General features: G+C 42.3%; 2 protein-coding genes and 1 pseudogene across 5 annotated transcripts in view; all 3 read right to left on the bottom strand.

Annotated features, from left to right (window-relative positions):
• Positions 1–13,081, bottom strand: part of LOC112665489 (cationic amino acid transporter 3-like) — a 23,774-nt gene extending 10,693 nt beyond the window's left edge. The window contains exon 1 of the mRNA XM_035707335.2: positions 12,972–13,081. The gene's annotated coding sequence lies outside the window, so the exon portion shown is untranslated. The remainder of the gene's footprint in view (positions 1–12,971) is intronic.
• A 27,614-nt stretch (positions 13,082–40,695) lies between these two features.
• On the bottom strand, positions 40,696–43,470 carry LOC112665490 (RNA-binding protein EWS-like; annotated as a pseudogene).
• A 5,981-nt stretch (positions 43,471–49,451) lies between these two features.
• Positions 49,452–71,757, bottom strand: LOC112665492 (cationic amino acid transporter 3-like). Of its 4 annotated transcripts, XR_007406508.1 has the most exons (3): positions 71,626–71,757; positions 68,184–68,239; positions 66,939–67,943 (listed from the first exon to the last, which is right to left on the bottom strand). XR_007406508.1 is itself a non-coding variant. In XM_035707332.2 (2 exons), exon 2 carries the CDS (start codon positions 54,510–54,512, stop codon positions 52,752–52,754), a length of 1,761 nt encoding a protein of 586 aa, XP_035563225.2. In that variant the 5' UTR covers positions 54,513–54,694; positions 71,626–71,757; the 3' UTR covers positions 49,452–52,751. The 4 variants fall into 4 exon arrangements, 2 of the variants coding, with proteins under 2 accessions (XP_035563225.2, XP_048958692.1); XM_035707332.2 differs by lacking the exons at positions 66,939–67,943; positions 68,184–68,239 and adding an exon at positions 49,452–54,694; XM_049102735.1 differs by lacking the exons at positions 66,939–67,943; positions 68,184–68,239; positions 71,626–71,757 and adding exons at positions 49,452–54,694; positions 57,672–59,524.
• Between the last annotated feature and the right edge of the window lie 332 nt (positions 71,758–72,089).

Here is a 72,089-nt window from a genome sequence, read left to right as displayed (position 1 = left end):
ACAGAGAGTCCTTTGGGGCCAGGACACAGTGAGTGAGGGAGAGACAGTAGGGGATGAGGTCAGAGAGAAAGCAGGAAGTGAGATCCTTCATGTAGGGTCTGAGAGTCACTGTGAGGACTTCGGCTGTTACTCTGGATATGATGGAAACCCTAGAAAAACTGAGAGTTTCACATGTTGTATACTAATTTCCTCATTTTTTAAAGATTTTATTTACTTATTCATGAGAGATACACAGAAAGAGGCAGACACATCAGCAGAGGGAGAAACAGGTTCCTTGTGGGGAACCCAATGTGGGACTCGATTCCAGGACCCTAGGATCATGACCTGAGCCCAAGGCAGACGCTCAACCACTGAACCACCCAGGTTCCTCTTGTTCTTTGAATTAAGTATTGGGGTCGAAATAAAAACCTCCTCCAGGGTTTGAAAACAAGGCATGGAGACAGGTTCTGCAGAGCTCTCAGTAGATATTTGGTGTGTCTGCCAACACACTGAGGGCTGAACAAGCTGTGTGCTTCCATCTGACTCCCTCTCTAGATGCCGAAGAAGAGATGTCCTACAGCCACCCATGGGAGAGTAACATTGAAGCTCTTCATTTTCTGGGTTATCTCTAGGCAGGACTCCATCTTTTAAAACTCAAAAAAAAGTCATGTTAGTATTATTCACCATTTTGGGTTATTCCCACCGTTACTGTGGATAATCAAGAGCTGACATGGAGATAAAGGGTGCATTTTCTGGAGCCTGGTGAAATTAAGGACTGCAATGACAATGGTAGGTAGACCCTCAGGAAAGGGACAGGAACCATGTGAATCATGCATTCACAAGCGCAGAATTAAATCGATAAATTCAGTCCTAGCCCCAGATGCCTCAGGAAGGACTGTCAGAAATGTCTGAGACACTCAGAGCTGGAGAGAGAAAGGGCCCCCAAGAGAAGCCTGAACACACATTTCTGAGAGGCAAAGAGTACCTCTCATAACCTTACTCTCCCAGGTGACATGGATGAAAGATTCTATATCCAAATAAGAAGTCCAGAAGTCAGATAGTTTCTTTACAATCTAATAATCTGGAGTAGATAGTTTTCCTACCACTGACTATAAATGTTGGAAAATATATACCTATGTGTGTGTAGGGGGGATGGTGTTTAGAGAAGGACAAAATACAGGGCTGTCCCCAATGGAAAAGGAGTGACAGAAATAAATTCTTAATATGGTATTCATAGGATTCAAATAAGGGTCAGGAGAGGGATGTATAGTAAAGTCTGAAACCTAAATAATTTCTCTCAGCAAGGACACAAGACATATACTCCTAGGATCCATGTGCTGCATTTCTTTCCAGCTGAGTATCACCTTATTTATCCTCCACTCTCAACATAATATGATCCCTATTCACCCCGGGGTAAAGAGACTGTTCTACCTCATGTGATAGTCTCCATTTCATTTCCCTTCTCTGTGGGCTCTTTATAGAGGCCCTGGATTACCTTTAAGCCTTCAAACATGTATTAGAAAAATGGAACTATAATATAGGAGCAGGATGCTCTTTCTACTGTCCTCTGGTAGAAAAATAATAGAACTAGGTAGCAGTGAAAGTCTTATGTCATTAATTCAATAAATAATATTAAGCACCTTCTAATGACAGTCCTAGTGCTTGAAAAAGGTACACATGGAGAGGAAAAAGACGTGTTCCTTACCTACGTGGCAGTAACTGTCTTTATCAATGTTCTGATATAATTCTTCTGCCCAAAATGTATAACCTGAATCTAATAACAAAAAAGAATCAGTCTGTGTTTATTCCTAAGTATCTTATCATTTTTGAACATCTATACTCTGAAAACTCTGAAAACTATAGACTTATGAAAGAAATTGTGGAAGACAAAAAGAAGTGGAAAAACATTCCATGCTCATGGATTAGAAGAACAAACAAGGGAAATAAGGGAATAATAAAGGGAATAAAGGGAAAGGAGAGAAAATGAGTGAAAATATCAGTGAGGGTGACAAAGCATGAGAGACACCTAACTCTGGGAAAAGAACAAGGGGTAGTGGAAGGGGAAGTGGGCGGGGGGTTGGGGTGACTGGGTGATGAGCACTGAGGGGGGCACTTGGCGGGATGAGCACTGGGTGTTATGCTGTATGTTGACAAATTGAACTCTAATAAAATAAGTAAATAAATAAGTAAATAAATAAACAATTAAAAAATGTTTATACCACCCAAAGCAATCTATGCATTTAATGTAGTCCCTATCAAAATACCACCAGCATTTTTCACAGAACTAGAAAAAAAAAAACCCTTAAATTTGCATGGAACCACAAAAGACCCTAAATAGCCAAAGCAATCTTGATAAAGAAAAGCAAAGATGGAGGCATCACAATTCTGGGCTTCAAGATATATTAAAAAGCCATAGTCACAAAGACAGTATGGTACAGGCACAAAAACAGACACATAGATCAGTGAAACAAAATAGAAATCCCAGAAATGGATCCGTAACTCTATGGTCAAATAATCTTTGACAAAGCAGTAAAGAATATCCAATGGGAAAAAAAAAGCAGTCTTTTCAACAAATAATGTTGGGAGTATTGGACAGCAACATGGAGAAGAATGAAACTGGGTCACTTTCTTACTCCATACATAAAAATAAAACCAAAATGGATGAAAGATCTAAATGTGAGGTAGGAAACCATCAAAATCCTAGAGGAGAACACAGGCAGCAACCTCTTTGGCCTCAGACATAGCAATTTCTTATAGATACATCTCCAAAGGCTAGGAAAAAAAGCAAACATGAACAAATGGGACTACGTAAAAATGAAAAGCTACACAGTGAAAGAAAAGAATCAACAAAACTAAAAGACAACGTATATGAAATGGGAGAAGATATTTAAAAATGACATATTTTTATAAAGGGTTAGTACTTAAAATCTACAAAGAACTTATCAAATGCAACACTCCAAAAATAAATAATCCAGTTAAGAAATGGGCAGAAGAGGCACCGAGGGGGACACTTGACAGGATGTGCACTGGGTGTTATACTATATGTTGGGAAATCGAGCTCCAATTTAAAAAAAAAATACAAAAAAAAAAAAAATAGGAAACGGGCAGAAGACATTAAATGACATTTTTCCAAAGACAACAACCAGATGGCTAACAGACACATGAAAAAGACGCTCAACATCTCTTGTCATCGGGGAATTACAAATCAAAACCATGATGAAATACGATGTCACACCTGCCAGAATGGCTAAAATTAAAAACACAAGAAACAACAGGTGTTGGATAGGATGTGGAGAAAAGGGAACCCTCCTACACTGTTGGTGTGAATACAAACTGGTGAAGCCACTCTGGACAACATTGCAGAGTTTACTCAAAAAGGTAAAAATGGAACTACTCTACAATTTGGCAATTATACTAGTAGGTATTTACCCAAAGGATTAAAAAATTACTAATTCAAAGGGGGCACATGCATCCCAATGTTTATAGCAGCATTATCAACAATAGCCAAATTATGGAAAGGGCCCAAATATCCATTAACTGATGAATGGATGAAGATTATATATATACATGATGGAATATTATATTATATATATATATATGATTTTGCCATTTGCAACAATATAGATAGAGTGTATTATTCTAAGCAAAATAAGTCACAGAAAGACAAATACTACATGATTTCACTCATATGTGGAATGTAAGAAACAAACAGGTAAGCATAGGGGAAGGGGAAAAAAGAAAGAGGGAAGCAAATCAAATCATAAGCAAATCTTTTTTTTTTTTAGATAACAGCAGTACAGCTTATTTATTATATATCTGAGACTAGTTTTTAGGGCTTTAGAATATTATATACAAACTTTATAGAGAAATGAGAGAGGAATAACCCAAACTTACAGGTCTGGGTGGAGGATGGCTTCCATGGTCCCCATATCTTGTGGTATTACAATTACAGGAGAAACCATCAACCTTCCCCTTTCTATTCCCACGACCAGTCCCCATGTCTCACTGCTCTTCCCCCCCCCCACACCCCCCGGGCTGTTTTTTTTTTTTCACTAAGAATTTCCTTTTATCCTTGAAGCCAAATGTGTACACACCACATGCTTTTCAGAATGGAGGCGGCTGTCTCTAGAATAGTTTGTCTTTGTGTTGTTACTGCATTGTTATTAAAAGTGCTCATTTACTAATCCTTAAATCAGTGATTTCTTTGGGAAACTCTAAGCAAATGTAAATATTTAGAAACACTTTTACATTTTTGGCACAGTTTCCATCCACCTTCTTTAGTATTGCATGTAATTTTACTTCAGCTCCCTATAAACTGGGAATGAAGTTAGGGTTATTTAGGGACCTTTTCTGAAAAAATTGGAGCTGGTTTTGTTCTAGTTACATTCAGTCCAATCCAGACCATGTGTGTTTTCTTTTGTTGTGTTTTCTATTCTTCCTTCCTTTCTTTCTTTCTTTCTTTCTTTCTTTCTTTCTTTCTTTCTTTCTTTCTTTCTTTCTTTCTTTCTTTCTTTCTTTCTATTGGAGTTCAACTTGCCAACATATAGCATAACATCCAGTGCTCATCCCGCCAAGTGCCTCCCTCAGTGCCCATCACCCAGTCATGTGGAGGGACCTGGAGGGTATTGTGCTGAGTGAAATAAGTCAATCAGAAAAGGACATTATGAGGTCTCATTCATTTGGGGAATATAAAAATTAGTGAAAGGGAATAAAGGGAAAGGAGAGAAAATGAGTTAAAATATCAGTGAGCGTGACAAAACATGAGAGACACCTAACTCTGGGAAATGAACAAGGGGTAGTGGAAGGGGAAGTGGGCGGGGGGTGGGGTGGGGGTGACTGGGTGACCATAAGAGACTTTTAAGGATAGAGAACAAACTGAGGGTCAGTGAAGGGAGGTGGGGAGTGGGTGGACTAGATGGATGATGGGCTTTAAGGAGGACACTTGTTGTGATGAGCACTGGGTGTTAGATGTAAGTGATGAATCACTAAATTCTGCACCTGAAACCAATTTTACCATATGTGTTAACTAGAATTTCAGTAAAAACTTGAAACAAGAAAATGATCAGTCTACAAAATAGTTTTCCACAGAAAGTTGACTTTTGATAAAACTGACCTGTGCTGTTCAAGACTGCCAATGTCAGTCATGGCAAGCTGAGGAACTGTTGTAGATTAAAGGAGCATAAAGAGACATGATTGTGAGATGCAATGCAGAGCCCTGTTCTCAGATCAGGGAGAAACATTTTACTATAAAAAATTGGACAGTTAGTAAATTTGGAATATGAATCTTATTTTATACACACACACACCCCCACACACACACTAGAGAGGGCAAGCAAATGTGCCAAAATATTTATAATTGCTCAATCTTGTTGAAGACAAAGGAGTGTTAATGCTGCCATTTGTGCAACATTCTACAGATATGATATTTGTCAAACTAAAAAGGTAGGAGGAAAACAAGAGTGTCTTATTAGTAAAGATTATGTTTTCTCCTTCTCTAAATGCCCTTTGTAAACAAGCTTGCCATCACTTTTGGTTGGAATAAAACTCTATCCAGAATGATCTAGCATCAGATCAGAACTTTAGGGATCCCTGGGTGGCGCAGCCGTTTGGCGCCTGCCTTTGGCCCAGGGCGCAGTCCTGGAGACCCGGGATCGAATCCCACATCGGGCTCCCGGTGCATGGAGCCTGCTTCTCCCTCTGCCTGTGTCTCTGCCTCTCTCTCTCTCTCTGTGACTATCATGAATAAATAAATAAAATCTTAAAAAAAAAAGATCAGAACTTTAGGTCAGAGGAGTGGATGGGAAGATAGAACTCTCTTGCCTTTGATTTACAACCAAAATTATCAGCAAGCAATAAAGCTTGGAATAAAACCATAACCATGGCTCATGCTAGTACAGTTATAATAAGAGGCATTTGGGAACATGTGCAGAGGCTGGAGGCAGAGAAAAATAGTGTCTGGGAAATAGGGGAGCCAGGTATGTGTGCAAGATTTAGGAATATATGGACAGAGAGGAGAAAGAGAACCAGAATTTGTTGAGTTGAAAGTAATGCACATATGTTATCTCATTTAACCCCCATAACAACCCAATGAGAGGCTAGACAACTATCCTAAGCTTTTATAGCCAGCATGAAGAAGAGCTGGAATTTAACTTGGTTCTTTGTTTCCTCAAAGACCATGTTATTTCTCCTGTAGCATCCTACCTCCACAAAGATTCAAGACTCTATGGCATGGCTAATAAAGGATTATTTGAGCCAATTCTCTTTGTGACCAGGTCACTTTCTGCCACCTGAGCCTTCAATTCAATTCAGCTGACATGAAGCCACATGCACACTTAGTGCCTTGACTGCACTAGACCTCTACCTAGTAGGTTCCTATGGTTTGGAAATACTGCATATCTAGAACCTACCTCCTGGTATACTCCTTGGTTCACCTTCTTGGTCCATAAAATTGGTAATTCTAAATAATGAGATACTCTCACCTCTCACTAAGGTATACCCAGCAGCCATCAGAGAGTGCTGATGAAGCCCTAAATTACATTCTTCCTAATACATTGCCCCAGATAACTTAAATGTGAGTGCTTTCTACCCTCCTTCTGGAAGATGGCATTTTCTTTAAGTCTTAAAAAGACATACATACACAGTCCCAACCAGACCTGCATTTTCCTGCTTTCTATCAAATTCAAACTTTTAAGATTGTATTTTTAAGTCTTTAACTGTTTCCTTCTACTTTCCTACTATTAGCCTTTTATATGTCTATCAGTTTGAAGAGGACAGATATTTCCCCACACATGCACATCTTGGGGGCATTAATATTAGCCCTACATAGACTGCTCCTCTCTGCATACTCTTTCCAAGCTGTGTTCAACATGACTCCACTTCCAGAAACAGCTTGGCCACACTTACAGATAGATATCAGCTCTATCCAGTATGCTCTCCTTGTACCTTGCTCCCCCCTCATTAATGTCCAGGGCCTAGAACTCTGCACTGGGAGAAATCTCAGAGAAGAGAGCAGGAGTAGTAGGCAGTAAGGTGGAGCCCAGGTACAGAGCTTCTGCCTAGTGATGCTTTCAGCTTGCCCTTCCTTCCCCAGCTGGAGCCCAAAGTACAAAGAGTTAACTAACCACAGCCAAGAAAAGCTATACAGCCTAGTATAGGCTGGAGGTGTCAGAGATCTGACACAAGATTTGAGGTCCAAATCTCTTTCACAACAAAGTGAAAATACGAGGGAAGTAACCCAAGACAGCTGAGACAAAGTGCATTATCTGTGACATTTATGATTTGCTGCAATGTCATCCTCTTGATGTGTGACAACTGAGCAGACAGAAAACACAGAGTTTTACTACTTTCACTGCTCTCCTTGGAAAATAAGTCACCTAATGCTATGACATTAGGCAACACGACATGATTCTCCAACTGCAATAACTATATGTAAGGCTAGTCTGCAGAAGGGAGGAGTGTACAACAAAGGATTGAATGGGGTGTAGAATAGGATTTCAAGTGTTTCAGGAGGACGGACGAGTATCCTTAGTGTGTAAGATACCAGAGAAAATATATTTCTGTTTTTTTAATCATTTTTCATTTACTGCCTGTAAATAACTATACAAATGCATTCAGTGGACTTTGGGTTGGACCTAAACAGAGAAATTGGATGGTTTCTCAAGTAGAAACCACAGGAAGTCTTGAAGTGAGAAAGACTGGATTCAATCTATTAAAGATCAGATTTGAATTGAGTATGAGTGAATTCAAAGGCAAATTACAAATGAGAAAATTTAGAAAACGCAATGATTCTTTGTGCAAAAGAACTCAAGCAAAAGTAGTATTTTTCTTCCCTCTAATTTATCAACACCACCATCATTACCCTAAATCATCATGCACTCAGTTATACACAGTGTGAGAAAATGGTAGCATATACAGATTCCCCTCCCTGGGAAACTCAATTTATTGCATTTCAAAAATACTTCCCCACTTTGAAGCTCTTTATCTCTCCTTCCATTTTGAATGAGAGCCTTGCTGGATAAAGTATTCTTGGTTGCATGTTCTTCTCATTTAGGACCCTGAATATATCCTGCCAGCCCTTTCTGGCCTGCCAGGTCTCTGTGGAGAGGTCTGCTGTTACCCTAATACTCCTCCCCATAAAAGTCAGGGATTTCTTGTCTCTTGCTGCTTTAAGGATCTTCTCCTTATCTTTGGAATTTGCAAGCTTCACAATTAAATGTCGAGGTGTTGAACGGTTTTTATTGATTTTAGGGGGGGATCTCTCTATTTCCTGGATCTGAATGCCTGTTTCCCTTCCCAGATTAGGAAAGTTTTCAGCTAGAATTTGTTCAAATACATATTCTGGCCCTCTGTCCCTTTCGGCGCCCTCGGGAACCCCAATTAAACGTAGTTTTTCTTCTTCAGGCTGTCGTTTATTTCCCTTAATCTATCTTCATGGTCTTTTAATTGTTTGTCTCTTTTTTCCTCAGTTTCCCTCTTTGCTATCAACTTGTCTTCTAGGTCACTCACTCGTTCTTCCACCTCGTTAACCCTCGTCGTTAGGACTTCTAGTTTGGATTGCATCTCATTCAATTGATTTTTAATTTCTGCCTGATTAGCTCTAAATTCTGCAGTCATGAAGTCTCTTGAGTCCTTTATACTTTTTTCTAGAGCCACCAGTAGCTGTATAATAGTGCTTCTGAATTGGCTTTCTGACATTGAATTGTAATCCAGATTTTGTAACTGTGGGAGAGAGGACTGTTTCTGATTCTTTCTTTTGAGGTGAGGTTTTCCTTCTAGTCATTTTGCTCAGTGCAGAGTGGCCAAAAGCAAGTTGTATCGGGAAAAAGAGAAAAAGAGAGGAGAGAAAGAAGGAAAGAAAAGAGAAAGAGAAAAAAAAGGGAAGAAAAAAAACGAAAAAAAAAGAAGAAAAAGAGAAAGAAAAAGAAAGGAGAAAAAAAGGGGGTGGGGGAAGGAAACAAATCAAAAAGCAAAACAAAACAAAAACAAAAACAAACAAACAAAAAAAGAACCACAGGGGAGTATCTTCTGATTCTCATTCATTTGGGGAATATAAATAATAGTGAAAAGGAATATAAGGGAAGGGAGAAGAAATGTGTGGGAAATATCAGAAAGGGAGACAGAACGTAAAGACTGCTAACTCTGGGAAACGAACTAGGGGTGGTAGAAGGGGAGGAGGGCGGGGGGTGGGAGTGAATGGGTGACGGGCACTGGGTGTTATTCTGTATGTTAGTAAATTGAACACCAATAAAAAATAAATTAAAAAAAATAATATTTAACAAATAGGATGAAAGCTAAAAAAAAAAATACTTCCCCACATACCAAAATAAGTAAAGATACATAATATATTAATGAAGATGAGTATTCCTAAGTAAGAAATGAATAGTCAAGGCAAGGGCATGTCAAAATCCCACATAGCTTCCTATTGATGGAAGAGTAGTAAGGATCACCTTTTCCAGTGTTGTCAAGAGTAGTTAGAATCTTCTGTGTACTGTAGGTCAGCCTGAGAAGGCTACATGGAGGAGGGGGGAATTACCCCATCTTGGCATTGTGTATAATGTTTCTCAGGAAAACATCATTTCAAGCTACATATTCAGCTTGGGCCATGATCCAATAAGTAGAGCCCCTTTAGACCTTCCTTCCATGCCCCTCACCAAAAACACAAAACAAGCTCCACCACACCTTGAAGCAGTAAATCCAATTTGCCATACTAGAGAGATGCAGTAAAATACTTGCTACAGATATTAATACAGACCAAGATATTAAGATATAATATTAATAATAATGATAATAATAATAATCCTTAGTCTTGTTCTGGGCAGAAGAGAAAGAGAAACCATTGCAGTAGTAATAAAATGGTAACTTCTCTCCTTGGGAAAGAGAAGGAAAGAGAAGGAAAGGTCAGATAACTTCCTTGAAAGGTCGGAAGGAAAGCTGAAGTAACTAAATTCAGCTCATACTAAAGAAAATAAATATCCAAACTTATGTTCCAGGAGTCTGAAAACAACCTTGCCAAACAGATCACTTACTAGGCATTCTTCCACCTAGGACCTTACTTTGTACTATATTCTCTTTGCATGTTACTTGGAAGAATCATATTTCTCCTTTTTGAAAATAAAATACCTTAGGGTAGAACCTGCTTCATGTTCCTCTCCGTGAATCTAGAAACCCTAATTCTGCAATTAAATTTTACTAGGTTATACCAAGACTTGAATTTGAAGGCATGACAGGCCACAACTGTCTGCTTGTTAGATGAAGAGGAAACAGCCACCTCCTCCAACTCACCTACCTATCTTACCACCCCAGCATTACACCTCTCAAATCCCATCCCAGTCCCGCAGAGGCTTAATTACAAGTCACTGAACACCCAAACTGATGCGGATTAACATAATACAGATCAACTCTATGTAGACTAAACCTATCCAGCCAAATGTAGATCAAAATCTATGTAGGTATAGACTAAAACATTTGCTTCCTTTCTGCAAAATATACAGAGAGTGTGCTAGCAGCAATACTATGCTATCTTCATTGCACCATTATTTCAGTAAATAATTAGATAACCAGAGATTTTCTAGAGGCTGTATAGACTCATGTTACCTAGTATCATTCTGGGATGGTTGTGAACAGATGAATTTTCTTAGTCCCTTTGGGATAACTTTAGAGAAGACAGAATGAAATGCAATGTTCTTCATTCATAATTTGACACATTGACAGGTTTAGATTCAGTCAGAATCCAGTCCTGGAAACTCGTTACATTTCTATCACATCAAAACAAAATGATCAACTTGACAAATCAGAAAAGCCTGAGCTTCTCCTTTAGAAGTCTTCAGAAACTAATGGACTATCTGGAAGAATCAGAATGAGGTTGTCCAAACAGTAATCAGAGAGATGGAAAAAGCCAGGAAGGGTATGTAATTAAGGGATTAGAAAGTGATGTCAACAGAGAAAATTAAAAAAAAAAAATCTCTCTACCTTTCCCTGTATTTCTCTATGCTATTTTCTCAATCCTGAATCTTGTCAATATAGACACCTAAAAAAAAGTCCCCAGTAGAAGAAAATCTGCCTGTCCACCTTATTTTCTAAACTACAACTATAACATAGGAGCACTGATCCATATTGTTTTTTCCCAAAAAGTCCTACTAAACACTTTTGTTTTTTCCCCCAAATCCTCACTTTCCTTGTAAGCACAGAATCTAGACATCCATCCGGTGGTCTCATCCACCACTATACTTTGTCTCCACATTTAGACAAACAGTTATGAGTGGACAGAGCCCATGGCTCCTTCTTCCATGTACCTCCTCTCACTATATACACCCTCAGTAATACAGTGCACATAACATGGCTTAAGAAAGGTTGACTGTCTCTGGCTATCTTCCTTCATATTTTTAAAAGTGTAATCCTCCCATGTAAGGACTCAGCTGTCTCTGTATCTCTGTCCTCTCTCACCAGACTGTGCTTGCTTCCTCTCATAGTCGTAGGTAGCCACTCCACATCACCACCATTTCTCTTGGAAAGTTAATTGTTTTGTTTGTTTTGTTGTATTATAGGAAAGACACCAGATCATCTGAATCATATGAAAGTTGTATCATGTTCTGAGATCTTATCCAAATATAGACCCTTATGACTTCTCCACCAAGGCCCATCTGCTTCATGCCAGTTTAGGCAACATAATCTACAATAAAGAGCCTTCAACATTAACCCTTCATACCCTTTATCCCTCTTCCCTAGTTCTTTCTAATTCCAAATCTACTTTGTAATATCTGTGATAATCAAAGAAAAAGGGACAAAGATAAACTAAATGAGTAAAATCCAGAAAATTTATTTATCAATTTGGGATATACTTGGGGAAGAAATTGGCCTTTCCACATGATTTTGCATAAACTAAGGTTTAAAAAGTATCTTCCTTCTAGAAGCATATAACATGTAACAATTGATAATGGAGAGAAGATGCCCAAGAAATGCTAGAGGGCAAGAGAAAGACAACCTAGAAATGACCATTCACCACCTGTAATTAATTAAACAGGGGTATGTATGGGTAAATGTTGTCTGGGATTCTGGTGTTGACATGCTGCCCACAGTGTACAAGGTGGTGGGGAGGCAGGGAGGGTGGAGAACAGTTTAAGACTCCAGGGCTTTTGAAATTAAAGAGTTGCAAATATGTTTTGTGATAACAGCAAACTGCCTCTTCATGACCCAGTGTATTAAAGACCTCTAGGCAGCCACACTCCAGGGGACCTTGCTAATCTTTCCTCTTCCAGCCTGACTTGGCCTCTAATCCATCACCAACACAACTTTTTAAAATTAGGTAAGAAAGGCAAGGAGATACCTTCAGCAGCTGTAAAAACAGATATCTAGCTCCTTGAGCCTGGAAGAAGCCCCTCAAATCCTCTATGGTGACAGAGGACTACTTTATCAAACTGAACCTGCTATTCTGCAAAGTCCACACCAATATCCTCCCTAATATGTGATACAGAGACTTCCAGAATCTCCAGAGAGAAAGTAAGGCAAAACATGAAGAATGCAGCAGAGCCAGGTAGAAGAATCTTCATTCATTCCAAGAAGATGTGTAGGCACACTGTGTGCTAGGTCCGGTGCAAGAGACAAAGATGAAGAAAGCAAGCTGTGTACCAGACCAGAAAGGAAAGGGCAGGAAGGAGGGCAGGGCAAACAGGTGGGAGGACTGCTGTGGGGAGAAGCACCAAGGAATAATTTTCCCTAACTCAAATTTTGCTCATCAGAGCTGAGACCCTTTCTGGTCTGGAGGAGAACAGAGTACAGGCTTCTAAATCCCTCTGAGCCCAGCAAACCTTCCTGCCCTTGCCAAACTCACCAAGGTAGTTGTCTATACCGGCCAAATCAATGTGTAGCTCTGGTTCCATGAAATACCCTCCTGCTCAAATCCACAGGGTTCTATAGCTAGTGGCGCTCTAAGCCCAGCCTTCTTCCTCTCTGTCTCTGTCTTCTTGCCAACTGCATAAACAGGAGAAATCACTTACCCAGGGGCATCTTCTGCTTCGGAGGAGAAACACTTAGGAAGAAAGTATGAGACAGGGACAGGCAGTCAGGCTTGGGGAGGAGCTTGCAGGGTGCCCTCAGGGAGTTGAGACCCTGGGGAGGCGGGGCCTCTCATGGGGGCGGGGCCTCAGGAGTCTGAGCACTAACCAGACTGGGCCTCAGCTGGGAGTTGGGACCAAAGGCAGAATAAGCCTGGGAAGGATGTGAAAGTAGGGAGGAGGTGGCTGAGCTGGAATCCTGGAGGAAGACTAGAGGTGGGCAATGGAAGAACAGTGGGGCCCTACGTGGTGAGGAGGTGGACTGGGGACTTACATGAAACTTTGTTGGAGACTTTGTTGGCAGTAAGAGGTGAATTTAGAGGTTACCAAGCTCTCCAGAGTCCTGGGTATGGAGGAGGTCCTTGGCTGGCAGGAGGAGAGTGTGGTGAACCAGGTGGATCTCTAACCTGTGGAGATTTGGAGGCCAGTCCCAGATTCAGCTCAAGAGCCCACTCAGCAGTCCTGTAAACAAGGATGGAGGCACCTCCCCACCCCCACACCCAGGTACCTCTCCCAGAATTTCCTACAGGTTCTTCTACCACCACCATTCATCCTGGCCCCTCTCCATTCATGCCAGGAATAAAACTAAAAGGCAACTGCTTTAAGCTTCACCATGAGGGGTGTCCTGAGACAGTTATTAAGCGTTCATAGCACATTCTGACTGAATGTGCATTGAGCATCGTGCTGGAGGTAGTAGAGATGTAGTCCCTGCCTACAGAGCTTCCTGCTCTAGACAATCATTTTTTAAAAAGATTATTTAAATTCAATTTGCCAAGACATAGTATAACCCCCAGTGCTCATCCCATCAAGTGCCCTCCTCAGTGCCTGTCACCCAGTTACCCATCTCCCACCCACCCACCTCCCCTTCTGCAACTCTTTGTTTTCCAGAGTCAGGAGTCTCCCATGGTTTGTCTTCCTCTCTAATTTTTCCCCACTCAGTTTCCCCCCATTTCCTTATAGTCCCTTTCACTATTTTTATATTCCACATATGAGTGAAACTATATGATAATTGTCTTTCTCTGATTGACTCAGTTGACTCAGCATCACACCCTCCAGTTCTATCTGTGTTGACATGAATTGTAGGCATTCATCCTTTTGGATAGCTGAACAATATTCCATTATATATATATATATATATATATATATATATATATATATATATATGTATATCACATCTTCTTTATCTATTCATCTGCCAAAGGACACTGTGGCTCCTTCCACAGTTTAGCTATTATGGACATTGCTGGTATGGATATTGGTGTGCAGGTGTGCCATTGTTTCGCTACCTCTGTATGTTTGGGGGTAAATACCCAGTAGTGCAATTGCTGGGTCATGGGGTAGCTCCATTTTTAACTTCTTGAGGAACCCTCCACACTGTTTTCCAGAGTGGCTGCACCAACTTGCATTCCCACCAACAGTGCAAGAGAGTTCCCCTTTCTCCACATCCTCTCCAACATTTGTTGTTTCCTGTCTTGTTCTGCTCTAGACAATCATAACCTAGTGCTTCCAAGACCCTGAAACAATGACCAAAGGAAGGTGCTTCCTCCTTCCCAGAATGTTAATCTTCAAACAGAGGCAAGACTTCCCAGAGATGGAAAAAGTGGGGCCTACTTGAACACCCAGGGCTGAATGCACACATGATGGATCTACAAGCCATGGGTCTCAAGGAGAAGTGGAACTACTGTCTCTACTTGATAGTGATGAGATACCTCTAAAACCTCAATTACCTGCCCTAAAGATGGGTAGAGGTCAAGGGGGGGCGGAGAGAAGAGTAGCAGCAGGTCCCTAATGGGACAGAGTCTATCCTAACTATACTAAAACAGAGCATTAAACTTGCAGCAGAAAGAACTGCCCCAGATTTCAGGAAGAACTTCCATCTGAGAAAAACCTACAGATCCCACTGCCCCCACCCTAACACGTCTCCAGGGTGCAGGGACCAGGAGCACTGACTGAGTACCTCCTGTGTTCCAGGCACTGTGCTGGGGAGGGGGTGAGTGGCCCAGCCTAGAACACAGAGTCAGGATACTTAGAGGCAAAGGAGCCTGGCAGGGCTGGCAGGAGGACTGAAATGACAGGATGGTAGGGGAGGGGCAGCTGGGTGTGTGATCTGTGCCTGTTCCCAGAGTTCTAGGCTGTCTTTCCTGCCTCAAGCTGGGATTGTCCCAGATGTGCCTCTGCTTGAGGGAAAGAAGGGCAGGTGCAGGGGAGGGTCTGTGTATCCTGCATCTGGTTCCCAGAGCAATCCCTTCTGCTTTCTTCCCTGTGCTACTCACTGCCTGCTGGGGAGAGGGTGGGGGGCTGGGGCACAGGCCCAGACCCCCAGTCACCAGGTAAGGAAAAGAACTGGTCCAGGTCCCCTCTTTCCCTCCCTCCCACAGGGCATCAGGAGTGCTCTGCCTAGGACGACCCATTAAGCTTGTCCCAGCCCAGCAGGTCAGGGATGGTGCCTTAAGCCTGAGCTCTGCAGGACCGTACCTCCACCACTGAGCTCTGGAGGCTCCACCATGGCCCAGGACCTGTTCCGCATGATTCCTGGCACACTGCTGCCCACCCTACCTGTCCTGTGGAAGGCACCTCTTCTAGCCACTTCAGGGTCACACTCAGAACCCCTGCAAGTCAGGGCTGAAATCCAGTCCCACTTCTTTGCTTCCTAGGACTGCGTCCAGTGTCCATTTCAGGTGGTGCCACCACCCCCCAAGCACTCCCCAGCCCCAGGGGCCCAGCCTCTTCAGGTGGACTTGCTTACTGCTCCTGTTCCCACCCAGAAGCCTGCGCACACCACTGCTGCCCTTGCTGTTGCATCCTCAGCTGGCTCCACGGTGGACACAGCAGCTCTGAAGCCCCGGAGGAGTCTTTGCCCACTGTACAGGATGTTCCTGTCTCTGTCACCACCATCTCCACAACCACCACCACCACCACCATTGTAGTCAGAACCTTGACTCTTGCCATGGCCCAGGTTGCATCTGCTTAGAAGAAGAAGACAAAGAGCAAGGGGCCCTGCATCTGCACCCTGAGCAGCAAGGATTCCAAAACAGCTAAAGACTCCAGAGGCAGAGGCCATCTATAAGGGATCTAGGTTGGCCAGTTCCCCAGGGTCCTGTGGACATGCTCACCATGATACCCCCGGGCCTCCTGAGTGTCCTCAGCTGAGTGAAGCCACCTGGGAGAGGGGGAGTTACAGAGGCTGCAGGTGGCAGGTGGGAAGTTACCTTGACCACCTTGTGGCGGGGGTGGGGGAGGGGGTGGGTAGTGCACACTTGGGAAGCACTCCTGTGAGAGGTGAAGCAAGGCTTTCCGCAATTTCTCCTATTGGAAACCACAAGAGCTGTGGTACTCTGGACAAGGAGCTCTACCCATGCCTGGTGTGCTACCAGAGTTGCAAGCACAAGCTACTATGTGTGTGCATGGGACAGGAGGATGCTGTGCGCAAGCCCTACAACTGTTTGCATGGTGGGAGAGCGTCTTGTGGTTGGATCATCTCAACAGTCATGCTTAACAGTGCACTCCACAGATATCCCTTCAAATGTGATATGTGTGGCATCTTTTGCTACTAAGAATCTACTGGAGCACATACAGAACCACAGGAGAAGATGGTGCAGTGTCATGTGTGCAGCAAGACGTCAAGCAAGCCTTATATTTCAGACCATGTGAAGGTGCACTGCCACGGCCCTCAGCATGTCCATGAGCTCTGGAACAAAGATACATGTGAGGTCTGTCCTAGGGTAGCAGTGGCAACAGTGACCTGGCATACCTGACCGCCCCCACACCTGTACCTCAGGTTGTGCTAAGGCCCCCTGGACAGGTTGCAGGGGTGGAGAGGACTGGAGCAGCCACTGCCCTCACCACTTTCCTCTCTGAACCCCCAGCCCTGCCCTTTCAGGGATCTGGGAGCCTTCTACTCAATGGTCCTTGCTCTCTCCTTCCATCCTACCCCCTACTACTTTCTGCTGTCCCTCCCTGGAAAGTTGATGGTTGTTTTGTTTTTGTTTTTATTTTTACCAGGGAGAGGGAGGGAAGGAAGAATGGGAGTGAAGGATTATGCCGCAAAGTGGGGAAAGGTAAGATTGGAGAAGGAGTAGAAGCAGGGAAGATAGGGTACCAACTCCATAAGGGGGGATGTTTGGGTTCAGGTTCTAAACATAATCCTACCTAAGATCTGTCAGGGTAAAACAAGTTAAGAGCAGCAAAAGAAGGAGCGACTTTTTCCAGAAGCTGGACAGGAGATGGACCTTTAGATGCTAGAGAAACTAGGGGGATCCTAGTAACTATAGGTACTTCCTAGACGTGGGCTTAATGGAGCCATGGTGTCCCCCATCTCTATTCCACCTCAGCTCCAGCCCAGACATTTCTTTTCATCCAACTGCTCCCTGAGAGAAGCTGTGGCCCTGGCCATGTCATCCTGTTCCTGTGGCCCCTGCATGTTCCCCAACCTTCATTCCTCCTTTTGCATGGATCACATTATAAGAAAATTAAATTTTTGGGATCCCTGGGTGGTGCAGCGGTTTGGCGCCTGCCTTTGGCCCAGGGCGCGATCCTGGAGACCCGGGATCGTATCCCACATCGGGCTCCTGGTGCATGGAGCCTGCTTCTCCCTCGGCCTATGTGTCTCTCCCTCTCTCTCTCTCTGTGACTATCATAAATAAATAAAAATTGAAAAAAAATTTTAAAAAAATTAAATTTTTTTAAAAAAGGAAAATAACTGGCCCATGGCAGGGGTAATTCAGAGATACAGAGCTGGGATCACAAGTCCCACCTGGAGGAGGGAGGCATATGGGGGGACCTGGCAGGTGGAGCCCACCCAGATGAAGTCACAGGAATTGTCTGAACCTTGAAGGGGGGAGGAGGGAAAAGCAGAGGAGGCAGAGGTGTGAGCCAGAGACAGGGGCAGAGGATGAGATACACAGAGATGAGAGAAGCAGGGAAAGCACTGTAAGGTAGGGCAGAGAGGGACCAGGGATGGGGGAGGCAGCACAGGAGACAGAGAGTGGGACATGAGGAGGGAGATACTGACAGACTCCCAGGATGAGACTCACACAGATGTAAAGAGAGACCCCCAGACCCCGAGGGAGGGACACAAGCAGAGGGACAGCCAGAAGGAGGAGCTGAAGGCAGACCCAGTCCTGGGATATCTCAGACCACAGACTATCTGGAGTCAGACAGACACACAGAGAGGCCCCCAGACAAACAGATGCATTGACAGAGGTGAAGGTGAAGGAGGCCAAGATGGAAGGAAGAAGCCAGGGCTGCAGGGAGGAGGTGAGGGGAGCAGACAGAGAGAGAGAAGGAGGCAGGTGTGCAGCAGGAGGGGGAGCCAGGCCAGGGAGGGGGCTTGCAGAGTGGCTCCAGGAGCCTCTGCCTGTCTCCTGGCTCCTGCTGAGCCCAGGCTCCTCTCAGGACCTGCTGCTGCTGGATGGGCCCAGAGAGCTGACAGGGCCAGGCTGCTGCCAGGGCTGCCTCAGGCTCCCTCCTGTGCCCACCTTGGGGTTCCAGGGGCGCTATGAGGATATGGACACTGACTCCCCTGCCCTCCCCACCATGATGCAGCCATCAAAGGAGGCCTGAGCTCAGCCTTAATGTCTCAGAGTTCGTGCATCCTGGCACACCCAGTGCTGCAGAGTGGGGGACAAGTAGAGAGAAACTGAGGCAGGCAGGCAAGGGAGGCTGACCAGCTCTGGTGAAGATGCTGGGACAGCCTGGTTAGGGATCCCATGGAGGAAAGGGAGGGGAGGGAAGGCCTGGGACTGTCTGCATTGAGAGCTAAGAAAGCTCCCCACACAGTGGGAGCAAAATAACCTACTACTATCCATTATTTTGGGGTCAGCAGTGTAGACACCTGCTGAGCAGGCACTAACAATACCTTTGAGAAGCTCCTCACTAAAGGACCCTCACAGATATACACATGAAAGCTACTAAAGGAGATACTGAGGCAGAGATTAGAGACCTGGAGGCCAGTGTACATGCTTAAATCTAGGTTTAAAGGGACCAGGGATGAAGCACCCAGACAAGTATGTGAAGACCTAAGACAGCATGGCAAGCTGGCCCCCACCTCTTACCCAGGCTTTCTCAGGACTCTGCAGAGACCAGCTCCCCCAGGTCCTCTCAGGGCCAGGGGAGACCCTGAGAACATTAACCCAAGCAACCTAAAGGAGAATTGTTCTCCCTGCCCTCTGCTCTGTCAGCCACATGTGAAGGTCCCAGAGCTAGATGTGTGGTTACAGCTGGAGCCCAATGAGTCTCTGTAGCAGCAGGAGGGAGGGTGCAGAGGGACCCAGATAAGTTTATCTGGTTCCAGAGAAGTTCTGCAGAGAACAGGGTACAAAGCTCACCAGGCCCATCCCAGTCCCATTGACACTTAGAAGTTTAACAAAGTTCAGAATGTCCAGAGCTCCCAGGTCATTATAGCCAGAAGCTGGTAATCACATTTCTTCTCAAGGTCTACGCTTTATCTTATTCATTCCCCACAGACAAGCATCTTTTCTGAAACAGTCTGAATCAGATCCTGGAATGTAGCAGCTGTCTCCACTAGGGAAATTGGCTTAATTAAAGCAAAGAAATTTAGAAAATGCCTCAGAAAGGATTTCCTTAGAGCTAGGGTTGGTAAATGCTAGAACCAGACAACATATACAAACACATGCACACCCAAACATGAAAAGGAAAGTCTTCACTTGACTGCTATTTATTTGCCTGGGGGTGGACCTCCAGATGATGTGTCTCACATCAGGGAACACAATATAGTTTCTCTAAACATTAGGAAATGGATTCCCCTCTTACCCTGAGCTACAGGAGGGAGAGGACTGTTTCCCTCCCCCAGTCATGGCAAACATTCTGAGGAAGGATGACACAGCCTGGAGGGAAGAGCCCACATGCAGATGCCCAGTTTGTTGTCCTCTCCCTTGAGGCCTACCACTCCTGGTGGATTGCCACCTCTCTGCACCTCTCTGTGTCCATCCTTTGGACTCAACCTGTGAACCCAGCCCAGGGGGAAGGAAAGCATCCCAAGGGAGAAGAAGACAGGGCCTTGGTCTCTGGGAGCTGAGAACAAAGACACAGGAGAAAACCCAGTTAAAAAGAAAAGCATGTAAGTTCATAGAATGTAGTGAGATCCTCCAGGGTTGAGATACCAGATTTAGAGGCTGGTAGTACAAGGGGCTAGGAGAAAGGAAACTGGTGTGCTTAGCACGTATGGAGAGAAAAATATGAGAAGAAATCAAGGATAAGTATGAGGATGGATTAAAACACTTAATGCACTCAAATATATAAATCTTTACCATTATGCACGGTTATGCATGAATCTTTTTTTTATTGGAGTTCAATTTGCCAGTATATAGCATAACACCCAGTGCTCATCTCATCAAGTGCCCACCTCAGTGCCTGTCACCCAGTCACCTCCACCCCCCACCCACCTCCCTTTCCACCACCCCTTGTTTCCCAGAGCTAGGAATCTCTCATGTTCTGTCTCCCTCTCTGATACTTCCCACTCATTTTCTCTCCTTTCCCCTTTATTCCCTTTCACTATTTTTTATATTCCCCAAATGAATGAGACCATATGATGTTTGTCCTTTTCCGATTGACTTATTTCACTCAGCATAATACCCTCCAGGTCTCTCCACATCGAAGCAAAAGGTGGGTACTTGTCGTTTCTAATGGCTGAGTAATATTCCATTGTATACATAGACCACATCTTCTTTATCCATTCATCTTTTGATGGACACCGAGGCTCCTTCCACAGTTTGGCTATTGTGGACATTGCTGCTAGAAACATCGGGCTGCAGTTGTCCCGGTGTTTCATTGCATCTGTATCTTTGGGGTAAATCCCCAGCAGTGCAATTGCTGGGTCATAGGGCAGATCTATTTTTAACTCTTTGAGGAACCTCCACACAGTTTTCCAGAGTGGCTGCACCAGTTCACATTCCCACCAACAGTGCAAGAGGGTTCCCCTTTCTCCACATCCTCTCCAACATTTGTGGTTTCCTGTCTTGTTAATTTTCCCCATTCTCACTGGTGTGAGGTGGTATCTCATTATGGTTTTGATTTGTATTTCCCTGATGGCAAGTGATGCGGAGCATTTTCTTATGTGCTTGTTGGCCATGTCTATGTCTTCCTCTGTGAGATTTCTGTTCATGTCTTTCATGAACATGATTGGATTTCATGATTGGATTGTTTATTTCTTTGCTGTTGAGTTTAATAAGTTCTTTATAGATCTTGGAAACTAGCCCTTTATCTGATAGGTCATTTGCAAATCTCTTCTCCCATTCTGTAGGTTGTTTTTTACTTTTGTTGACTGTTTCTTTTGCTGTGCAAAAGCTTCTTATCTTGATGAAGTCTCAATAGTTCATTTTTGCTTTTTTTTTCTCTTGCCTTTATGGATGTATCTTGCAAGAAGTTACAGTGTCCAAGTTCAAAAAGGGTGTTGTCTGTGTTCTCTTCTAGGATTTTGATGGAATCTTGTCTCACATTTAGATCTTTCATCCATTTTGAGTTTATCTTTCTGTATGGTGCAAGAGAGTGGTCCAGAATCGTTCTTCTGCATGTGGATGTCCAATTTTCTCAGCACCATTTATTGAAGAGACTGTCTTTTTTCCAGTGGATAGTCTTTCCTCCTTTATCGAATATTAGTTGACCATAAAGTTGAGGGTCCACTCTGGATTCTCTATTCTGTTCTGTTGACCAATGTGTCTGTTTTTGTGCCAGTACCACACTGTCTTGATGACCACAGCTTTGTAGTACAACATGAAATCTGGCATTGTGATGCCCCCAGCTATGATTTTCTTTTTTAATATTCCCCTGGCTCTTCAAGGTCTTTTCTGATTCCACACAAATCTTAAGATGTTTTGTTCCAACTCGTTGAAGAAAGTCCATGGTATTTTGATAGGCATTGCATTAAATGTGTAAATTGCCCTGGGTAGCATTGATATTTTCAAAATATTAATTCTGCCAATCCATGAGCATGGAATGTTTTTCCATCTCTTTGTGTCTTCCTCAATTTCTTTCAGAAGTGTTCTGTAGTTTTTAGAATATAGATCCTTTACCTCTTTGGTTAGGTTTATTCCTAGGTATCTTATGCTTTTGGGTATACTTGTAAATAGGATTGACTCCTTAATTTCTCTTTCTGCAGTCTCATTGTTAGTGTATAGAAATGCCACTGGCTTCTGGGCATTGATTTTGTATCCTTCCACACTGCCAAGTTACCGTATGAGTTCTAGCAATCTTGGGGTGGAGTCTTTTGGGTTTTCTATGTAGAGTATCATGTCATCGGCGAAGAGGGAGAGTTTGACTTCTTTTTTTGCCAATTCGAATGCCTTTTATTTCTTTTTGTTGCCTGATTCCTGAGGCTAGGACTTCCAGTACTATGTTGAATAGCCGTAGTGAGAGTGGACATCCCTGTCGTTTTCTGATCTTACAGGAAAGGCTCTAGTGTTTCCTCATTGACAATGATATTTGCTGTGGGCTTCTCGTAGATGACTTTTAAGATGCTGAGAAATGTTCTCTCTATCCCTACACTCTGAAGAGTTTTGGTCAGGAATGGATGCTCTATTTTGTCAAGTGCTTTCTCTGCATCTAATGAGAGGATCATATGGTTCTTGGTTTTTCTCTTTCTGATATGATCAATCACATTGACTATTTTATGAGTGTTGAACCAGCCTTGCATCCCGGGGATAAATCCCACTTGGTCATGGTGAATAATTTTCTTAATGTACTGTTGGATCCTATTGGCTAGTATCTTGTTGAGAATTTTTGCATGCATGTTCATCAGGGATATTGGCCTATAATTCTCCTTTTTGGTGGGGTCTTTGGTTTTGGAATTAAGGTGATGCTGGCCTCATAGAACGAGTTTGGAAGTATTCCATCTCTTTCTATCTTTCTGAAAAGCTTTAGTAAAATAGGTACAGTTTCTTCTTTAAACATTTGACAGAATTCCCCTGGGAAGCCATCTGGCCCTGGACTTTTGTGTCTTGGGAGGTTTTTGATGACTGCTTCAATTTTCTCCCTGGTTATTGGCATGTTCAGGTTTTCTAGTTCTTCCTGTTCCAGTATTGGTAGTTTCTGGCTTTCCAGGAATGGTCCATTTCTTCTAGATTGCCTAATTTATTGGCGTTAAGCTGCTCATAATAAGTTTTTAAGATCATTTGTATTGCCTTGGTATTGGTGGTGATGTCTCCTTTCTCATTCATGATTTTATTAATTTGAGTCTTTTCTCTCTTCTTTTTAATAAGGCTGGCTTTCTCTCTTCTTTTTAATAAGGCTGGCTAAAGGTTTATCTATCTTATTAATTCTTTCAAAGAACCACCTGCTGGTTTTGTTGATCTGTTCCACAGTTCTTCTGGTCTCTATTTCATTGAGTTCTGCTTGAATCTTTATTAACTCTCTTCTTCTGCTGGGTGTAGGATCTATTTGCTGTTTCCTGCTCCCTTGGGTGCAAGGTTAGCTTTTCTATTTGAGTTCTTTCCAGTTTTTGGATGGATGCTTGTATTGCAATGTATTTCCCCCTCAGGACTGCTTTTGCTATATCCAAAAGGTTTTGAATGGTTGTATCTTCATTCTCATTAGTTTCCATGAATCTTTCTAATTTTTCTCTAATATCCTGGTTGACCCTTTCATCTTTTAGCAGGATGGTCCTTAACCTCCACATGTCTGAAATCCTTCCAAATTTCCTCTCGTGATTTAGTTCTAATTTCAAAGTATTATGGTCAGAAAATATGCAGGGGAGGATCCCAATCTTTTGGTATCAGTTAAGTCCTGATTTTTGACCTAGTATGTGGTCTATTCTGGAGAAAGTTCCATGTGCACTTGAGAAGAATGTGTATGCAGTTGCGTTTGGATGTAAAGTTCTGTAGATATCTGTGAAATCCATCTGGTCCAGTGTATCATTTAAAACTCTAGTTTCTCTGGAGATGTTGTGCTTAGAAGACCTGTCGATTGTAGAAAGCACTACATTCAAGTCACCACGTATAAGTGTGTTATTATCTTAATATGTCTTAACTTTGGTTATTAATTGATTGATATACTTGGCACCTCCCACATTCAGGGCATAAATATTCATGATTGTTAGGTCCTTTTGTTGGATAGATCCTTTAAGCATGATATAGTGTCCCTCTTCATCTCTTACTACAGTCTTCGGGATAAACTTTAGTTTATCTGATATAAGGATGGCTACCCCTGCTTTCTTTTCAGGACCATTTGAATGGTACATGGTTCTCCAACCTTTTATTTTCAGGCTGTAGGTGTCCTTATGTCTAAAATGAGTCTCTTATAGACAGCAAATAGATGGGTCCTCCTTTTTTATCCCTGCACATTTTGATGGGGTCATTCAGCCCATTCACATTCAGAGTTACTACTGAAAGATATGAATTTATTGTCATCATGATACCTATGCTGTCCCTGTTTTTGTGGATTGTTCCCATGGACTTCTATTACAGAATCCCCCTTAGTATTTCTTTCAGAGCTGGCTTGGTGGTCACATATTCTTTCAGTTTCTGCCTATCTTGGAAGCTCTTTATCTCTCCTTTTATTCTGAATGAGAGCCTTGCTGGATAGAGTATTCTTGGCTGCAGGTTCTTCTCATTTAGGACCATGACTATATCCTGCCAGCCCTTTCTGGCCTGCCAGTCTCTGTGGAGAGGTCTGCTGTTAATCTAATATTTCTCCCCATAAAAGTTAGAGATTTCTTGTCTCTTGCTGCTTTAAGGATCTTCTCCTTATCTTTGGAGTTTGCAAGCTTCACTATTAAATATCGAGGTGTTGAGTGGTTTTTATTGATTTTAGGGGGGGGGTCTCTCTATTTCCTGGATCTGAATGCCTGTTTCCCTTCCCAGATTAGGAAAGTTTTCAGCTAGAATTTGTTCAAATACACATTCTGGACCTCTGTCCCTTTCGGCGCCCTCAGGAACCCCAATTAAATGTAGATTTTTCTTCCTCAGGGTGTCATTTATTTCCCTTATTCTATCCCCATGTTCTTTTAATTGTTTTTCTCTTTTTCTCTCAGTTTCCCTCTTTGCCATCAACTTGTCTTCTATGTCACTCACTCGTTCCTCTACCTCGTTAACCTTCATTAGGACCTCTAATTTGGATTGCATGTCCTTTAATTGATTTTTAATTTCTGCATGATTACATCTAAATTCTGCAGTCATGAAGTCTCTTGAGTCCTTTATGCTTTTTTCTGGAGCCACCAGTAGCTTTATAATAGCGCTTCTGAATTGGTTTTCTGACATTGAATTGTAATCCAAATTCTGTAACTCTGTGGGAGAGAGGACTGTTTCTGTTTCTTTCTTTTGAGGTGAGTTTTTTCTTCTAGTCATTTTACTCAGTGCAGAGTGGCCAAAAACAAGTTGTATTGGGAAAAGGAGAGGAAGAGAGAAGAGAAAAAAGAAAAGAAAAAGAAAAAAAATAGAAGAAGAAAAAAGAAGAGAAGAAAAGAAAAAAGGGGGGAGGGGAAGCAAACAGAAAACAAAAAGAAGGGGGAGTATCCTCTGAATCTATATACTGTAAATCCCTCGACTTCCCCTGGAACTTTCCAGTGCTGCTTGGTCAATAACTTGCTTTTCCCCTGTCCTTCTAGCTGGTCTTCTGGGGGAGGGACCTGCTGTGCTGATTCTCAGGTGTGTGCACCTGGGGGAGCTGCTCAGCCCCCTGCGTGGTGCAGGCATCAGTAGGAATTGTTTATCCTGTTTATCCTGTGAGGCCACTGTGAGGCTCACTGGGGTTGTTTATCCTGTGAGGCCCCAGGAGGAACAGCAACAGTGGCTGCGGCCAGCTCTGGAGCCCTGGAGTCAGCTCCCACAGGAACTCCAGAGCTCTCCGTCTGCAGGGCCTGGATGCTCGGGGGGCGGGGCCACTGATCTGCTCAGCTCGGGGCAGGAGCGTCCTTGCTGTCCTGGGCCCCCCTGGCCTCTGCCTGTCCCGGGGGAGGCCGGATCCTGGGCTGTGTCCCCAGTGCCCTGTGCTCCCGGGCCGGTGCTGTTGGAATCGCGCTCCCCGCGACACAGCCCCCTCCCTGCTGAGCCGCCGCGGGAGCCCCTCAGAGCTGCTCCCGGGTCCAGCCCTGCACGCTGCAGCCCTTTGGGGAGCTCGGCCGTGGGGTGTGGGCGCTGCCCCGGAGGGCAGGTGTCAGTGAGTGCCCCGGGAGCCCGAGGGCATCCCCTCTCTCCTGGGGTCCTGCTCCAATTCCCTGCGAGGGCCTTTCCGTCCAGGAAGATTGGTGCAGCTCCTGCTTCTCCGGGACCGGGCTCTCCTGTCCTGGGGACACTCGCCCCGGCCTTAGCCTGGCTCATCAGGGGGCCCCTCCCCCCTGGATGCCTTTTATTTCTTTATTTTTTCCTCCATCTTCCTACCTTGATAGAAGCACGAACTCTTCTCACTGTAGCATTCCAGCTGTTCTCTCTTTAAATCTCGAGCCTAATTCGTAGGTTTTCAGGATGATTTGAAAGTTATCTAGGTAATTTGGTGGGGACAGGTGACTTGGGGACCCTAGTCTTCTGCCATCTTGCCCCCTCCTATATATATATATATATATATATATATATATATATATATATATATATATATATATATATTTTGTTGTTGGAGTTCAATTTGCCAACATACAGCTTAACACCCAGTGCTCATCCCCTCAAGTGCCCCCCTTGGTGCCTGTCACCCAGTCACCCCAACACCACACCCACCTCCCCTTCCACTACCCCTTGTTCATTTCCCAGAGTTCGGTGTATTTCCCTGATGGCCCGTGATGTGGAGCATTTTCTCATGTGCTTGTTGGCCATGTCTATGTCTTCCTTGGTGAAATTTCTTTTCATGTCTTCTGCCTATTTCATGATTGGATTTTTTGTTTCTTGGGTGTTGAGTTTAGTAAATTTTTTATAGATCTTGGACACTAGTCCTTTATCTGATATGTATTTGCAAATCTCTTCTCCCATTCTGTAGGTTGTCTTTAATTTTGTTGACTGTTTCTTTTGCTGTGCAAAAGCTTTTTATCCTGATTAAGTCCCAATAGTTCATTTTTTGCTTTTGTTTCCTTTGCCTTCATAGATGTATCTTGCAAGAAATTGCTATGGCCAAGTTCAAAAAGGATGTTGCCTGTGTTCTCCTCCAGGATTTTGGTGGGTTCTTGTCTTACATTTGGATCTCTGAACCATTTTGAGTTTAGTTTTGTGTATGGTGTAAGAGAATGGTTCATTTCAGTCTTTTGCATTGGGCCGTCCAATTTTCCCAGCACCATTTATTGAAGAGACTATCCTTTTCCAGTGGATATTTTTTCCTGCTTTGTCGAGTATTAGTTGATCATAGGGTTGAGTGACCATTTCTGGGGTCTCTGATCTGTTCCATTGATCTGTGTGTCTGTTTTCATGCCAGTATCATACTGTCTTTATGATCACAACTTTGTAATACAATGAAATCTGGCATTGTGATGCCCCTGGCATTGGTTTTCTTTTTCAATATTCCTCTGGATATTTGGGGTATTTTCTTATTCCATACAAATCATAAGATTATTTGTTCCAATTCTGTGAAGAAAGTCCATAGTATTTTGATAGGGATTGCATTGAATGTGTAAATTGCCCTGGGTAACATAGACATTTTCACAATATTTATTGTTCCTATTCATGAACATGGAATATTTTTCCATCTCTTTATGTCTTCCTTCAATTTCTTTCAGAAATGTTCTGTAGTTCTTAGGGTATAGATAATTTACTTTTTTGGTTAGGTTTATTCCTAGGTATCTTATGCTTTTGCGTGCAATTGTAAATGGGATTGATTCCTTAATTTCTCGTTCTTCAGTCCCATTGTTAGTGTATAGAAATGCCATTGATTTCTGGGCATTGATTTTGTATCCTTCCACATTGCCAAATTGCTGTATGAGTTCTAGCAATCTTGGGGTGGAGGCTTTTGGATTTTCTATGTACAGTATCATGCCATCTGCAAGGAAGGGGAGTTGAACTTCTTTGCCAATATGAATGCCTTTTTATTTCTTTTTGTTGTCTGATTGCAAAGACTAGGACTTTTAGTAGTATGTTGAATAGCCATAGTGAGAGTGGACATCCCTGTCGTTTTCTGATCTTACAGGAAAGGCTCTAGTGTTTCCTCATTGACAATGATATTTGCTGTGGGCTTTTCATACATGGCTTTTAAGATGCTGAGGAATGTTCCCTCTATTCCTACACTCTGAAGAGTTTTGATCAGGAATGGATGCTCTATTTTGTCAAATGTTGTCTCTGCATCTATTGAGAGGATCCTATGGTTCTTGTTTTTTCTCTTTCTGATATGATCAATCACATTGACTATTTTATGAGTGTTGAACCACCCTTGCATCCTGGGGATAAATCCCACTTGGGCATGGTGAATAATCCTCTTAAAGTAATGTTGGATGCTATTGGCTAGTATCTTGTTGAGAATTTTTGCATGCATGTTCATCAGGGATATTGGTCTATAATTCTTCTTTTTGGTAGGGTCTTTGTCTGGTTTTGGGCTGAAGGTAATGCTGGCCTCATAAAACAGTTTGGAAATATTACCTCCCTTACTATCCTTCAAAACAATTTTAGTAGAATAGGTATTATTTCTTTTAAAAATATTTTATTTATTTTTTCATGAGAGACACACAGAGAGAGAGGCAGAGACACAGGCAGAGGGAGAAGCAGGCTCCATGCAGGGAGCCTGATGTGGGACTCGATCCTGGGACTCCAGGATCACACCTTAGGCTGAAGGCAGGTGCTAAACCGCTGAGCCACCCAGGAATCCCTAGGTATTACTTTTTCATCAAATGTTTGATATAATTCCCCTGGGAAGCCATCTGGCCCTGGACTTTTGTGTCTTGGGAAGTTTTTGATGACTACTTCAATTTCCTCACTGGTTCTTGGCCTGTTCAGGTTTTCTATTTCTTCTGTTCCAGTTTTGGTAAGCGTGGCTTTCCAGAAATGTATCCATTTCTTGTAGATTGCCTAATTTTTTGGCATATAGGTGCTCATAATATGTTTTTAAAATCGTTTGTATTTCCTTGGTATTGGTTGTGATCTTTTATATTTCATGATTTTATTAATTTGGGTCTTTTTTCTTTTTAATGTCTGCCTAAGGGTTTATCTATATTATTAATTCTTTCAAAGAACCAACTCCTGGTTTTGTTGATTTGTCCTACAGTTCTTCTGGTCTCTATTTTATTGAGTTCTGCTCGAATATTTATTATCTCTCTTGTCCTGGTTGGTTTAGCCTTTATTTGCTGTTCTTTCTCCAATCCTTTAGGTGCAAGGTTAGCTTGTGTACTTGTTTGGGTTTTTTTTCCAATTTTTTGTGGGAGGCTTGTATTGAGATGTATTTCCCTTTTAGGATCACTTTTTCTGTATCCCAAAGATTTTGAACAGTTGTATTTTCATTTTCATTAGTTTCCATGAATCTTTTTAATTTTTCTCTAATTTCCTGGTTGACCCATTCATCTTTCAGTGGGATGCTCTTTAACCTCCAGGTGTTTGAGTTTTTTCCAAATTTCTTCTTGTGATTGTGTTCTAGTTTCAAAGCATTGTAGTGTTAAAATATGCAGGGGACAATCCTAATCTTTTGGTATCAATTGAAGTCTGATTTGTGATCCAGTATGTTGTCTATTCTGGAAAAAGTTCCACGTGCACCTGAGAAGAATGTGTATTCAGTTGCATTCGGATGGAAAGTTCTGTATATATCTGTGAAATCTATTTGGCCAGTGTATCATTCAAAGCCCTTGTTTCTTTGGTGATATTGTGCTTAGAAGATATGTCTTTTGCTGAAAGTGCCATGTTGAAGTCTCCTACTATTAGTGTATTATTATCTAAGTATGTCTTTACTTTGGTTATTAATTGATTGATACACTTGGCAGCTCCCAGATTAGGGGCATAAATATTCATGATTGATAGGTCTTCTTGTTGGATAGACCCTTTATCTATGATATAGTGTCCCTCTTCATCTCTTACTACAGTCTTTGGGATAGACTCTAATTTATCTGATATGAGGATTGCTACCCCTGCTTTCTTTTGAGGACCACTTGAATGGTCCTCAAAAGACCATTGGTTCTCCACCACTTCATTTTCAGGCTGTATGTGTCCTTATGTCTAAAATGAGTCTCTTGTAGACAGCATACAGATGGGTCTTGCTTTTTTATCCAGTCCAATACCCTGTGTCTTTTGATGGGATCATTTAGCCCAGTCACTATTGAGTTACTATTGAAAGATATTAATTTAGTGTCATCGTATTACCTATTCAGTCCCTGTTTTTGTGGATTGTTTCTTTGGGCTCCCTCTTTCTTTTACAGGGTCCCCGTTAATATTTCTTGCAGAGCAGATTTGGAGGTCACATATTCTTTCAGTTTCTCTCTATTCTGGAAGCTCTTTATCTCTCCTTCAATTCTGAATGACAGCCTTGCTGGATAAAGTATTCTTGGCTGCATGTTTTTCTCATTTAGTACCCTGTATATATCATTCCAGTCCTTTCTGGCTTGCCAGGTTCCTGTGGAGAGGTGTGCTATTAATCTGATATTTCTCCCCATATAAGTTAAAAATGTCTTTTCTAGTGCTGCTTTAAGAATTTTCTCTTTATTTTTGAATTTTGCAAGTTTCACCATTAAATGTTGAGGTTTTCAACAGTTTTTATTGATTTTGGGGGGTGTCCTCTCTATCTCTTGGATTTTTTTTAAATTATATCTAAAATGTATTAATTCATATTAACATACAGATAAAGAAGTAACTTAGTGCAACATTTGAAAACAAGCATGGGGGGATCCCTGGGTGGCTCAGCAGCTGAGCATCTGCCTTCAGCTCAGGGTGTGACTCTGGAGACCCAGGATCCAGTCCCACGTCGGGCTCCCTGCATGGAGCCTGCTTCTCCCTCTGCCTGTGTCTCTGCCTCTCTCTCTCAGGCTGTGTCTCTCATGATTCACTCAGCATAATACCCTCCAGTTCCATCCACGTTGAAGCAAATGGTGGGTATTTGTCATTTCTAATAGCTGAGTAATATTCCATTGTATACATAAACCATATCTTCTTTATCCATTCATCTTTCGTTGGACACCGAGGCTCCTTCCACAGTTTGGCTATCGTGGCCATTGCTGCTATAAACATCGGGGTGCAGGTGTCCTCAAACAGTTAAAAATATACCTGCCCTACGACCCAGCAATTGCACTGTTGGGGATTTACCCCAAAGATACAAATGCAATGAAACGCCGGGACACCTGTATCTCTTGGATCTGAATGCCTATTTCCTTCCCCATATTATGGAAGTTCTCAGTTATGATTTGTTCAAATATACCTTGTGATCCTCTCTCAGTCTCTTCTGGAATCCCAAATAGACATATATTTTTCTTTCTCAAGCTATCATTTGTTTCCCTAAACCTTTCCTCATGGGCTCATAATTGTTTTGCTCTTTTTTCCTCAGCCTTCTTCCTTTCCATAAACTTGTCTTCTATGTCACTCTTCCATCTCATTAACCCTAGCAGTTAGAGCACCTAGTTTGGATTGCATCTCTGTTAATTATTATTAATTTTTTATTTTTAATTTCGGTCTGATTAGATCTCAATTCTGTGGTAACAAAGTCTGTACAATCCTTTACGCTTTTTTCTAGAGCTACCAGTAGCTTTATTTTTAATTTTTTTTATTTATTTATGATAGTCACACAGAGAGAGAGAGAGAGAGGCAGAGACACAGGCAGAGGGAGAAGCAGGCTCCATGCACCGGGAGCCCGACGTGGGATTCGATCCCGGGTCTCCAGGATCGCGCCCTGGGCCAAAGGCAGGCGCTAAACCGCTGTGCCACCCGGGGATCCCCACCAGTAGCTTTATAAATGTACTTCTGAACTGAATTTCTGACATCATATTTATTTATTTATTTGTGAGAGAGAGAGAAAGAGAGAGGCAGAGACACAGGCAGAGGGAGAAGCAGGCTCCGTGCAGGGAACCTGATGTGGTACTCAATCCCAGGATTCCAGTATTATGCCCTGGGCCGAAGGCAGGCACCAAACCACTGAGCCACCCAGGGATCTCCCTTGACTCATATTTAAATTAACATTCTATAACTCACATTACGGTTCTTTCTTCTGCGGAGAATTCTTCCTTCTAATCATTTTGTCCAGGGCAGAGTGGCTGTATGAGTGAGCTGAGTCAAAAATATCAACCATAACCTAAGTAAAATACATCCTAGATGATTCCAAAGATGTCAGAGGCCATAAAATAAAAGAAAAAATAACAAAATAAAAGTACCACTAAAGTGAAAAACAAATTTTAGAACAAAATAGTAAAAATAAAAAACCAAAAACAAGAAGAAGAAAAAAAAGAAAAAAAAAAAAGAGGCGGTGGTGGTGGTGAGGAATTGGTAGAGGAGAGAGAATGTAGCTTCCCTGAGGGTACCTAGAGCGTGATCCTCTTGGTTCTGAGTGTATTTTGTTCTGTATGTTAGAAGATGCTCAATTCCAAATTTATATAAACCAGCAATACTTATATAAAGACCCAACATCAACCACAAACAGATAAACAAGCTAAAAGATGGGGGCAAAAATGGGATGGAAGAGAAAATATAGTCTCACAGAATGAACGAGCACAGTGTTTCACTTGGTTCTGGGTGTATTTTGGTCGTGTGTTAGAAGGTACTAACTTCCATCATTGTAAAACAAAACGAGACAGAAAAAACAAAAACAAAACAAAAACCCATATCTCATATGTCTACCAAAATTAAATTGAATACATTGAAGGGAATCCAGAAGTGAAAAATACGTCTAAGCCATGTAATTGTAGAAATATGAAAGTCAAAAAGGAAAAAGCTTAAAAAAGAAGAGTTGGTAAAATATTGTAGTTAAGGTGAGAAGACAGAAAAAATATTTTTAACTTGATATAAAAACGAATCATAATGAGAAAAAAAAAAGGAACCTCTAGTTCCATATACTATTTTCCCTCAGTCCTGGAGCTTTCTAGTGCTGCTTGGTCAGTAAACTTGCTTTTCCCTTGTTCTTCCAGCTGGTCTTCTGAGGGAGAGGTCTGTTGCACTGATTCTCAGGTGTCTGGACTTGGGTGGAGATGCCCCACCCCTTGCCAGATATTGGGCTCAGTATGAGCTGTTTATCCTGTGAGGCCTTGGTTCCCCCAGAGGTCCCAACTCTCCTAGGGGCAAGGTGACACGAAGAGAATAAAAAATGATGGCGGCCAGATTTCCAGCTCTGGCGTCAAGTTCACTGTAAGTAACCAACCATAGTCTCCCAGTCTACACTGCTCCAAATGCTCCTGGGAGCAGGTGCAGGTGCACTGATCTGCACAACTTGCTGGGTGCCCAGTGGCAGGAGAGTTCTCATTTTCCTGTGCCCTTCCCACTTCCTCCTGTCCCAAGGGGAATGGAGGATAGCTGTATTTGCTTTTGCATGCCCTCAGATCCAGGACCCTGTGCTACTGGGCCTGCACTCCTGGGAACAGACTTTTCTAAAGGGAACTGATGAGAGCCGCGTCTTTCCATTGCGGGGCTCTAGGGTAAAGGGATTTCTGAGGTCAGCTCGCATAACCAGTGGGCTTCTTCCATATGCCCTGGAGGGCTGCGGTGTTCCAGCCCTTTACTGAGACTGGACCTCAGTTTTTGGTGAGCTTTGTCCCAGGCGCACCTAGTCTTGAAGTGTCTCCAGGGGTCTTGATGCTTCACTGCCCCTCCTGCGATTCTGCCCGATTTCCCTTCCTAGCACTTTTCTGTCAGGGAAAGCTCAGGTACAGATTTTTAAAGTTCCCTCTTGTCCAGGGCTGGGCTTTCATGCCCTGGAGGCTTTTGCCCAGCTAGTCACAGTTCACTTCCCCCACTTTATTTCTTTTTATTTTTATTTTTTGCCTTCCTACCTTGTTAGAAACAAAAACTTTTCTCTCTGTAGCATCTCAGCTCTTCTCTACCTTTCATGTCGAATTCCTAGGTGTTCAGGATGTTTTGAAAGATATCTAGGTAAGTTTGTGGGACCAGATGAGTTGAGGATCCCTGCTCTTCTGCCATCTTGCCAGTCTTTCCTATTTTTAAATTTTTGAAGAACATCTATACTGTTTTCTAGAGTGTCTGCACCAGTTTACATTCCCATCAACAATGTAAGAGTTCCTCTTTTTTCTGCACCATCATCAATATCTGTTGTTTCTTGACTTTTTAATTGTAGCCATTCTGACCTGTGTGAGGTGACATCCCATTGTGGTTTTGACTTGTATTTCTGTGATACCGAGTGATATTGATCATCTTTTCATATGTCTGTTAGCCATCTGGATGCCTTCTTTGGAGAGATGTCTGTTCATGTCTTCTGCCTATTGACTGGATCTTTTGTTTTTGGGGTTTTGAGTTTGATAAGTTCTTTATAGATTTTGGATTCTAGTCCTTTATCTGATAAGACATTGCAAATATCTCCTTTCATTCTATAGGCTGTCTTTTAGTTTTGCTGATTGTTTCTTTGCTGTGCAAAGCTTTTTATCCTGTTGAAGTCTCAAGGGTTCATTTTTGCTTTTGTCCTTTGACTCTGGAGACATGTCTAATGAGAAGTTGCTGCAGGGACACCTTGGTGGCTCAGTGGTTGAGTGTCTGTCTTTGGCTCAGGGTGTGATCCTGGAGTTCTGTGGTCGAGTCCCACATCTGGCTCCCAGCAGGGAGTCTGCTTTCTCCCTCTGCCTATGTCTCTGCCTTTCTCTCTGTGTTTCTTATGAATAAATAAATAAAATCTTTTTTTAAAAAAAGAAGTTGCAGCCAAGGTACTATGTTGAACAATAGTGGTGAGAGAGGACATCCCTGTTGTGTTCCTGACTTAGGGAAAAAGCTCTGTTTTTCCCCATTGGGAATGATATTCAGGGCAGCCCGGGTGGCTCAGCAGTTTGGTGCCACCTTCAGCCCAGGACATGATCCTGGAGACCCGAGATCGAGTCCCACATCAGGCTCCCTGCATGGAGCCTGCTTCTCCCTCTGCCTGTGTCTCTGCTTCTCTCTCTCTCTCTGTGTCTCATGAATAAATAAATAAAATCTTTTTTTAAAAGAGAATGATATTCACTGTGGGTCTTTCATATTTGGCTTCATGATGTTGTACTATGCTCCCTCTATCCCTGCATGGTGGAGGGTTTTTAATCAAGAAAAGGTACTGTAGTTTGTCAGATGCTTTTTCTGTATCTATTAAGAGCATCATAAAGTTCTTATCCTTTCTTTCATTAATGTGGTGTGTCATGTTGATTGTTTTGTGGATCTTGAATCAACTCTGCAGGCAAATACCACTTGGTCATGGTGAATAATTCATGTACTGCTGGATCCTATTAGCTAGTATCTTGGTGAAAATTTTTGTATCCATGTTCATCAAGGATATTGGTCTGTAATTCTTTTTAGTGGGGTCTCTGTCTGGTTTTTGGATCAAGGTAATGGTAGCCTCATAGAATGAGTTCGAAATTTTTCCTTCCATTTTGGGATGCCTGGGTGACTCAGTGGTTGAGCATCTGCCTTTGGCCCAGGGGATGATCCTTGAGTCCCGAGATCGAGTCCCACACTGGGATCCCAGCATGGAACCTGTGTCTCTCTCTGCTTATGTCTCTGTCTCTCTCGTGTGTGTGTGTCTTTCATGAATGAATAAGTAAATACATCTTTAAAAAAAGAAATTTTCCCTTCCATTGCTATTTTTTTTGGAACCATTTTGGAAGAATGGGTATTAGTTTGTCTTTAATTTTTGGTAGAATTTCCCTGGGAAGCCATCTGGCCCTGAACTCTTATTTGTTGAGAGATTTTTGATACTGATTCAGGTTCTTTTCTGGTTATTGGTCCGTTCAGGTTTTCTATTTAATCTTGTTTTAGTTTGGGTAGTTTGTACATTTCTAGGAATTTATTCATTTACTCCAGATTGCCTAATTTGTTGCCATACAATTGCATATAATCTCTTGTAATTGTATTTCTTCAATGTTGGTTGTGATCTCTCCTCTTTCCTTCATGATTTTATTTATTTGGGTCCTTTCTCTTTTCTTTTTACTAAGTCTGGTTAGAAGTTTATCAATATTGTTAATTCTTTCAAAAGATTATCTCCTAATTTTGTTGATATGTTCTAGTGCATTTTTAAAAATTTCTATATCATGCTTTCTATTCTAATCTTTATTATTTCTCTTCTCCTGTTGGCTTTAGGCTTTACTGCTATTCCTTTTCCAGCTCCTTTAGTTGTAAGGTTATGTTATATATTTGAGACTTCTCTTGCTTCTTGAGGAAGATCTATATTGCTATGCACTTTCCTCATAGGACTGCCTTTGCTGTATCCCAAATATTTTGAACTGTTGTGTTTTCATTTTCATTTGGTTCCATGTATTTTTAAAAATTTTTCTTTAATTTCCTGGTTCACCCATTTACTCTTTAGCAGGATGTTCTTTATCCTCCATATGGTTGTGTCTTTCAAAAATTTTTCTTTGCTGACTTCAAGTTTCCTAGCATTGTGATAAAAAAATACACATATATGTGTATCTTTTTGTACAGATTGACACAGTATTTGATCTATTCTGGAGAATGTTCCATGTGCACTTGAAAATAATGTGTATTCTGCTGCTTTAGGATGAAATGTTCTAAATATATCTGCGAAGTCCATCTTGTCCAGTGTGTCATTCAAAACCCTTGTTTCTTGTTGATTTTCTGCTTAGATGATCTGTCTATTGCTGTGAGTGGGGTGTTAAAGTACCCTACTATTATTGTATTATTATTATTATTATTATTATTATTATTGAGTTCCTTTATGTTTGTTATTAATTGTTTTATATATTTGCATGCTTCCATGTTGGGGGCATAAATATTTACAATTGTCAGATCTTCTTGTTGGATAGACCCCATTACTATACCATAGTGCCTTTTTTTCATTTCTTATTACAGTCTTTGGTTTATGAATTCCCTAAGTCTACCTTTGTGATCTAATAGTTTTCTTTCCCTCTTCTTTTAAGCTTCATTATTTTCCATAATTTTATCTTCTGTATCACTGGTTTGCTCTTTTGCTTTCACCCTTGTTTTTGGCCTCCGCTTGGGACTTGATCTTGGCAATAGCGTTTTTAATTTTGGTCTGACTAGATTTTAGTTCTTTTATCTCTACAGTAAGGGATTCTCTAGTATCTTCTATGCTTTTTTCAAGCTCAGCTAGTATCTTTATAATCATTGTTTTGAATTCTAGTTCAGACATCTTACTTATATCTGTATTGATTAAATCCCTGACTGTGAGTACTACCTCCTTTCTTTCTTTTGGGGTGAATTTCTACATCTTATTGTTCTTTCTAGAAAAGAAAGAAAAAAGAAAAAAAACAGCAAAACAATAACAAGAGCAACAACAACAACAATAACAACAACAGCAGCTTCAGGAAGTGTTTCTGGCATATGCTGTGTACACTCTGCTGTTGCATTTTGGTTGCTCTTTCCCACTGGTCCCTCCACTACAGAGTTTCTCCTTGCTTGTAGTGGGGAGTGTTTGGGCCTTTAACTAGGTATGCTTTGATCTAAGACAAGAGAAAAGGAACAGGAACAAAAATGCAAACAAACAAAGAATGAGAAGGAAAGAAGGAAAGAAGGAAAAAAGAGTAAGGAAAAGAAAAAGAAAAAAGAAAAAAAATAAGAAGGTTGACTTGCAAAATAATAAAAGGAAACAAACCAACATATGAACAAAAAAATTATAAGCCTCATACAAATAAGAGACAAAATAAGAAAAAAATATTTATATAAAATAAAAGATAAAATAATAAAAAAGAAACAGAAAAATAAAAAATTTAAAAATGAAGAAAAAGAAAAAGAGAAGCAATCCTGACCCTATGTCCACCTGACGCTGACCTTTTGGAGCACTCTTTAAACAATAGGCTTGATACATGGCTGGGGCTGTGTTGGTCTTCTGTGCTGGCTGCTGTGCTGGCTCAGAAGTTTACTTGCCCTTGTAAAGATGCTTCTGCCTGGTCAGAGAGTAAAGTCTAATGTAGGGAACTCCAGCCTCCACTGAAGGCCCTGTGTTTCTCTCTGGAGTCTGACTGTGCTGGTAGTGGGAGGATTGAGGGGTGGTAGAGGAGGTATAATATGGCATCGCCCTACCATCTCATCCCAGAGGAGGGGAACTCCTGGTCACCATTGTTCAGGAGGCCCTCTCAGAAAAGTGAATTATCTCCTGTGTCCTGGACTTTTGTCAATTCCCTGCACTTAACCTGTCTGTACCTGAGATGTTGATGTACCAAGCACTACAGATCTCCTGTATTTTATCTCTAATTGGTGGCTAGTATTCAAAGCTCTAAATTTTAAAGGGCCTAGCAAAATGTGGATGCATACCCATCCTCCTGATAGAAGCTTGTGGCATGCCTGGCTCCATCTCGATCCAGCAAAGCAGTCGCGTAGAGGCTTGGATCTATTGTGGCAGACAGCAAAAAGCAGTGACCACTATGTGTGCAATTTGCACATGTCTCTGCTCTCTGCTTAGTTCTATCCAAGAAAAAGAGCCACCCTGGGTGCACACCATGGTTTAAGCCTATTGTGGCTCAGAGCAAAAAGCTGCTACAAGGTTATCTGCCTTCTGCACACACTCCTGTCCCTGCTGTTGAGTGCCACTGAATGGCTTCCAGCTGGCTTTTTGTCGTTGGAGAGGCAAAATAAACTCTTCCAAATGTTCTCCAGGAAGGAGAGCGATCTCTCCCAGTGTGACCCAGGGGATCTCCTCACCACAACTTATTATGTGATTTCTACCTGCTGCCCTCTCACCACTCTCTTCCTCTCCCTGACTTTGCTCCATGAAAAGGATTCCTTCCCCTTCATGGCCCTTCGGCTTTCCTCTCCCCCACTTCACAGCTCCAAACCTCATATCTGCTACATTCTCTCCCTCCAACTATGTAGATTGTTTTCTTAATCCTCAGATTGTATGCCTATGTTCAAAATATTTGGATGTTGATCTAGCTATGTTCAAGGGGTGTGGCAAGCTCAGGGTCCCCCTACTACTCTGCCATCTTAACTCCTTTCCCCTGTTATTTCTTATCATAAGGCCCTCTTTATTATATTCAAGTGTTTCTCATGCTCTGTAATTATTTGAACATTTGTTTTCTTGCTTATTGTCTATTTCCCAGTAGGAAAAGCTCTACTTTGAAATAATGAGCAATGAATAAATATATTATATGAACAATATGCATGTCATCCTGCCTCCTACTTTCATGAGTTTTGCTACAGGTTTTCTAAAGAAGTAAACAAAGAATAAAACAGAATATTCAACTCCTCTTAGAATTGTTGCTTTTGCCAAAGGTCATTGCTTTTTATGAAATTAGTTTCACAAATGACTAGTTTCTCACAATCTCAACTCTATATTACTTAATTGGTATAATTTTTAATTCTATTTTGTCAGGGGTGGCTCAAATAGAGAGTCCCACATGTAAGCAAATAAGTAAATAAAATGGCTGCTTTTAGTACCTTCCAGGAAGAGGTTCTAGGAGAGGGGAAGCAGTTGGTTACATGGGTGGTATACATTCAAGGGCAGCTGTGTATTAGGCTAGAGGATAAAAGATAGGAGCTGATTTCTTTGTGGTTGCCTTTTCTCATTCTCTGCAAGCCCCTTCTGATAGTAGCAAATATATAGGGGCTCCACAGCAGCCCGGAATCTTAGCCATAAACTTTGCAGAAAGAAAACTCATTGAGATTTCTTTGAGTTGGAATGAAAAATAAGTATCAGGGTTGCTACAAATATACCATTCAGAGCCAGGGGTGGAAGGCAGCTAGGTCCTTATAGCTGGTTGAACTCCTTCAGGATTTGTGTACAAACACACACACACACACACACACACACACACACACATCGTAGCCAATATGTCTAACAAATAGGCTCATGTTTATAGTTCTACCAAGATAAACATACCCCACTCCTTAGGGAGTAGTTTCCAACCAAATTCAGACACATATGTCCATATAGTATCCACACACATGACTTTCAATGAGGTGCTTTATGAATATATGCACCCAGCTGCTCCTCCTTTCCCAGCTCCTGAATCTAGAGTGGGGCCCAGGGAAGGTTAATGAATGTCTGAGTGTTAGCCTTCATGTCTCCCGAAGTATATTTCTCACTATATTCCACATAACACATGGAAACTGTTTTACTAATTATTCAGTATGTGGAATTATCTATGGTCTTTCAATTTCCTTTATGCTATCAAGTTTCAAGGAGCTACTACTCCCGACAGAGTACAGCTCTGAATATATGTACAACACTGTTCTAACTGTTGGGTGTAGAGTCAGGGGAGAACCTACTCCTTGTCCTGAGCAAGATTCTACTCTTGAAACACAAAGGACAGTCACTAGAACTCAGGCATAGCTACACCAAAGGCAAAACTAGAAGTGCCTGGGTATAGTTCTAGATCCTGTGTACAGATCTTGACAGTGTTCTAGATGTAGTTCTGGATGGAGAAAAATGCTGTTTTTCAAGGAAGTCTCTCAGAAGATAGTTTTAAAGAACTAGCACAGTGCTATACTGAAAGTTTAGAGAATTTTCTGTACCAAAGAAATATGTAAGGTTCAATTCAATTTATTATTTATTTATTTATTTATTTATTTATTATTAGTATTTATTTTTACCATTTAACTTGTTTTAATGTTTCTTCACAAATGGTGAAAAACACTAAAGTAGAGACAAGGAATAATCATAATGTTGTGGCCAACATTATAAATATGAATTATAAATTTAAAACATTTTCTGGTTTAAAAAATAAATCTGGTAGTCAGTGCAGCTCTGCGGGGTCTCTGCGTCTAGCAGGGCCAGTCTCTGTGCTCCTGACGGTGCTCGCCTTTATCCATTTTTCCAGGTCCTCCACGTCCACCTCTTCTTCCTCCCATCTGTTCCATCAAAGGTCCAGGGGGGATGTTTATAGCAGCAATGGCCAAAATAGCCAAACTGTGGAAGGAGCCTCGGTGTCCATCGAAAGATGAATGGATAAAGAAGTTGTGGTTTCTGTATACAATGGAATATTACTCAGCCATTAGAAATGACAAATACCCACCATTTGCTTCAACGTGGATGGAACTGGAGGGTATTATGCTGAGTGAAGTAAGTCAATCGGAGAAGGACAAACATTATATGTTCTCATTCATTTGGGGAATATAAATAATAGTGAAAGGGAATATAAGGGAAGGGAGAAGAAATGTGTGGGAAATATCAGAAAGGGAGAGAGAACATAAAGACTCCTAACTCTGGGAAATGAACTAGGGGTGGTGGAAGGGGAGGAGGGCGGGGAGTGGGGGTGAATGGGTGATGGGCACTGAGGGGGGCACTTGACGGGATGAGCACTGGGTGTTATTCTGCATGTTGGTAAATTGAACACCAATAAAAAATAAATTTATTAAAAAATAATAGTGAAAAGGAATATAAGGGAAGGGGGAAGAAATGTGTGGGAAATATCAGAAAGGGAGACAGAACGTAAAGACTGCTAACTCTGGGAAACGAACTAGGGGTGGTAGAAGGGGAGGAGGGCGGGGGGTGGGAGTGAATGGGTGACGGGCACTGGGGGTTATTCTGTATGTTAGTAAATTGAACACCAATAAAAAATAAATTAAAAAAAAATAAATAAAGGTCCAGGGGGCCCACCAGGACCGCCTCGTCTTCCTCCGCCAAAGCCACCTCGGTCCATGCCCCGGCCACCACGAAAGCCCCCTCTGTCTCCACCGCGGCCACCTCTGAACATCCCACCGCACCGAGAGCACCGCGGTCCATGAGGCCACCTCTTCCTCCCCGCATGCCACCAGGGCCACCTCTGCCACGGTCACTGCCCGGGGGCGGGAAGGGTGGTGGAAGGAAGCCTTCAGGCTTCGAGGCCTTACACTGGTTGCATTCTGTTCTCCAGGCGAAGTTCTGGTTTCCACAGCCCGGAATGGGGCACTGCCAGTCCCCAGTCCGGTGCTGGAAGTTTCCTCCTCCGGATGGACGTTTCCTCCCCGGGAACCCGGGGTCCTCTTGGGGGAAAGCCACCTCTGTCTCCACCACGGCCTCCCATGCGACCCATGGGGCCCCCAGGACCTCCTGGGCCCCCTGGACCTCCACGGAGTGGCGGTGGCACACCTTTGCCCTCACTGGAAGGCATACGACCCCGCATGCTGTTCATCGGAGGTTTCTTCTGAGCAAGAGAAACCTTAAGTTTGCTTCCTTGAAAATCTCTCCCATCAAACCACTCCACAGCAGCCTTGGCAGTTGGTGGGTCTTCATAGGATACTGTAGCATCACCTTTGGGCTTTCCTCTTTCCTTGTCCAAGTAGATATGGATCATGGGTTGTCCGGTTCTCTTGTTCATCTTATTAACTCCACACTGCTTAAAGAAGTCAGCCAGATCATCTAGAGTCACATTGTCATTCAAGCCTTGCACATAAATTGCACGGTTGTCAGAGTCTTCATCTGGATCTACAGGTGGGCCTAGATTAAGAGCTGGTCCTTCATCCATGGATCCACCAGGCTTATTGAAGCCACCTCGCTCTCCAGCGCCCATTCCACCGAGTCCTCCTCCCCACCCACCTCCGCTTATGCCTCCACAATCAAATCCCCCTCTTCCCCTGCCCCGGTTTTCAAGGCCACTCATGCTCTGGTTCTCTCCTGGTCCGGAAAATCCTCCAGACTCCTGCCCATAAACACCCATGCTACTGGGGTGGTACTGTCGGAATGAACTCTGCTGCCCATAGCTGCTGCTCTGTTGGCTATATTGACTTGGAGCCTGGCTATAGGATCCAGTTTGGGGGGGATAACTAGTGGGCAGCTGCTGCCCATAGCTGCTTTGTTGACCATAGCTACTCTGCTGTCCATAGCTGCTCCGCTGCCCATAGGTGTTCTGCTGAGAGTAACTGCTCTTATCATAACTAGTCGGCTGTGTAGAGGAATAGCTGGTAGGAGGATACAATGGTGGTGCTGTGACTGGCTGCATGAGGTAGCTCCCAGGTCCCCAGGGATAACTGTAGTTACTCTGTCCATATCCTAGGCTGGGCTGGTTGTAACCCCCTGTGCTAGATTGAGGTTGACTAGTCTCAGTGGGTTTGTTACCATCCTGTGGTCTTGCAGGTGCAGGTGGCTGCTGGCTGCTGCCCATAGGCTGGGTAAGCAGGCTGAGTGCCATATGCAGACTGAGCTGCATAGGAGGCCTGGGTGGTAGTGACCGTAGCAGTGGTGGTATCATAAGCACCAGTGCCGTACCCCTGGACAGGCTGACTGTATGCCTGGGGGGCAGTTGGAGTAGTATAACCAGCGGGAGGCTGTCCATAAGAGGTTGCATAGGCGGTCTGCCCATAGGTCGCAGTGGTCTGAGCCTGGGCATAGCTGACATCAGTGGGCTGCCCATAGGTTCCATCACTCTGCTGCCCATATGCCTGGGTGGTCTGTGCATACCCTTGAGTTGGTTGGGCGGTGTATGCACTGTAGCCCTGCTGGGCTGCAGCTTGGCTGTAGGTACTGTAATCCGTGGACGCCATTTTCTCTCCTTCCCTCTTGTTCTCTCAACGTTCGTCTCCCTCTCGCTTTGGTTCAATTCAATTTATTGTGAATTTATGAAATGCTCATTATGTTCCTGGCTCCCAGCTGAATGCTGAGGGAGTAAACAAGGTACATTCTTTACCAAAGATCTATAATCTAGGAAACAAGATAAAGACACACATATAACTGTGGCATTTTATTTTTTTAATTTCATTTTAGTAAAGCCAATAATAAATAGCTAGCATGTAAAATTGTGAAATATTTAACATGTACATTGTTATGATTTGATATATACTGTGAAATGATTCGCTATGTTTTCCCTATTGTAAAGGATTAATCATGTTATTTTAATCTAGATATTTCATTTAATGAATGTAGGTGTTCAAAGGATGCTTTTGTTTCTCTTGCTTCATCTTTACATGTGAAGGGGCCTCAACTGGAGATTTGGTTTTCAATGTGTGGTCCCTGGACCAGCAGCAGCAACATCACCTGGGAACTTATTAGAAGTACAAGTTCTGGGCCCCACCCAGACCTACTAAATTGCAAACACTGGGTCCTGGGTCCTGGGTCCGGCAATCTGTTTTCACAAACCCTCGAGGTGAGGTGACACCTGCTGGAATTTGAGCACCACTGAGCAGAGTGTATTCTCTACCTCTCCCCACCCCCCTTCTCACTGTAACTTTGGTGAATTGAAGAGATAGCACTGAGTATACTTAGCTCAACTGCTTTCCACTATTTTGTTGGTTTTCTTTTTTTATCCAGAACAAAGTTGTCCACAGAGCACATGCTTTCCACTGTACTAATACACAAGAAAATCTAATAAAAATATGCTCTCTCCTGTGTTGGGAGGCAGGATTTGCTCAGCACTACTTGCAATGAGGAGTATGTCTGTCTGAATGAAGCAGGATTAGCAAGCCTATTAGGCTGCTGATCTAGAGCTGAAGTTTTAATAATCGGTTTCTTTGTCTTGATTATCAATTGGTTCCAAAAATAGGAGGGGGAAATGGGGTGTTATTTATTGGACCTCTACAGCTTGAATAATGGGTTGTAGAAGAGAGGGCAGGATGCAGGTTTAGATCACGTGCAGTAGAGAGACCTAGTTGAGAGAATAACAGAAGAATCGGAGGAAACCCTCTAACTTGGTAAGTACAAAGAATCTACTAATGAGTAGTTCTGACCTCTGGTGTTATAAATAATCATGGCATGGAAGGCACTGAGGGGCTTACCCAAGCTCACATTGCTGGTTAGTGGTGGAAACCAGACCAGGACCCGGGACACGTGGCTCTCAGCTGTGCACCTTCTGAGCAGGTGGACCAAAGCAAACAATAGCAAAGAAACTTCAAAGTCCAAGAATGCAGCTATTGCCAAGTAGAAGATCCAGCCCCAGGGATTTTCAGCATGGGCAGTGGAATCAAAGCCAAAGTGCTCTGTGCTCAGAGGAAAGCTCTGGCTGCAATCCACCTGTGCATGCTCTGTTGCCCCCTCACACAGCCATGGCTCAGGCTACACAGCCTGCTCAGTGTGCTCTGAACACTGCTTCGTTTCCCTATGCTTTTCCTAATGTTGTTCTCTTTGCCTAGAATCTCTCCCTTCAACCCGTGTGTGGAAAATTCTATCTGTCCCTGGAGAGAGCCAATTTAAATGGCATTCTATAAATTCTTCTCTGATTTCATCAAGCAACTCTCACTACTGTGCCAGCCACGAGTGATCATCCCCCATTCTGAATTCCCAGGACACTTTATTTGCATATTACTTATGACAATACTTTTTACTTTGTGTTACCGCTATGCTTTACCCCTTCTAGTAGAATATAAGCTCCTTAAAGGTAGCAATCATATTTTATCTTCTTTTTTTTTTTTGGTCTTTTTCTAGTTTATTTTTAAATTGAAGCATAATTAACATACAGAATTATTATTTTATTCTTAGGTGAACAATATAATCATTCAACAATTCTATACATATCTCAGGGCTCATCAAGATAAGTATATTACCTGGGTGGTGCACATACAAGGCAGCTGTATATTGGGCTAGAATGTAAAGACAGGAGGTGATCACTTTGTGGCTTTTGTTTCTCTTACTCTGCAAATCTTTCCTGATTGTAGCTGATGTATAGGGGTTCCACAGCAGCCCAGCATCTTAGCCATAAACTTCCCAGAAAGAAAGCTCATTGAGGTTCCCTTGAAAGGGGATGAAAAATAAATATCAGGGTTTTGTACAAACACCAGCCAGGGCCAGGGAAAGAAAGTAGCCAGTTCCTAGTAGCTGGTTGAAACTTCAGGATTTGTCTGCACACGCACACACACACAAACATACACACATATACTCATCATATCCAAAAAGTCTAACAAATATGCTCATGTTCATAGACCTACCAAGATAAACATACCCCAGTCCTTGGTGCATATTTTCACTCACATTCGAGCATGTATGTTCATATAGTAGACACACACACACATGACTTTCTATGATGTACTTCATGAACATATGCACCCAGCCTTGTCCCCTTTGCAAGCTCCTAACCGCAGAGTGGGGCACAGTGAGGTTGAAGGAGTATAAGCTACATGTGTCACTGAGTGTGTCTCTAACTACAGTCCACAAACAGAAATCGTTTTTTTCATTATTCACTATTTAAGACTATCCACTATTTTCCAGTGGATATGTCTTACCTCTCTGTAACCAAATTTCATTGATCATCTATCCCTTACTGAGCTGCTATTCCATGCAGAGTATAGTTCAGGGATTACAGGTACAAGATTTTGCTCAAACTTTGTACAAATCCAAGCTTCACCACTCACTTTGCACACATCACTTACCTCTCTGAGCCTTAGTTTCAACTTTTATAAAATGAGCATAATAGTGACCTCATACAACTTTGTATTAAATAGATAACTGTGTAAAGTGTTAGGAACAAAGTACAGAGCCTAGCACTCAAAACATGGGAGCTCTTACTATCATCATCATTTTGTGGACACTGGAGATATACAGGAGTAAAACATAGAAGGGATGTTCTTTTCCCTCAGGAGGTTTTTAAATCTCATCAATGAGACCAAATAAATACATAGAGAGTAAAGGGCTTGGAAAGCTAAAATTCAAATTTGAACCCTAACATGCAACTTATTCTTCTAAATACAATCCCTGTTTTAAAATTGTTAGCAGATTTCAATGCTCCAATGAGATTTTTTTCTTCTTTTGTTATTCATCATGCCCATGCCTCACATACATGACATGTCCACCCCAGCCTTTCATTTCAGGAGTTGAGTGGAGAATTCTAGGGGAAAATTTTTTTTGAACATTTTGTACATTTTCCTGTTCCTGGGCAGGAGCCTATCTGAGGCATTCCACACCCAAGTGAGATATGCCCATGGCCAGAGAGCCTGTACCCTCCCATCTCCCCTGGTCACCCTCTAATCTCAGAAAATTCTTCCTTGTGTTCGATCTCAATTTGTTTTCCTTCAATACTGGCCTCTTTTTATCACTCAAATTGGGGAGGAGTTACACAAACCCTCAAAACTGAAGAAAATTCTCAAATGCCCACCTGATAATATTGTTCTTATTGCCTATTAGTCCAGGTTGCTGGGATAATAGGTTGACATTTTGTTATTAAAAGTAATCAGAATATCCCTTAAAAGCATTAACTTGTTTTGTACCAGGGTATAACCCTTCATGCAGTCATATACTCTTTCTTTAAATTTTTTGAAATATGAAAGTGTCCTAATTTCCAGGACAGGTAGTTAAGAACTCCTATTTCATCCCCTAAACTCCATAGCCTCCTCTATTAATATCAGCAGTTACCACTCATTTGATTAAGGAATAGTAAAACCCTGGGCCTGGGCATGACTAATATGACCTCACTAATCCCTTGTCAGGCCCTTATATGAAGTAGGGGTAACACGATTGGCCCCAGACTTGACCAGTGCTGTGCATACCCAGCGGAGCTCCTGAAGACAAAGCAAACCCCAGCATGAGCAAGAAAGGCATTTCCCCAAAGAGGGCAGAGTGCCAAACCCTGCCATAGTGACTGGTGTGGGAGGCCTGGACACACTTCACTCTCTTTGCCCAATTTAAATTTCCTAGCCTAGGCCTCTCCCGTTTTCCCAATTTTGAAGTTGTCACATCTTCCATAGTGCTTATTTGAGGCCAGACCCCTGTCATCGATCATCTCAGGCCAGTGCTTCTCAAATCTGAAAGACCACACAAATCACTTGGGAGCCTTTTGAAAATACAGCTTCTGATTCAAGAGGTCTGGGTTGGGGCCTAAGGTGCTGCATTTCTAACAAGCCCTCAGGTGGCACTCCATGCTGCTGGTCCTTGGACTATACTTTGAAAAGAAGAATCTAGATGACTATAGCAGTTGCTATAACTGTCTCCCAGGAAAAGTTTATCTGTACACATCATTCTGTCTGTCTATCCTCCAGACGGCTGTGAGATTCATGTCTCATCCCTTCCTGATTCAGGAATCTCACTCCATGACACATCTGGAGTGATACATTTCTGGCTGAAAAATTACCTTCTAATGTGAAAATAAACACATCCCTCACAAGAGTATCATTTTCATGACTCCTAAAGGTCCATGTAGCCTAGAATTACTGTCCATTCTTTTCCAACTCACCTGTCCCTCTTTTATTTCCCAAATTGCTCCATAAGCACCCTCCTCCAGAAAGTGTCTCTTGACCAATAATACCTCTCTCTCAGTTTCTACTCATACCTTCCCTCCTAGAGTAATGACTTCTCAATCCCTATTCAGTTACTAATTATTCCTATTTCATTCCATTATTTTCCCCATTTGGGGTGTAAATTCACTCCCCAAAGGATCTTAGCTGCTTTCACAAGGTTTCTGCACCAGTCTCTCACAAATGCATCTAAAGGAGTGGTTAAGAATATGGATAATCCTGCCTCTATCAGGCTTCCCTGGAGTCACCTACTCCATGTTGGGAACATGAAAAATTCCACAAGTAAGAAAGTAGCTTCCTAGTCTTCCCTCCCAGGGTGGACCTTATACATAAATACAATAGAAAAACACCAGCCCTCCTACACCAACCATAAAACTCTCACTTCTTCAAGAGAGATGTCTATTGTGCCCACTCTGGATCCCATCTCATCTTCAGAGAGTCTCAGGATGCAGGATGTAGGCAGATTAGAAGGGCTGTCTATCAGTTTCCAACTTCAGGCTACCCAAAAAACCCCATCTATGGGGATAGATGGAACTGGACCAATTAAAGTCTTGTCAAGCATTGTCCTGCCCCAGGGCTGTATTAACTCTGTTGCTCTTTGAATGGACAGCAATGCTTTTGCTGTTGGGTTTAGAGGAAAGGGAGAACCTACCCAATGCCTTGAGCAAGAGTCCACTCTGATGCAACAGTCACACTAGATACTAGAACTCAGGCATAGCCAAACAAAGGCAAAACTAGAAATGTCTTGGTACAATTCTAGATACTGGGTACAGATCTAGATACACATCGAGATATAGTTCCAGATGGAGAGAATTTTTTCCTTGTTTTGCCAAGGAAATCTCCCAGGATATGGTTTTAAAGGAGTAGCACGGTGCTGGCCTGAAACACGGGAGAATTTTCTATACCAAAGCAATGTTTAAGGCTCAATTCAATTTAGCATCAATTTCTTAGATTCTCATTATGTGCCTGGTCCCCAGCTGAGTGCTCTGGGAGCATTAATTAGATATTCTCCTTACCTAAATCTATAATCTAGGAACAAAATAAAGAAAATAAAGACACATAGATAACTGTGGTATCTTATTATTTTTATTTTAGCTTTATTGAGGTATAATTGACATATAAAATTGTACGATATTTAAACTATACATTGTGGTGATTTCATAAACATATACATTTAGAAATGATTCACTATGATTTCCCCACTGTGAAAGGATTAACCATAGAATTTTAATTTAAATATTTCATTAAATGAAGGTAAGTGTTCCAAGGGTGCCTTTGTTTCCCTCACTTATCTTTGCGTATGGAGGAGACTCAGCTGGAGCTTTGCTTTTCAAAGCATGGTCCCTGGACCAGCAGCATCACCTGGGAACTGTTAGAAGTACAAGTTTTGAGCTCCACTCAGACCTCCTGAATTCCAAATGCTGGGGGCAGGATCCAGCAATCTGTTTTCACAAGTCTTCCAAGTGAGGTGACATCTGGTAAACTTTTGTATTACTGAGCACTATTCCTGGCTTCTCTCCAGCACTCCCTTCCCTATAACTCGGGTTGAAGAAATAGCACTAAGTGTGCCCAGAAGAGCCCCTTCCAGTTTTGTTGTTGTTGTTGCTTTACTTTTCTATTCAGGTTCTCTGTGCCCAAAGGATACATGCATTCCAACATGCTCATAAATGAGCAATCCAATAAAAGCAAGCTGTCTCCTATGGTGGGGAGCGGGGGTGCTCAACATTATTTGTGATGAAGAATAAATCTGTCCAATTTAGTGCTGCAGAATTAGCAAGCCACTTAGGTGGCAGATCTAAAGTTGATGGTTTAATCATCTGTCTCTATGTCTTGATTATCAATTGGTTCCAAACATAGGAGGGAGAAATGGGGTGTTATTTATTGGCCCTCTACAGCTCCAGCAGTGGGTTCTAGTGATAAATGGGCAGGATGTAGGTACAGATCACGTGCAGTAGAGAGACCTAGATGAGAGAATAACAGAAGAGCAGGAGGCAATCCTAGGATTTTTTTTAAGGACACAGAACTTTGCAAATTACAGTCCTGATCTCTCCTGTTTCAGATAAATAAGCGGAGCATGAAAGGAAATGAGCACTTGTTCAAGCTCACATTGCTGGTTAGTAGGTGGAAACCAGACCAGAACCCAGGACACGTGGCTCTCACCTGTGCATTTTCTGAGCAAGTGGGCCACAGTAGTAGACAACAGTAGAGAAACTTTCAAGCCAAGGATATAGATATTGCCAAGAATAACCAACCTCAGGGATTTTCAGCATAGGTAGTGGGCTCAAGGCCAAAGTGCTTTGTACTCAGAGGAAAGCTTTGGCTGCAACTCACCTCTGCATGCTCTGTTGCCCCCTCACACAGCCATGGCTAAAACTACACAGCTAGCTCAGTGTGCTCTGAACACTGCTTCATTTTCCTGTGCTTTTCCTGGTGGTGTTCTCTCTGCCTACAAGCTCTCCCTGCTTTCCATGTGTGGCAACTTTCTCTCTATCTTTCCTTGGAGAAAGCCAAATCAAATGCCATTCCTCTACAAAGTCTTCTCTGATTTCACCCATCAACGCTCACCACTGTGCCAGCCACGAATGATCATCCTCCACTATGAATTCCCAAGATGTTTTATTTGCATGTTACTTATGACAACACTTTCTGCTTTGTGTTAGAACTATGTTTTACCTTTTGCATTAGCATATAAGCTTTTTATATTCTTTATTTTATATTCAGTGGCCATATTTCATCTCTTCTTTGCTCTTTTCCTAGTTTATTTTTGTATGACATATAATTAACATACATTGTCATTATATTACCCTCAGGTGTAGAATATAATGATTCAACAATCCTATCATTTCTCAGGTCTCATGAAGATAAGTATACTTAAAAAAATCATTCATATATTTGAGAGAGCAAGTGTCAGTGGGGCAGGGAAGGAGCAGAGGGAAGGGACAAGTAGACTCTGCTGAACATAGAGCCCAAAGAGAGGCTTGATCTTTCAACCTTGAAATCATGACCTGAGCCAAAATCCAGAGCTGTATGCTTAACTGACTGAGCTACCCAGGAGTTCCAAGATAAGTGTACTCTTAATTCCTTTTATCTATTTCACTCATCCTCATGTCCACATCCCCTTTGGCAGTCACCAGTTTGTTCCCTGTATTTAAGAGTCTGGGAAGTTTGTACTGTCTTTCTCTCTCTTTTTTTTCTTTGTTTGCTCATTTCTTTTATTTCTGAAGATCCACATAGGAGTGGAAAATATGGTATTCATCTTTCTGAGATTGACATATTTTACTTACCATGATAAGTCTATTTTTTTACAGAATGCAAAATTCAATAGTTTTTTATGACTCAGTAAATTTCCAGTATGTGTGTGTATGTTTATGTGTCTGTGTGTGTATCACATCTTCTTTATCCATTCATTTATGGATGTACACTTGAGTTGCTTCCCTATCCTCATTATTATTAATAATGCTGCAATAAGAATTGGGGTGCATAGATTTTTTTCATGCAAATAAAGCTTTTGCACAGCAATAGAAACCATCAACAAAACACAAAGGCAACCTGGTAAGTGATGCAAGATATCTGCAACCTATATATTTCATAAGTTGTTAATATATAAGATATATAAAGAATTTACACAACACCAGAAAAACCAATAATCTGATTTAAAAATGGACAGAGGATCTGAATAAAGATTTTTTCATAGAAGACATACAAATGACCAACAGACACATGAAAAGGTGTTCGGCATCAGTAATCATGAGGGAAATGCAAAATTAATACCACAAGGAGTGGGGTATCTGGTTGCCTAAGTCAGTTAAGTGTCTGACTCTTGGTTTCAGCTCAGGTCATGATCTTGGGGTTGTTGGAAAGAGCCCCATATAGGACTTCCCACTCAGAGGGGATTCCGCTGGAGAGTCCCTCTCTCCTTCTGCTACTTCCCCTTGTTTGTATGTACTCTCTCTCTCAAAAAAAATAAATCTTTTAAAAAACCAACAAAACAATGAGATATTACTTTATGCCTCTCAGAATCGCTAAAATAAAAAACACAAGAAACAACAAGTTGGCAAGAGTATGAACAAAAAGGAACCTTCATGCACTGTTGGTAGGCATGTTAATTGGTGTAGCCACTGTGGAAAACAGTATGCAGGTTCCTCAACAAATTGAAATAGAATTACCATATGATTTTATACTACCATACTGTGTGTTTACCCAAAGAAAACCAAACACTTTGTCTAGTTACTTTCAGTAATGATTGCTTTAAAGGCAGAAAGCAGCTACAGACATAATTGAAAAGTAGACAAGTAAAGAAAAATAAGTAGAAGCAATCCTACATTCCAACATAAAGACAGAATGGTGGAAGGGGAGGAGGGTAGGGGTGGGGGTGAATGGGTGACGGGCACTGAGGGGGGCATTTGACGGGATGAGCACTGGGTGTTATTCTGTATGTTGGCAAATTGAACACCAATAAAAAATAAATTTATTATTAAAAAAAAGACAGAATGGCTCTATTAACTTTTCTCCACCAATATCACATGGGAGGCCTAGTTTTCCATGAGCTCAAGAGAACTCCCCATTATTATCCAGGGGACCTGACTGCATTCAGGTGTGATGATGTCCAAGCAAATGTGTACTGGCTCTGTTCAAGTCCAGGGCTACAGTTTTGGTGTTAACTTCAGTGGAGTTAAGCAAGGCTGTGCTGCATCCCATAGCCAAAGTAGATAGCACACCCAATCAGCATCCAGACACCAAATTGGGCCCAGGTGCCAGCTGGCATCTGCATCATAAGGTAAAAATTCAGAAAGATGCTCAGAAGTGGGAGGAGAGGCAGGCCAGGTACCTTAAAGTAAAGGGGAGTGGAGCTCTGTGGCTGCCTCCAGATGACCCCAGTGATCCCAGTTATGAGCACCAGGAGCAGCACAACCACTGTGATCCACCATGGGTCTCCAGAAAGCAGACCTGGCCACTGAGCCAGCACCAGGCAGAGAAGAGTCAGCAGCAGAGCAAGCAGTGAGGAGCAAACAGAGACAATCAGGCCAGAGAGTGGAGTGGGGGTGGAGCTGTCTGGAAAAAATATTCGGCGTAGAGTCAGCTGCTCTGCTTCAGGTCCATTCTCCTGCTGCACCTGTGCTTCATTTCCCCCATTCTTCCTCTCAGGCTGATACCTGAGGATGAGAACACTAAAAGCTACCAGGGAGTAATTCAACAGAGTTACAATTGACCGGAGGTCCACAAGATGAGTAAGTCCAAAGAAGACTATCATGATTGCTGCAATAATGCCAAAGATCACAGTAGCCACCATGCGGGTGTATGTTCCAGTATGGATCCTGGCAAGGACAGGGAACAAGAGGCCGTCCTTTGCCATCATGTATACTTGATGACGTATGGGGACCATAAAGCCCAAGAGGCTGACAGAAAGACTACAGAGGAATCCAAAAGCCACAGCATAGTAGGCAGGGGCCCAGCCAATATGGAGAAATACCTCAGGCAAGGTGCTCCCGGCTCGGAGCTGGTAATAAGGCACCATAAGTGTAAGTGCTGCAGAGACACCAAAATATACTGAAATGCAGATGAGCAATGAAATCACAGTGCCCCTGGGGATAGAACACTTAGGATTCTGAGCTTCTTCAACTCTGGTAACAATATTGTCAAAACCTATAAAAGCATAGAAGCAGGTAGCTGCTCCACGGAGAATCCCCTGGAAGCCAAAAGGCACGAATCCTCCAGAGCCCAGAGGGCCCAAGCTAGAGGTGTCATTGAGTCCAGCCTTTATATAGTCCTCTTCTGTGAGCTTCCAGTTGTGCAGGTCCCCCTTAATGAAACCAGACATGATGATAAAACTAAGAACCAAAACTTTCACTAATGTGAATGCTTTGGTGGCCAGGGAAAACTCAGTAATCCTCAGAGTCAGCAATCCTATGAGCAACAATACAAGGCCCACAACAAAGAAGTCTAGATATTCTGCAAAGACCCGAGGAATATGAGGTGAGATGCTCTCATGCAGGGCCTGAGAGATCTGGTTCCCAGGCAAGTTGTTAAAAGCTAAAGACCAGGCACAGGCCACAATGGTGGTACCAGCAACAAAGAACAAGATAAGATTCCAGCCAGTGATGAAAGCCCCAAGTTCACCTATAGTGACATAGGTGCAGAGATATGCAGATCCAGATTGGGGAACTCGAGCACTAATCTCTGAATAGCACAGTCCAGCCAACACAGAAGTTAGGCCGGCCACCAAAAAGCAGATCATGGTAGAAGGTCCTGCTTGACTGTTGGCCACTTCCCCAGCCAGGATATACACACCTACACCCACTGTGTTGTCCACACCCAGGGCCACTAAATCCATAGTGCTCAGGCTTCTGTCAGGGGCAATGTCAGTCACATCTTTCTTCAATGGACGTCTGCGCACCAGCTTGTTACCAAATATGTGAAGTGCCTGACACAGCATTCTGACTGAATTGAAGAGGTCTCTGGGATCAGTGCTGTAGAGAGCCCAGGGAGCCAAATTCTCCAATCAGGTTCCGTGAAGCTAATTAAGCTGAGTTGGGTTAGGTCTGCTAAGTTCCGTTGCTCAGGCTTCAAAGCTGCTGCTTCATATTTCATCTGGTATGTGCTGTCCCACCATAATGCCTAGTAAGAAATAAATATTTCCTGAAAAGTAGTTTTCAACCAACCAACCAAAGCTCAGAAGTCTCACGTCTTCTTCTGCAGCTCAGATATCACAGAAATTGACATCAAAGGACATGATAGGCAAATCAACCCTGCTTTCCCCCATAGAGAAAAGTGCCAAATACCTCCAACATTTTCCTTTTTTAATCAACTATATAACATAATTGTTTTGGTTCATCTAACATATGTAGCTTCATATGCTAATTAAGCTATAAGACACAATAGGGCATGAATGTATTCTACAATAATTCACAAATGGGATGTGTGTACGGTACTTAGCCATGGTTATGACCCATTAATTCACCGGGTGGTGGGCATAATTGATTTGCAGAGACATTTTAAAATATCATCTGAGGTTAAAATACAAATTTAATCCCCCAGTCATAAATCCTTAGCCCCTATATCAACTAGCCAAGATCAGATGGCACTTGGTCCCCCTTTCTCCTCATACTGCATCATCCATTCAGCTGTCCTGGTGGCCAAGGATGTACAGTCCACTCCTTCCCTTTACTCACCTAGGACCACAAGGGTGCTGTGAACAGAGAGGAGAAGGGAGAAAGGGGCAGGCCCTTCATAACCCCCTGCAAGAAAGAGAGGACCAGGCTGCCTGAAAAGGAAACACTGCAGAAATGGGGGCAACAGCCACCCAAGGTCCAGGACTGAGAAGGGAGAAGAGCTTTATGGTGGTTTTACAAATTCTGACATTCAGTAAACCTTACCCAAAGTGAGGAGGCAAAATTCCAAAATTCCAAAATTCCAAAAAAAAAGTGGTCAAAAAAGTGGACAGTTTTTATGTCCACAGTTATGAGAATGTGATGTATAGGGAGAAAATAAATGAGTTACCAGCTCAGTAGCTCACAACATGAACAATTCCTTCTGTCTCCTTCCTCTCTGAGCTCCAGGAGAGAAGGTGAGCTCACTTCTGCAGACAATCTCTTCACTGGCCACACTGTGCTCTATACATACCCTGCACCATCTGTGACATCAGCTGCCAGGGGCCTGGAGAATCTACCCTGCTCTGTGAGCTTGTATTAAAACACTTACTTGTAGCTGTCTGTAATTTTTCACAGGGAATAATTTTTATCTCTCTCAAACCGTGGTCTCAATATGTTCAAATATATCTTCTTAATGAAGGAAATAAATGAAGGACGAGCCCTGTCCCTTCCACATAACTACATGAACTCGGGGCATTTGCTCACTCCCTCTAAGCCTCAGTCTCCTCATCCACAAGGGTCCTCACCTGACCTTCCTCACTAGATCAGCATGAGAATTCAGTGAGAAGATACAAACCATCACAAATTGCTGGTGGTAGTGTCACTGTGTCACCATCCTGAAACATAATGTTAGTGAGCACATTCATCTCATCACAGGATGGTTTGTGGTGCCAGGAAGTGGGAGCTATGCCAGTGTCTGTGGTGAAAGAAATATATAAATAAAATGTGCTATGTGTCCACAATGAGATATGACACAGTAGTCAGGGATAATAAGGTAGATTTATAGACAGTGTGGGTAGATCTCAGAAAAAAATGACAAGTAGGAGAAATAAAGTAGAATGAGGCATATAGCTCAATGCCATTTGTACATTTACAAAAAGCCATAAAATGCTGTATATTTGTCAAGGATACACATGCATCTATTTAAAAATGTCATATCATTGGGATTCCTGGGTGGCTCAGTGGTTGAGCATCTGACCTTGGCTTAGGGCATGATCCCTGGTCCAGGGATCAAGCCCCACATCGGTCTCTCTGAAAGGAGCCTGCTTTTCCCTCTGTCTATGTCTCTGCCTCTATGTGTCTCTCACAAATAAATAAATAAAATCTTTAAAAAATGCCATGTCATTGCTCTGCTGAAAACCTTCCTCTGATTTCCCTTTTTATTCAGAGTAGAAGCCAAAGTCTGCATTTACAATCACCTACAAAGTCCTACAGTATTTGTCACTGAAACAGCTACCTCTCAGCCTTCTGTTTCTCCTTCCACTCATTTCTCTGTAGCCACTGGCCTCCTAAACATTCTGGCCCCCTAACATTCCAGGAAGGACACTACTCAGGGCCTTTGCCCCGGCTGTCCCTTATAATTGCACCACTTCTAGCCCAGATATCCACATGGTTGCTCTCAGAACTAGATTGGATAAAATAACACATGTAGCCCAGGCTTCCTGAATCACCCCACATACAACTGCAACCTGCTCCTAACCACACATAACCGACCTTATCCCCTGCCTATATTTTCCCATAGCATTTGTCACAATTTAAGGCACTATATGTTTTACTTACTTGTTTATGAGTTGTCTCACTCCAAAAGAATGTAAGCTCCATGAAAGCAAGACTTTCTGTTTTGCTCTTGGCTGTATTCCCTGCACCGTACAACTGTGCCTGACAGAGTTGGCACTTTAGTGTTGAGTGGATGAATGTATCTAACTACATGTGTACAGCATGGACTGGAAGAACATTTGTTAAATACACTACAGCAAGTGCCTGCAGTGAGGAGGGGGAAATGGAATAGAGATAAGGATGAGAGGGGGAAATTAAATGCATTGATAAGGTGCCTGACAGGAAGTGATGGTGCTAACATGCCATTACTGAGGAAAGGGCTGACCCCACCCTGTGCATGGCAGGTTCAACATAGGAATTGCCGAGATAATATTGTGAGAGGACCTGGTACAGACCTTGACAAATGGCAGGCACTCGAGAGACTTAAACTGAAGGGGAACTGGAATCCTGTAATCACCAGGATATCAAAGAAGGAATATCTACTAGAAAGAGGGTGAAGAATAGGGAAGACGAGGCATCCCCCTACTAGTTTCCTCTGAACCTATTTCCCTTTTCCCAACTCCTCTTCCTCCTTCAGCTTCTTCAACTGTCCTGGAGGCTCCTATATTTGGCACTAAGGATACTTGTACCACGTTTCTCTCTCTGGGGAACTGTCCACAGCCACCTACCTCCCAACAAAGACACACCAGTGGTTCTTCACATTTGTTGAATCACAGGCCCCTCTGACATTAGTCACCTCAGAAAGTCATACACTCTTCTTAAGTCCATCCATGGACCCCGCCGAATCCCAAAGAAGGACCATCTGAACGGCAAGGTCAAAGAGGAGTAATGTTTTTGATAGTTTATGTTTCCCTCAATTGTGTTGTGCGGGGTGGTCCTTGTGCTTTTCCCATTTTTACTGAAGAGGAGGCAGAGAGGGCTACAGTCAAAGTATAGAGATACCAGTGGAATGACTCAAAGGAAAAAAACATCTGGGAACTAAATAACTATGTTTTATGACTCCAACAGAAGCAGGCTGAACAAACAAATGAATAACCGAACTTACAGAAGAGGAAGCAAACTCATTATTTGGAATCCTGAGAGAGATTAACACAAATCCAGCTTATAACAACTCAGAGATCATCATCCTCAAATACCATGTTCAGAAATGCCCTTTCTCCATGAAATAATCTGTGATTATTCCAATGGTTTATATTTAGTTCAAACTCTCTGACCCAGCTGTCAGAACTCCCTGCTCCACCCAAATCTCCCCCTACCCTCAGGTCCATTGCTTCTTTCCTAACTTAGCTCCTCACAACCTAACTTACCTTTCCTGGGGTGAGCCTTTGGCCTGGGTAAGTTACCTGCCCTGCCAGGGTGGCCCTCCTCACCCCATCTGCCTCCCTTGACCCTTTAGCTCTTCTCAATCCTATTCTACGATCTTCTCCTTCCCCCACCCCATGTCTAGGAAGCCCTTCCTAAGCCATCTTGACTGATCTCCCTCTCCAACCCTTATCCCCTTCCTGCCAGCACTTATAACCTGTTCTGATGCTCACTTGAAACTAATTTCCCCTTTCTTTTTCCTGATGTGCAGGTGACTCAGTTAAATTCCTTTACATTCTAAAAGCTTCCAGAGGGCAGAGCCAGGATCCATATACCTCTTCCTCTTGATTTCTACACTCTCACCCCCAACTCTCACTACCCAGGTCAAATATTGCTCATGATTGTACCAAGCACGCAAAAGAGGCATTTAGCAGAGAGAAAATGAATATATAATATTGATTGACTACTATATAATAAGATTCGTAGTAGTAGGATTTTTTTTTGTAAAGATAGAAAGGGCCAAACTCAGGTGTAAACAGGAGACTAGAACATGCACCATCATCTGTTTTAATACCTGAGGATAACTCCTAAGGAGGGCTCTGGGAGTAGATCTCAGTTTCATTTGGAAGCAGTCTCTCCTAAAGGAGGTGTTTGCTTAGAAGAGGTGCTCTAAGAAATGCAGAGAGGGGCCAGGGAACATGAAGCCAGCTTGTATGAATTCCATAATGCTCTCAGTGTCCCCTTTCTTCCATCCTCTTCCCTGTGTTTCTCTCAGGCTCTGAGCTCCTTCTGAACTCCAAAACAAACATTCCATCATAGGTCTCAAAGAGAACCTCATGCCTAATCCAACTAAATGCAGGATGTGGGTTTCACCTTTAAGCTGTTATGAGTAATGCTCTTACAAATGTGGGTATACAATTATCTTTTTGAGACCCTATTTTCAGTTCTGTGGGATATATACCCACAAGTGGGGTTCCTGATTCACATGGTAACAGTATATGTACTTTTTCCAGAAGTCATCGTACTGTTTTCCACAGCAGCTGCCCCATTTTACATCCCCACCAGCAATGCATAAACATCCCAATTTCTCTACATCTTCATCAACACTTGTTATCCTCTTTTTTTTAATAGCAGCCATATTGATGGGTGTGAAGTGGTATTTGGATATTTTTAAGGAATAACTAGGAGGCCTATGTGGCCAGGACAGATTGAGTGAAGGGGAAGCAGTGGGTAATGAGATCAGAAAGAAAGCAGAAAGCCAGATCCTTCATGGAGAGTCTGAGAGTCACTGTGAGGAATTTGGCTGTTACTTTGGGTGTATGGAAACCCTAGAAAAACTGAGAGTTTCATATATTGCCTACTGACTTTTAAGTTCTGTGAACTAGGTACTGGGTTCTCTATCTAAAGAAAGGCCTCCTCCAGAGTTTGAAAACTATCATTATATGGTTTCACTCATATGGGGAATATAAAAAATAGAGAAAGGGATTATAGGGGAAAGGAGAGAAAATGAGTGGGAAAAATTAGAGAGGGTGACAAAACATGAGAGACTCCTAACTCTGGGAAATGAACAAGGGGTAGTGGAAAGGGAGGTGGGCAGGGGGATGGGGTGACTGAGTGACGAGCACTGAGGGGGGCACTTGATGGAATGAGCACTGAGTGTTATACTATATGTTGGCAAATCAAACTCCAATAAAAAAAGTAGTGGAGACAGCTATTATAGAGCTCTCAGTAGATGTCCAGTGCTTCTGACAACACAGTGAGGGCTGAGCAAGGTGCATGCTTCTATCTGCCACCCTCTCTAGATGACAAAGAAGAGTTACCATACAGAGTCACCATGAGACAGTGACATGATGGACTTCTTTCACTGAAGCTCTTCTTTTTATTATTTATTTATTTATTTATTTATTTATTTATTTATCTTACAAATTTATTTTTTATTGGTGTTCAATTTGCCAACATATAGCTTAACAACCAGTGCTCATCCCGTCAAATGCCCACCTTGATGCCCGCCACCCAGTCACACCCACCCCCACTCACCTTCCCTTCCACCACCCCTAGTTCGTTTCCCAGAGTTAGGAGTTTTTCATGTTCTGTCTCCCTTTCTGATATTTCCCACTCATTTTTTCTCCTTTTCCCTTTATTCCCTTTCACTATTTTTTATATTCCCCAAATGAATGAGATAATATAATATAATATAATATAATATAATATAATATCCTTTTCCGATTGACTTATTTCACTCAGCATAGTACCCTCCAGTTCCATCCACATTGAAGCAAGTGGTGGGTATTTGTAGTTTCTAATGGCTGAGTAATATTCCATTGTATACATAGACTACATCTTCTTTATCCATTCATCTTTCGATGGACACCGAGGCTCCTTCCATAGTTTGGCTATTGTGGACATTGCTGCTAGAAACATCGGGCTGCAGTTGTCCCGGCATTTCATTGCATCTGTATCTTTGGGGTAAATCCCCAGCAGTGCAATTGCTGGGTCATAGGGCAGATCTATTTTTAACTCTTTGAGGAACCTCCACACAGTTTTCCAGAGTGGCTGCACCAGTTCACATTCCTACCAACGGTGCAGGAAGGTTCCCCTTTCTCCACATCCTCTCCAACATTTGTGGTTTTCTGCTTTGTTAATTTTCCCCATTCTTACTGGTGTGAGGTGGTATCTCATTGTGGTTTTGATTTGTATTTCACTTTCTGGATTATCTTTAGGCAGGACTCCCTCACTTAAAAATCAAACAGAAGTCATATTAGCATCATTCACTATTTTAGGCTATCTCATCAGTATTGTAGATAATCAAGAGCTGACATAGATATAAAGGATGTTTTTTATGGAACCTGGTGAAATTAAGGACTGCAAAATAGAGGTAGGTAGACACTTAGGATAGGGGCGGGAACCATGTGAATCAGGCACTCACAGCTTTGCAGATAAATAGATGAACCCAAGCGCCAGATGCCTCATGGAGGACTGTAAGCAATATCTGGGATGCTCAGAGCTGGAGAGAGAAAGGGTCCCCAAGAGAAGCCTGAACACACGTCTGTGAGGCAAAGAGTACCTCTCAACCTCACTTTCCCTGGGGTGACAGGGAAAAGCTTTTACATCCAAATGAGAATTCCAAGAAATTATACAGTTTCTCAGCAACCAATAATCTGGAAAAAAATGGCCACCAACCACTGTTTATAAATTTAGAAGATACACAAATGTGTGTGTGTGTGTGTGTGTGTGTGTGTGTGTGTGTGTTGCAGAAGGAGAGATGGAGGGTAGAGAAGAAGAGAATTATGGTGTTGTTTCTCCTGGGAAAGGAGGACAGACATAAATCAATTTTTAATATGGCATTCTTAGGATTTAAATAGGGGTTAGAGGAAGGAAGTATAGTAAAAATCTGGAAACCTAAGTAACTAATTTCTCTCAGAAAGGAAACAGGCCACATACTCCTAGGTTCCTTGTGCTGTGTTTCTCTCCAGCTGAGGACCACCTTATTCATCCTCCACCCACCCCAGGATAAAGAGACTGAAGTCAACTTGCCTCACCTCATAGTTCCCATTTCATTTTCCTCCTCTGTGGCTCTTTTTTAAAAAATAAGATTTTATTTATTTATTCATGGGAGACACACAGAGAGAGGCAGAGACATAGGTAGAGGCTCCCCACAGTGGACCCGATGCAGAACTCCATCCTAGGGCCCTGGAATCATGACCTGACCCGAAGGCAGATGCTCAACCACTGAGTCACCCAGATGCCCCTCCTCTGTGGCTCTTTATAGAGGTCCTGGGGCAATCATTATATGGTTTCATTCATATGGGGAATATAAGAAATAGTGAAAGGGATTATAGGGGAAAGGAGAGGAAATGAGTGGGAAAAATTAGAGAGGGTAGCAAAACATGAGAGACTCCTAACTCTAGGAAATGAAACAAGGGGTAGTGGAAGGGGAGGTAGGCAGGGGGATAGGGTGACTGAGTGAAGGGGCACTGAGAGGGGCATTTGATGGGATGAGCACTGGTGTTATACCATATGCTGGCAAATCAAACTCCAATAAAAAATATATATATTATATTTATATCCTCTCTCTCTCTCTCGATATATATATATATATATATATATATATATATATATATATATATCCTCTCTATATATATCCTCTATAAATAAAGGTCCTGGGTTACCTTTAACCCTTCAAACATGAATAAAAAATGGGGCTAGGATATAGGCAAGGCTGCTCTTCCTCCTCTCCTCAGGTAGAAAAAAATAATAGACGTAAATGTCAGTGAACAGACTGATGTCTCCTTAGTTAAGACTAAGAATGTCTTAGTGCTTCATTAATTTATTCAATAAATATTAAGCACCTTCTAAATCCAGTCCTAAGTGCTTGATGCTACCAACACAATAGGGAGAAAAAGCCTGTTCCCTGATTACATGGCACTCATTGTCATTAAGAATGTTCTTTATATCATATTCTTACCCAAAATGTGTAATGTGAATCTAATGAGAAAAATGATCAATCTAAAGGGACATAAGCATGCAATTAAAGGGTTAAGCATCCAATTCTTGATTCTGGCTCAGGTCATGATCTCAGGGTCCTGGGATTGAGTCCACACACTGTGTGTGTGGCCTGCTTGAGAGTCTCTCATTCCCTTTGTCTTTCCACCCCTGCTTGCTCCCTCTATAAAAAAAGTGATCAGTCTACAAAACAAATTTCCACAGAACATTGGCTCTACACAACAACCAACCTGTTCTGTTCAAAACCGTCAATGTCAGGAATGATGGACTGAGTATCTGTTGAAGATTAAAAGTGAATAAAAAGACATGACAATAAGATGTAATGCAGAGTCCTGGATTGTACCTGGATCAGGGAGGAATATTTCTACTATAAAAATATTGGAAAACTAGTAATAGGATAGTTTAGGATATGGAGTATATTCATACACACACACACACACAAACACATACACATATTGGAGAGATTAAGCAAATGTAGTAAAATAGTAGCAATTGTTCAATCCTGGTGAAAGATAAATGGATGTCAATATACTATTCTTGTAACATTCTGTAGATTGGGTATGTTTCAAACTAAAAAGGTAGGAGAAAAATAAGAATGTCATAGTAGTAAAGCTTATGGATTCTCCTTCCCTGGACACCCTTTATAAACAAATTTACTATTACTTTTGGTTGAAACAAACCCTATTCAGAATGATCTAGCTTCAAATCAGGAACTTCGGATCAGAGGAGTGAGTGGGAAGATAGAAGTGGGTTGGCTTTGATTTACAACCAAAATTGTCATCAAGCAAAAATACCTGCAGTGAAACCACAACCATGGCTCATGTTAGCAGAGTATAAAAACTCCATATGCTTATTGCTGTTTTGTGGGGTTACCACAAACTAATAAATCAGGGACCTAGTCTTGAACTCTAGACACACTGGTGAATATGTGTAGAGGCTGGAAGCAGAGAAAAATGGTATCTGGCTAATAGCGATACCAGGTATATATGCAAGATTTATGGACACATAAAGAGAAGAGTGAAAGAACCAGAATTTGTTGAGCTGCAAGGAATACACAGATGTTATTTCATTTAACCCCTGCGACAACCCAATGACATAAGTATTATTATTCCACGTTACAGACTGAGAGATGAGACAACCATCCCAAGCTCATATAGCCAGTACAAAGAAGAGCTGGAATTTGACCTTGGTTCTTTGTTACTTCAAAGAACACGTTGTTTCTCCTGCAGCACCCTACCTCCACAAGGAATTGAGACTCCACGGCATGGCTAATAAACGGTGATTTGAGCCAGTCCCTGTCTTTGTGTCCAAGTCACTCTCTGCTGATGTTTTCCATATCTTCCCAAATACATACAGATGGGCCAGAGCTGGAAGTACTATAATCATTAAAACGGAAAGCTCCATTTAAACCATGTCATACTAAAATCCAAACCTGATCTAGAGCCAAAATGTCTCTGGACTATCATTTCAGATGCCAAGGAAGATTCCAAAGCAACCCTGCAACTATTCCAATAGTTCCCAGACATGGTTTTACAGCTAATTGTAATTATTGCCCACAGCTATGGCCCATTTCCTTTAGCTTGGCACTTAGTGAAAATATAGGATAATAGATCTCTAGATGCCAAATATAAGTCAGCCCCCCACCCCCCCGAGACTTCTTTCATCATTCTATTTCACATCTTTTCTAATCACTACCCCATTATAAAGAAGAAAAGAAAACATCTTCTGTGTAGTCAGGGAGTGCTAGAGAAGAAAACTAAACCTTGATTCTCATTGTATAAAAGAAAATGGGGATGGGGAACAGATATTTTTTAAAATGGGAGCCCAGTGGGATGCCTGAATGGCTCAGTGGTTGAGCATCTACCTTTGGCTCAGGGCATGATCCTGGAGTCCTGGCATTGTGTCCCACATCGGGCTTCTTGCATGGAGCCTGCTTCTCCCTCTGCCTATGTCTCTGCCCCTTCTTTCTCTCTGTCTCTCGTGAATAAATAAATAAAATCTCAAAAAATAAAAAAATAAAATGGGAGCCCAATGGCAGGAAGATGGTTGCAATCTCCCTGACAGTGTGAATGACCCCAGGTTTGGCATTCCTAAACCTCAGCCATCACCCAAGGCTTCTAGATGCTGCCTCCCCACTAGGAAACATCTGTCACAAAGGATACCCAAACTGGAACAAAGGAGGGGGGAAGGCAGATAGTGCCAGTTTGATGAGGATGGTTTAACAAAACATTTTTTTAAGATTCCTAATCCACTTGGCCATTTGCTTCCCATATTTGGCTGCCAATCAGGAGCAGACTGGGAATGTTTGCCAGAGATGGCAATCTCATCTTAATCCTTAACCCAGAAGAATCAGTATCAGAAAAATGTCAGCCCACAGTCACTCCAAAATGTGATTAACGACATTTCAGAGCTAAAATGTCAGAGTGATGCTGGAAATAAGGACTTCACCTAAGTCAGATTGATCATTCTGACTTGGTTATAGTTGACAACCAGAGATCTGACCCAGTAGAATATATAAAATGGACACTAGTAGTCCCCATTTTGACCCATGTCTGTGACCAGCTCTGAGCTCACAGAACTTAGAGCACTGTTAATATCAATTCATCATGCATAGATATAAGCACAAAGACCAACAGACATCAGGCATCAGTACAGATATCTGTATTTTTGGATCTCCACATTGTTTTTTAAACTTATTATGAATACAGACGTAAGAATAATGGGTATTCTGAATATGCTATTAGTATAGGAAGGTCAACAGAGAAGATAAAGGATTTTATTTTAATTTCAAAAGGAAGAAAATCTCAAACATGTCCCAAAACAGAGGGATAACAAAGTAGCCTCTAAGGATCCTAATGTAATTTGGGAAAATTACATGAAAATTTGGAACAAATATAAGAAATTCCACCTGAACTCATTGGTTTCAGACATTTAGGGATCACAAACCTAGCCCTCAATTCAATTCAGTGACATGAAGTCACTTAGACACCATCTTGTCCACATGAGGCATCTAGTAGGTTCCAGTGGTTTACAAATACTGTGTAGGCAGGGGTAGTACCCTTCCATACTCCCTTGTCCATGGTCCTGGCTCATAAAATTGATAACTTTGGATGTCTAGGTAGCTCAGTGGTTGAGCGTCTGGCTTTGGCTCAAGGTATGATCCCTGGATCCCGGATCCCGGATCCAGTCCCGCATCAGGCTCCCCACAGGAAGCCTGCTTCTCCCTCTGCTTATGTCTTTGCCAGTCTGTGTCTCTTATGAATAAATAAGTAAAACCTTTGAAAAAATAAAATTGATAACTCTAAACAATGATATCTCAGTTCTTACTCAAATTCACTCAGTAGCCATCAGAGAGAGCTGCCCTTCCTGGAAACAGGATAAAGCCCTAAATCACATTCTTCCTGACCACTACATTGCACCAGATAGCTGAAGTCTGAGTGCTTTCGACCATTCCTTCTGGAAAATGATGCTTTCCTCAAGTCTTAAACACACACACACACACACACACACACACACACACACACACACTCCTAACCAGACCCACAGTTTCCTGTTCTCTATTAGGTACAAACTTCTAAGATTCTATTTCCAAGGCTTTTTTTTCACTTTTGTTCTACCACTTACTCCTACCACTAACCTTTTCTGTGGCTCTTACTTGAACAGGACAAATCTTTCAACATACATGCATATCTTGCTGGTACTAACATCAGCCCTCACACAGACTGCCCCATTCTGCCTAAAACACTCTTTCCAAACCCTGTTCAACATGACTGTCCTTCTGGAAGATTCTCTGGTCTCACTTGCAGATAGATATCTGATCTCTCCAGGATGCTCTCCTTGTCCCCTACTCTCCCCTCATTAATGTCCAATGGCATAACACACTGTTCTAGAAGTTTTATCTTGGTGACCAGCCAGTTAAGGAAGAGGGCAGGAGTCGTAGGTGGTGAGGTGGAGCCCAGGAACAGAGCTTCTGTCTATTGATGCTTCCAGCATGCTTTTCCTTCCCCAGCTAAAGCCTGAGGTGCAAAGAGTTAACCGGCTACAGCCAAGGAAGTACCCCAGGTTCTACAGCCCAGTTTGGTGAAGTCAGAGATTTGACACAGGAACTGAGGACCAAGTCTCTTTCAGCACAGTTCACATCAGCAGCACATACATTAATACTGCAATGATACAGGGAAGATTAGCATGACTCCTAGGCAAGAATGACAAGTCTCTTCCACCACAACAAAGTGAAAGTACAAAGGAAGTAACCCAAGTCAGTTGAGACAAAGTACTTTATCTGTGAATTTTTTTTTATTTACTCCAGTTTCAACTCCTTGATGTGTGACAACTAAACAGACAGACAACACAGAACTTTATTACTTTCAATGCTTTACATTACTTGGAAAATAAGTCACCTACTGCTTTGGCATTAGCAACGTGACATGATACTCAAACAGCAATAATTACATGTAAGGCTAGCCTACAGAAGGGAGGAATGAGACAAAAGTCAATTGACTGACTGGTGTGTGGAATAGGATTTCATTTGTTTCAGGAGGATAGGGAAGCATCTTTACAGTATACGCTCCTAGAGAAAAAAGTTTTCTGTATCTTCTGCCATTTTTCCTGTACTGTCTATAAATAACTACACAGATGGGTTTCATTTGATTTTTTTAGTTTGATTTGGGGCTAAAGTGAGAAACTGGATGGTCTCTCAAGTAGAAACCACAAAAAGTTTCTAAGTGAAAGGACTGGATCCAGTCTATTAAAGATCAGATTTCAACTAAGTGTAAGGGAATACAAAGGCAAATTCCAAATTAGGAAATTCAGGCACCACACTGATTCTTTGTGTAAATGAACTCAAGCAAAAGCAACATTTTTTCTACCCCCCGTCCCCCCACCCCAATCATGGCAAACAGAGAATTACCCTTTTTTGGGAATTTACCATTAAGATGAATTCATGAACACTTTCTTACCTGACAAAATTAGGAAAAGATAAGTAAACTATGAACCAGGAAGGGTATTCTGAACTCAGAAATGAAGAGTCGGGGCAAGAGAATGTCAACATCCCAGGTAGCTTCCCAGGTGATGAAACAAACACTTTCCAGTGTTGGCAAGACAGTATCTTGTGCTCACCATTCGTCAGCCTGAGAAGACTGCATGAAAGAGAAAGGAATTACCCCATCCTGGCATTGTGTATAACTGCTTCTCAGAAACACATCAGTTCAGGTACATTTTCAGCTTGGGCCATGACCCAATAAACAGAGCCTCTTTTAGGTCTTTCTTCCATCCCCCCGCCAGAAACATAAAAACTCCACCACAGCATCAACCAGCAAATACAGTTTGCCCTACTAGACATATCCAGTTAAATATTTGCTACAGATATTAATACATACCTAGATACTAAGATGTAATATTACTAATATTAATACTAATAATTCTCAGTCTTGGCCTGTAGAGAAAACAAAGAGAGAAACCATTGTAGTAATAATAAATGTGTAACTTCTCTCCTAGGGAAAGAGAAGGAAAGGTCAGATGTTTTCCCTGAAAGGTTGGAAAGAAAGCTGAAGTAACCAAATTCAGCTCATACTAAATAAAATATATATCCCAACTTACCTCCCAGGAGTCTTCTGAGAACAACCTCACCAAAGGGAATCACTTACCAGGCATCCTTCCATCTATGATCTTACTTTGTACCGTATTCTTTTTTCATGTTACTTGGAAGGAGTCTTTGTTTCCCTTTATAAAACAAAACCTCCTTAGGGTAAAACCTGCTTCATGTTCTCTTCATGAGGCTAGAATTCCAAATTCTGCAAGTAAATATTACTAGGTGCAACCAACACACTTGAACTTGGGGGCATGGCAGCCCACAAACTGTCTGCTCATTAGACCAAGAGGAAACACACCCACCTCCTCCAACTCACTACCTACCCTACCACACCCAGTAACACATCACCCAAATCCCATCCCAGTCTGGAAGAGGCTGAATTGCAATTCAATGAAATGTTCTTGATGCAGAATAACAAGCTCCAGGCCAACTGTACATAGACTGATCCATTCAGCCAAATATAGACCAAACTCTATGTAGTTGCAGTCCAAGACATTTTTGTTTCCTTTCCATTATACCTGTATAGTCCCTGCTAGGTGCAGACACCACACTAGTATCATTGTGCCATCAATTGGGTAAACAATCAGATAGGCAGAGCTTTTCTAGGGGCAGTATAGACTCCATATTATCTAGTATCATTCTGGGATTGTTCTGAAAAGGTGACTTTTCTTAGTCCCTATGAGATAACTTTAGAGAAGACAGAGTGAAATGCAATGTTCTTCATTTATGATTTGACACCCTGACGGGCCTAGTTTCAGTCAGAATCAAGTTTTAGAAATTCTTAACATTTACATCACACCAAAACAGGATGATCAACTTGACAAGTCAGAAAAACCTGAGCTTCTTTAGGGGGTCTTCAGAAACTAGATGCGCTATCAGAAAGAACCAGAATGAGATTTTCCAAACAGGAATAAGAAAGAGCTGGGAAAGCCAGGAAGTGTGTGCAACTAAGAGAATAGAAAGTGATAGGATACCTTGATGTCAATGGTGTCAATCAATTTCTTCTCTAATATCTTCCACAATTCTCTACTCCATTTTCTCAACCCCAAATCCTGTCTACACAGAACACCTAATAAAAATCCTTAGGAGAAAGCAGTAGAAGGAAATCCATCTGCCTGTCCACCTTATTTTCCAATCTAAAACTGTAATATAGGATAGACTCGGTCTACAATGAGCACTGTTCCAAATCATTTTTTCCCAAAAGGTCTTATTAAATAACCTTGTTTTTCTCCCCAAATCCTTCCTTTCCTTGTAAGATGAAAATCTAGGAACCTATCCAGTGCTCCTATCCATCACTATAAACTGTCTCCACATTTAGACCAGCAGTTGTGAGAGGTGAGGGCCCATGGCTCCTTCTTCAATGTACCTCTTCCCAATATACACCCTCAGTAATATACTGCACACAATGTGTCCTCCCATGTAAGGAATCAATTCTCTCTCTCTCTCTTTCTCTCTCTCTGTCCTCTCTCACCAGACTGTGCTTGCTTCCTCTCATAGCCCTAGGTAACTGTTCCACACCACCACCTGTTCCTTTGGAAAGTAAATAAGTATTGCTTTGGTTAGTTGCAGTAAAGATACCAGATCACCGGAGTCCTTTGAAAGTTGTGTCATGCCTCAAAGTCATGATTTCTTATGCAAATATAGATCCATATGACTTCTCCACCAAGACCCATCTGCCTCACCTCAGCTCAGGCATCATAATCTATAACAAAGGGCCTTTGCTACTACTTTTTCCAGGGCACTCTATCCATCTTTCGTAGGTCTTTCTAATCCCTACTCTGCCTTGTGATTTCTTGGATAATAAAAGAAAAAAGAGACAAGGATAAACCAAAACAATATAATCCAAAAATTATATTTTTCATTTTTTTTCTTTTTAAAGATTTTATTTATTTATTCATAGACAGAGAGAGAGAGAGAGAGGCAGAGACACAGGCAGAGGGGAGAAGCAGGGTCCATGCAGGGAGCCCGATGCGGGACTCAATCCTGGGACTTCAGGATCACACCCCAGGCTGCAGGCGGCGCCAAACCGCTGCGCCACTGGGGCTGCCCCCAAAATTATATTTTTTAATTTGGAATATACTTGGTGAATGAAATTAGCCTGTACCATGATTTTGCTTAAACTAAGATTATAATGAAACTGCCTTCTAAAAGCACATAACACGTGTTCATTGATAATGGAGAGAAATTGTCAAAAACTGCCAGATGGCAAGAAAATTAACCTAGAATATAACATTTTTCACATGTAATCAATAAAACAGGTTTCATATATCTCTAAGTGTTGTCTAGGCTCCTTGTGTTGAGGTATGGCCCACAGTGTATGCGATGGTGGGGAGTCGGGTAGGGTGGAGAACAGTTTAAGACTCCAAGAGCCTTCAAAATTAAGACGTAGCAAATATGTTTTGTGATAACAGCAAGCTGCCTCTTGGTCACCCAGTGTTTTAATGACCACACCCCAGGGGACCTTGGTAATCTTTCCTCTCACAGTCTGACCTGGTCTATAATCATTCCCCACCACAACTTTGTAAAATTAGATAAGAAAGGCAGGCAGACACCTTCAGCAAGTGTAAAAATAGATATTTAGCTCCTTGAGCCTACAGGAAGAAGCCCCTCAAATGCTCTCTGGCCATGGGGACCACATTATCAAACTAGGCCTGCTATTCTGCAAAGTCCACACGGATGGCCTCCCTAAGGAGATATGACATAGAGACTTTCAGAATCTCCAGGAAGAAAGTGAGGCAAAATATGAAGGAGGCAGCAGAGCCAGGTGGGAGAATCTTCATTTATTCAGAGAACCTGTGTAAGCACACTGTGTGCTGGGCCCTGTGGAAGAGACATAGATGAGGAAAGCAAGCTGTGCACCAGGTCAGAAAGGAAAGGTCAGGAAAGAGGGCAGGGCAAACAGGTGGGAGGATGCTGGGGGGAGAAGCATCAAGGAATAACCTCCCTTAACTCAGATTTTCTTCAGGAGAGCTGAAAATTCTCTAGTCTGAATGAGAATAGGGTGTAGGTCTCCAAATCCCTCTGACCCCAGAAACCACCTGCCCCTCCTAAACTCACAAGGTCTCTGGTCTGCACTCCTTAAACCAAAGTCTAGCTCTGGTTCCATGAAACACCCTCTGCTCAAACCCTATGGGGCTTCCATGGCCAGCGGTGCTCCAAGCCCAGCCTTCTTCCTCTCTGGTTCTGACTCCGTTTTCTTATCAACTCTGTAAACAGAAGAAATCACTTACCCAGGGGCTTCTTCTGCCTCAGAGGAGAAAGACCTGAGAAGAAAGTGCAAGCCAAACCCAAGGAGGAGGAAAGAGGTTGGTCAAGCAGAGTCAGGACTTGGAGTGCAGCTCACAGGGCGCCCTCAGGGAGTGGGGCCCAGGGGAGGCGGGGCTTTGGGGAGGTAGAGCCCTTGGGAGGAGGGCCCATGAGAAAGATGGGAGATGGTGCAGGAGATGGATTAGGTACAATCTAAGACGAAAGCTGAGGTGGGCAACAGGAGACCAGTGGAGCCCTGCATGGTGAGGAGGTGGACTGAGGGCTTAAATGGGGCTTTGTTGGAGACTCTGATGGCAGCAAGAGGTGAATTTAGAGGTTACCAAGCTCTCCAGGGTCCTGGGTATGGAGGAGGTCCTGGCTGGCAAGAGGGGAGTGTGGGGAGCCCGGTGGAGCCCAGCCTGTGGTGTATGGAGGCCAGTCCCAGACC

Source organism: Canis lupus, chromosome 27, assembly GCF_003254725.2.
Source record: "Canis lupus dingo isolate Sandy chromosome 27, ASM325472v2, whole genome shotgun sequence".
Classification (NCBI taxonomy): Eukaryota; Metazoa; Chordata; class Mammalia; order Carnivora; family Canidae; genus Canis; species Canis lupus.
Note: the sequence above shows the minus strand (reverse complement) of the source record. Positions and strands in the feature narration are given on the sequence as shown.

What these genes read in the sequence shown, in the direction of transcription:
- LOC112665492 (XM_035707332.2), bottom strand. Translation starts at nt 54,512, where the DNA reads ATGCTGTGTCAGGCACTTCACATATTTGGTAACAAGCTGGTGCGCAGA.